General features: G+C 45.0%; 5 protein-coding genes across 19 annotated transcripts; 1 reads left to right on the top strand and 4 right to left on the bottom strand.

Moving 5' to 3' along the window:
- Positions 1-1,666: 1,666 nt before the first annotated feature.
- On the bottom strand, positions 1,667-2,761 carry Gpx1 (glutathione peroxidase 1). Its single transcript, NM_001256788.1, has 2 exons — positions 2,438-2,761; positions 1,667-2,232 (listed from the first exon to the last, which is right to left on the bottom strand). The coding sequence occupies exons 1-2, from the start codon at positions 2,681-2,683 to the stop codon at positions 1,873-1,875; spliced, it is 606 nt and encodes a 201-aa protein (NP_001243717.1). The 5' UTR covers positions 2,684-2,761; the 3' UTR covers positions 1,667-1,872.
- Positions 2,762-3,609: 848 nt separating this feature from the next.
- Positions 3,610-29,036, bottom strand: Rhoa (ras homolog family member A). 3 transcript variants are annotated; one of them, XM_027414553.2, is made up of 7 exons: positions 28,895-29,036; positions 22,558-22,634; positions 19,939-20,023; positions 9,725-9,882; positions 7,501-7,621; positions 6,332-6,462; positions 3,610-4,895 (listed from the first exon to the last, which is right to left on the bottom strand). In XM_027414553.2, exons 4-7 carry the CDS (start codon positions 9,878-9,880, stop codon positions 4,722-4,724), a joined length of 582 nt encoding a protein of 193 aa, XP_027270354.1. In that variant the 5' UTR covers positions 9,881-9,882; positions 19,939-20,023; positions 22,558-22,634; positions 28,895-29,036; the 3' UTR covers positions 3,610-4,721. The 3 variants fall into 3 exon arrangements, with proteins under 3 accessions (XP_027270354.1, XP_027270352.1, XP_027270353.1); XM_027414551.2 differs by lacking the exon at positions 19,939-20,023; XM_027414552.2 differs by lacking the exons at positions 19,939-20,023; positions 28,895-29,036 and adding an exon at positions 28,362-28,499.
- A 445-nt stretch (positions 29,037-29,481) lies between these two features.
- Tcta (T cell leukemia translocation altered) lies at positions 29,482-32,176 on the top strand. 5 transcript variants are annotated; one of them, XM_027414557.2, is made up of 3 exons: positions 29,482-29,731; positions 30,998-31,180; positions 31,938-32,176. In XM_027414557.2, exons 1-3 carry the CDS (start codon positions 29,509-29,511, stop codon positions 31,946-31,948), a joined length of 417 nt encoding a protein of 138 aa, XP_027270358.1. In that variant the 5' UTR covers positions 29,482-29,508; the 3' UTR covers positions 31,949-32,176. The 5 variants fall into 5 exon arrangements, with proteins under 5 accessions (XP_027270358.1, XP_027270357.1, XP_027270359.1 ...); XM_027414556.2 differs by having other exon boundaries at positions 30,998-31,222; XM_027414558.2 differs by adding an exon at positions 30,060-30,114 and having other exon boundaries at positions 30,998-32,176.
- Positions 32,177-32,617: 441 nt separating this feature from the next.
- Amt (aminomethyltransferase) lies at positions 32,618-39,587 on the bottom strand. 7 transcript variants are annotated; one of them, XM_035443960.1, is made up of 11 exons: positions 39,476-39,587; positions 38,489-38,563; positions 37,668-37,709; positions 37,402-37,584; positions 36,859-36,939; positions 35,791-35,922; positions 35,292-35,370; positions 34,870-35,015; positions 34,257-34,437; positions 33,854-34,009; positions 32,618-33,765 (listed from the first exon to the last, which is right to left on the bottom strand). In XM_035443960.1, exons 2-11 carry the CDS (start codon positions 38,552-38,554, stop codon positions 33,587-33,589), a joined length of 1,245 nt encoding a protein of 414 aa, XP_035299851.1. In that variant the 5' UTR covers positions 38,555-38,563; positions 39,476-39,587; the 3' UTR covers positions 32,618-33,586. The 7 variants fall into 7 exon arrangements, with proteins under 7 accessions (XP_035299851.1, XP_027270348.1, XP_035299850.1 ...); XM_027414547.2 differs by having other exon boundaries at positions 37,402-37,569; XM_035443959.1 differs by lacking the exon at positions 39,476-39,587 and adding an exon at positions 39,233-39,365 and having other exon boundaries at positions 32,624-33,765.
- Positions 38,200-43,834, bottom strand: Nicn1 (nicolin 1). 3 transcript variants are annotated; one of them, XR_004769759.1, is made up of 7 exons: positions 43,622-43,834; positions 41,460-41,636; positions 40,641-40,754; positions 40,162-40,233; positions 39,662-39,766; positions 39,476-39,587; positions 38,200-39,331 (listed from the first exon to the last, which is right to left on the bottom strand). XR_004769759.1 is itself a non-coding variant. In XM_027414550.2 (6 exons), the coding sequence occupies exons 1-6, from the start codon at positions 43,751-43,753 to the stop codon at positions 39,546-39,548; spliced, it is 642 nt and encodes a 213-aa protein (XP_027270351.1). In that variant the 5' UTR covers positions 43,754-43,834; the 3' UTR covers positions 38,200-39,545. The 3 variants fall into 3 exon arrangements, 1 of the variants encoding a protein (XP_027270351.1); XR_003485130.2 differs by having other exon boundaries at positions 38,200-38,563; XM_027414550.2 differs by having other exon boundaries at positions 38,200-39,587.
- Positions 43,835-60,948: the final 17,114 nt, after the last annotated feature.

Here is a 60,948-nt window from a genome sequence, read left to right as displayed (position 1 = left end):
GTGAGTCACTACCCAGCCTGAGGGAAGAGGTTGGAGTCAGGAAGGGCCTGGGCTCCCATCCACAATGAGAGAAGAAGAGAATGTTTCAGCACACTGTCTGGTCTCAAAAGGGTAAAGAGAGAGTTGAGTGGATAGGGGGTCACTGAGAAGAGCAGACTTTCCAGTTAAGTAGCTTTGGAGTGCTGTGGAACATGTTAAAAACATATTTAAAACATTAGTACATGTTTAAAAATTATTTTGAAAAGTCTCCTTTAATCCCAGTACTCAGGAGACAGGAGCAGGCAGATCTGTGAGTCTGAGGCCAGCCTGATATATATAATGAGTTCTAGGCCAACCTGGGATACATAATGAATCTGTTTCCAGAAAAAAGTATGTGTATATTTTTGTGTGTATACTGGGGAATCCAGGCATGATGGTACATGTCCATAATTTAGGAAATGGACAGGCAGGTCCATCAGGAGTTCAAGGACAGACCTGGTCTTCTAGAGAAACAAAAGTAACCTGCAACATGGGTACAGTGGCTCTGACCTGTAATCCTGGCACTTGGTGGAGGTTAGTAGAATGTTAGTACAGGCTAGCCAGGCATGGTGGCAGTCAGTCATCTTAGCAATCAGGAGACAGAGCCAGAATTGCTGGGAGTTAGGGGTCACCTTGGGCTACATAGCCTTTTTTTGGCAAGAATTTTTTGTAGTATGTGTGAGGGCATAGGTTTAGTCCCTACCTAAATGTATACACATTTGTTTAGAATCAGGGGAAATTTTTTTGTTGGTTCAGGTGTAGGAAGACCTTTACAGCCAGTTCAGCACACATACACTATAGGCTGTTTCACAGCCCACAAGTCTCTGGGTTCATGTTCCCAACAGCTGACCCTGGTTACAGCAGTCTCCAGAGCCTGTGATAAGAAACAGCTCCAGGTGGGCCTGAGATAATGAAGGGGTGGAACCCGAGCAGCTGCTGGGCCTTAAGATATGTTCTACTCTAGGCCTAAATGTGCAATTGTACCCCAGTGCTAGGAACTACATCTCCACACAAAACAGTGTAAACCCCACATATTTTGTCAAATAGTCTGGACTTGTCTCAGATCTTCCTCCCCACTGTCATGCACTAGAGAGAGGCATGACCACTGCCTTTTCACTTTGACTCCATCAACACCCAGCAGAACTTAAAAGCAAGGGGTAGCATATGGAAAGATGCAGCAAAGGAGAAGCTGGTAACATTATACAAGGCTGTGCAAAACAGACTTATGTGGGTCTTAACACTTAGGGAAGGATCTAGACTCCAGATTTTTTTCCCCTTGGAGCTGAGGACCAAACCCAGGGTCTTAACTCTACCACTGAGCTAAATCCCAAACCCGATTCTAGAGTCCTAATGTGACTAAGGGCCTGTGACCATTTCCAAACCCAGCAAAACTCAGAAAGGAGCTGACTCTTGGGATTAGGCAGCCCTAAGCATCAGGCGGTTAGCCCTCGCGCTTACTGCCTTCCTCTTTGTGGAGTAAGGACTGCTGTAACAGGGACCTGGGACCACCCTTAAGCTTGTCCTGGTAGAGGGAGAAAGGAAAGGACAAGATGCAGTCAAAAGGTTAGTTCAGACTTCATGATTAAGTTCCTTGTCCTTGACAATGAGGTTATCAAAAAGGTGACATTGACACAGGACACACATACAGTTCTTTGACATTCAGCACTTTATTAGTGGTGAAAATCACCTTTGTTTAGGCAGAAAGGCAGCGGGGATGGACAAGACCAGCGCCATCTGAGGGAATTTCCCTGGAAATCAGGTGTTTCTCCATGCAAATTTAGAGATAACGCCATCATGGAAGAACTTCCCCCAGAGTGCAGCCGGAGCTCACCAAACCCGGATGCCAGGAATGCCTTAGGAGCCTCTAGGCTGCTGGGACAGCAGGGCTTCTATGTCAGGTTCAATGTCGATGGTGCGAAAGCGGCGGCTGTACCTGCGCACTGGAACACCGTCGGGGCCCACTAGGAACTTCTCAAAGTTCCAGGCAATGTCGTTGCGGCACACCGGAGACCAAATGATGTACTTGGGGTCTGTCATGAGCGCAGTGGGATCGTCACTGGGCGCTGGCAGAGACTCCCGCAGGAAGGTAAAGAGCGGGTGAGCCTTCTCACCATTGACCTCGCACTTTTCGAACAATGTAAAGTTGGGTTCGAACCCCCCACCGGGTCGGATATACTTGAGGGAATTCAGAATCTCTTCGTTCTTGGCATTCTCCTAGAGGAGACAAAAGCATTTATGGTCTAGGATTTCAGAAAACACTGCAAAACAGGAGTTTCCCATGAGTCACCAGGAATTGCCCGCCTTGCACAACCCCGGTACAGGCCTGAATTCCAACTGCTACCAACACCAGAGGGAAAGTGAGCGGGTATCCCGCCTCTGGGAGCCCGGGGCCCCTTCCTCCCGACCCTGCCCCGCACACCTGATGTCCGAACTGATTGCACGGGAAACCGAGCACCACCAAGCCACGGGGCCCGAGGCGTTTCTGCAGATCGTTCATCTCGGTGTAGTCCCGAGTCGTTGTTCCTCAGAGGGACGCGACATTCTCAATGAGCAGCACCTTGCCCCGCAGGGAGCCCAGGCTCACGGGCTCCCCGCCCGTCAGCGGGCGCGCGGAGAAGGCATACACGGTGGACTGCACCGCCGCGGAGAGCCGGGCTGCACACATGATGCAGAAGCTGGTGAGCTCAAAACAGAAGCCACACTGGTGCAGTGGGAGCCCAGCACCCCCCTTTAACTGGTAGATGGTGAGGTCACGTGGTATCCGCTTTTTTCCGGCCCCACAGCCCGCTCTAGGTTCCAGGGTCCCGCCTTATCCGGCCTCTACCCTCCCCCAGCTAGGGCCAGCCCAGAGGGTGCGGCGGGTCCAAGCGCCTAGCGGAGTCTTGGGCGCGTCTGGTCTAGCCCAGGCAATGCAGTACTGGTTTAGAGGCAACCGCCATGGCGACTCTTCACGGTTTAATTAGTCTAGGGTCCCGCCTAGGAAGCTGGCCGCAGTCCGTAACGGCTGAAGCAGCTCACTTATATTGTGTAACTTTCCCCTCCTAGTCATGTTGTATGGAGTTTTCTTTTAGGAGGCTTTTTGTTGTTTTGGTTTTTCAAGACAGGGTTTCCCTGTGTAGCTTTGGAGGCTGTCCTGGCACTCGCTTTGTAGACGCGGCTGGTCTCCCTCTCTGCCTCCCAAGTGCCGGGATTAAAGGTGTGCCCCGCTGTGTTGTTTCTAATAGTACTGAGAACTGGCTGTCAGAGTGAGTTCCTGTGGCTGTTTTAGAAAGGGTTAGGTGGAAGGCGGACGACAGAGGCATCAGCCCTTCTCAGGACAAGAGCACTCCAACATCCATGTCTCTGGTGGTCCTATTTTTCTGCCCCCTCCCCCCGCTTGGTCTTAGTCCAGAAAATCCAGCTCCCCCTTCACCTTACAGGGCCCCCGACTCCTCTTTTTAGATTTGGATGTGTACAGGATAGTCATTTCATGTTCATGGGAGGAGCCACGTTAGTCTAGATGAGCTTGAGAGTGGAAGGAGCTAGAACCATGCAAGCTGAGTCTTCCATCTCCTGTCCCTAGCCCAGTTGAAAGCAAAACACACACCAGGATACAGGAAGTTTAGAAAACTGCCTTTATTCTATTAGTTGGAAAAATTAACTGGTACAGAAAAAAAGTTTAGTCAGCTGGAGAGAAGAGAAAACCTCCCTTGCCACCCTTAAGAACTGGTGGCTCCCCTGGGAGGCAACTTGGATACAGTGTGGATAAAGGAGCACTGTGACTTAGAGCCAGACCCTGCAGTCCAGGTGAGAAAGGCTATGCCACCTCAAAGGTGTAACTGCCTCAGGCGTGAAACCAAATTTCTATTTACTTAGTTCAGTCTGGAAAGGGGTACTGGGGTGATATATAGGGCTGAATAGGGGAGATATGGCCATATTTTATCAGAGAAAGTGACAAAATGGGAATTTTAAAAATGAATTTTCCATCTGACTTTATTTCCAAATACACTTTCTTAAAAAAAAAAAAAAAGAAAGAAAGAAAAGAAAAAACAAAAAACAATACACGTTCTGTGGGAATGACAAATATCAGTATTAGGAAATCCAATTATACAAAAAATACTACATCTAGTCTGGGGTAGATATATTTATTTTTGGTAACATACATTAAGTGGCACTAATTACACAGTAACTATAAGGTAACTAACATGAGACCACAGAACTGCAAATCTGCCACAGCTGCGTGGACTTCGGCCTTTCTGGCTGAGCAAGTTCTCAAAACCCTGGATGCCTTCCCCAGAGCTCTGCCAATGTAATCTGTTAAGGAGTAAAGCTCTGCCTTAGTGACTCACCAGAGTTCCCTGCAGCTGACAGATGAGAGGCAGGACATGTTAGTTATAAAGTAGTTACAGCCTAATTCACAAAAGTTACCAACTGTTTCTCTTTCTAGAAAGAAGCAAGAAGTTAAGAAATTCTTTGACTTAGCGCCTGGTGTCAGGTGGAGTGCAGAGAGAGCTGTTAGAGCAGTGTCAGAAAGACCCTGGCTGGTCAGACAGGTTGGACATCATTAATAATCATGGTTGGCTTCTAAATACTGGTAGCAAGATGACTTCTGATTTGTAATCTTAGGTAAATTATAGATAAATGAAAAGGCCAGTAATCATACACTAAGATTAATAAACAGCACTTCAAAATTAACCGCATGAGGGCTGTGCTTGCACAAGGCTTCACAAAATGAGGCACCCAGATTTTTTCTTCCCACGTCTGGCTTGCAGAGCAGCTCTCGTGGCCATTTCAAAAACCTCTCTCACTCCATCTTTGGTCTTTGCTGAACACTCCATGTACCCAAAAGCGCCAATCCTGTTTGCCATATCTCTGCCTTCTTCAGGTTTTACCGGCTCCTAGTAGAGAGAGAAGAGAGCTTCAGCTCAGTCTTACTTAGGAAGATACAAAGCATTTATTGACTTTCTTTCTTTTCTTTCTTTCCTTCCTTCCTTTCTTTCTTTGAGACAGGGTTTCTCTGTGGCTTTGGAGGCTGTCCTGGAACTAGCTGGTAGTTGTAGACCAGGCTGGTCTTGAACTCACAAAGATCCTCTGCCTCCCGAGTGCTGGTATTAAAGGTGTGTGCCACCACCACCCGGCTTAAGACTGTTTTTCTGTTTTGTTTGAGACAGGGCCTATGTTTATGTTGTTGAGGATGACCTGATGATTCTCCTGCCTCAAACTCCTAAACAGCTGGAACTATAGGCACATGGCACCACTCTTGGCTGAAAAGACTTCAATCAACCCTGCTTTAAGCTGTTATATTTATTGTGGTTTTTTGAGACACAGTTTCTTTGTGTAGCCTGCTATCCTGGAACTAGCTCTGTACACCAGGCTGGCCTCAAACTCACAGAGATACCAAGTGTGGGGATTAAAGGTGTGTACCACCACTGCCCAGCTCTAAGCTCTTTCATAAAATTCTCAAAACGTATATGCATACCCTGAAACTAATGTCTTAAACCTGCTCTTTTATTGTAGGCAGAGAGAGGTCAGAAAAACTGGGAGACTGAGTAAGGAATTCAGGGCAATACATAACCTTTTTTGCTATACACTGGTGCTAAGCAAGACACTGAACTGTACTCCCTGCCCAAAAATAGTTTATTGAGTACAGTGCAAGGGCACAAGTTAGATAATAACAAGAGCATTTATTGCCTCTATATAGCTTTAGAGACTGAATACCTGCTAATGGCTAGAGCCTGGCCTTAACACTGAGGTCAAGAGTGGAAACCTGGGTTTCTTTGGGTTAAATATGTTAACACTCCTTCGCTAGAGAAGTTCTGACATTAGAGCACCTGGTTCCTGAAAGGTCAAGATTTATTTATTAAAATGGAATTTGGACCTTCTGCATGGACTAATAACTACCTTTAGGGTATCCCGTTTCTTTGGCCACTGGAGAGGGAAAGGAGCTGCCTGTATCTGAAGCAGTAACTTCTGCTGAGATGGTTTCTTCCTAGGGTGCCAGTCCTTAGGAACACATCTAACTCTTAAGAGACATTCCATCTTAGTGATTAAGGAGCCTCTGGAAATCCTTTTGGTCAGGCCAATGAAGGTTGGGTCTGCAAAGGACTTCTGGTATTCTGTAATAGCATGGTTTGTGAGGGTTTCCTCAGGGTGACAAAATTTAAGACTACAATAGGGAAAGCTAGGTGTAGTGGGGCACACCTTAAGATCCTTGCACTCAGGAAACAGAGAGGTAAGCAGATGTCTGAATTCCAGACCAGCCAAGGCTACACAGTGAGACTTGATTTAAAAAAAGGAAAACCAAACTCCAGTTCCTCCCACCCCCACACCATACCTGCTTCATTTTGGCTAACTCCCGTCTTGTGTGCTCATCATTCCGAAGATCCTTCTTGTTCCCAACCAGGATGATGGGCACATTGGGACAGAAATGCTTGACTTCTGGAGTCCATTTTTCTGGGATGTTTTCTGAAAGAAAAAAATGTACAGTATTTGAGAATAAATTCTAATTCCATTTTTGAAGAACTCTAAGAACCCTAGTTAAATTTTAAGGGCATTTCCCTTTCCACTGTTGTTTCAAAAGCACATCAGGGGCTGGCAAGATCACTTAGCAGGTAAAGGTGCTTGTCACCAACGGGACTCCAGTTAGTGGTACAAGAGAACTGTTTCCTCCTTACTGTCTTCTGACCTTCAAGTATACACACACCATTAAAAGAACATTTGGGGCACTATATAATGAAAATTAAAAATCCATTAATCTCAAAAATCATAGAAAAAGGCAAAATAAGCTGGGCGGTAGCAGTGCATATCTTTAATACCAGCACTAAGGAGTCAGAGGTGAGAGGATCTCTGAGTTTAAGGCCAACCTGGTCTACAGAGCAAGTTCTAAAAGCCAGAGCTACAGAGAAACCCTGTCTCAAAAACCAACAAAGAGTGAAAAGGTGTTGCTGAGCTTCTTGGGGGGTGGGAATCCAAATAAGAGCTCTGGATTCTGCCCCACAGTAAAAGGCTCACTACAGGCCATGCCTGTCACTGCTGGTAGAAAGGTCATAGCTGCCAAGGTCATTTTCTCTTTCTACCTTGCTCTGGGTTCTTATGGTGGTTTGAATAGGAATGGCCCACACACACTCATGAGTTTGAATGTTTGGCCCACAGGAATGGCACAAAAAGGAGGTGTGGCCTTGAAGTAGTTTGTCACTGTGGAGGTGAGCTTTGAGTTTTTGTTGTTTTGTTTTTTAAGACAGGGTTTCTCTGTATACCAGCCCTAGCTGTCCTGGAACTAGCTCTGTAGACCAGGCTGGCTTCAAACTCACAGAGATCCACCTGCCTCTGCATCCCAAGTGCTGGGATTAAAGGCGTGAGCCACCAACTCCTGGCATGATTACTTTTCTGAAATAATGTCAGAATATTTGATTTGCAACCACTGACTAACGAAAAGGACTCCCAAAACACATCCTTCACATCTAAATAGGCAGTGACAAGCAACCAGCCTGCAAAGCTACTCACCTAAACTATCAGGGCTGTCAATGGAGAAACACATCAGTATAACATCAGTGTCTGGATAGGAGAGAGGCCTCAAGCGATCATAATCTTCCTGTCCAGCTGTGTCCCACAAAGCCAACTCTACCTACAATAGGAAAAACAACAACATAAGTGCAACGTTAATATTACTACCCATTTAAAAAAAAAAAAAAAAAGACACTCACTATATACAAACAGCAAACTGTCCAAAATAGTAAAAAGTGCCATTCATCTTTTTGAGAATCAAATACAGGTTGTTTAAACAGTATAATCAAAATAGCACCCCCACACACACACCACCCCGAGACAGGGTTTCTCTGTGGCTTTGGAAGCAGTCCTGGAACTAGTTCTTGTAGACCAGACTGGTAACGAACTCACAGAGATCTGCCTGCCACTGCCTTAGTGTTGGGATTAAAGGCCTGCGCTGCCACCACCGGGGCCAAAGTAGCAAATTTATAAACAGAACACTATACATCCAAATGTCCAGTTAATAAACCACTGTAGTTTATAAAACCCTACACAAGGAACTAAGGGCAACTCCAGCTGAGAGCTGGAGAAACAGTCTTTCCCAGAAAAAGAGTACACCAACTAGTTATCAATTCCAAATGGTTAGCTCTGAAAACATAACATAAAGTTAATGTTATACAGACTGAGTTTGTTGTACTTATATATTTAGAGACAACAACACACACACACACTGAGGCCATGAATTTTAAGAGCAAGAAAGGGTATATGTTAGAGGAGTGGGCCTCAACCTGGGAATCAAATGATACTTTCACAGGGGTCATATACCAAATATATAAGATACTTACATTATGATTGATAACAGTAGGCTGAGCAGTGGCAGCTCATGCCTTTAATCCCAGCACCCGGGAGGCAGAGGCAGGCATCTGTGAGTTCGAGACCAGCGTGGTCTACAGAGTGGGTTCTAGGACAGCCTCCTAAGATACAGAGAAACCCTGTCTCTAGGCTAAGTTAATATGCCAAAGAGGACATACTGTTGGCCCCCAAAACTATCCTTTTAGTGCATAGTTACAGAAACACAACACCTCACAGTTACTTTATACAGATGGAATGTCATAATAAAATCAGTAATACATTCACTAGGCCTTTGAGAAATGACCTTCAAAAATGCTGACCTGGCCAAATCAGTTGAGTATATATGCTAAGATCTCAACAAATTTCCACCTAGTTTATCTCAAATGTAGTTGAGAATGACCTTAAATTTCTGATTTTCCAAGCTCTACCAGCCAAGTACTATGATCAGAAACAAGCCGCCACACAGGTGGTACTGGAGGTTGAACGCATTTGCTCTACCAGCTGAGCTACATCCCTAATTCCATTTACTCATCTATTTTAGTTACCTATTTTTTTTAAAGATTTTATTTATTTATTATTATGAATAAAAACTTCATGCCTCCATGTATGTCTGCATGCCAGAGCAGGGCACCAGATCTCATTATGAGATGGTTGTGAGCCACCATGTGGTTGCTGGGAATTGAACTCAGGACCTCTGGAAGAGCAGTCAGTGCTCTTAACATTTGAGCCATTTCTCCAGCCCCCTTTTAGTTAACGTATTTTTGAATTTATTTATTTAATGGGCACCCTCTTACTCTCTAGCTGAAGCTGATCTGAAACTTAAAATTATTTATTTTTATATTATGTGTATGAATGTTTTAACTGTATGTATGCACAAATTACATAAAATGTGCGCCTGCTGCCCATGTGGGTGTTAGGAACTGAACTCAGGTCCTCTGATTTCCTCCCTCCCTGAATTATCATGCCCAGCCTGTATTCTCTATATTATTTGTATTTCTGGATCTACAATGATAAATCCTCAATTTAGAGCAGCTAATCTAACATACTATACTAGCTGGGCATCACTGCACATACCTGTAATTAATGACCTCATGTAGTTGGCTGAGGAAGAAAAATCCTGAATATTTGAGACCCCATTTCAAAAATAAAAACAAGATGGAGTCTAGAAAATCAAGGGTTTAAGGCCAGCCTTGGTTCAACAGTGATACAGAAACCAGCCTGAGCTATAGGAAACTGTCTCAAAAACTAACTAATAAATCAACCAACCAGAATCCCAAAAGAAAGGTGGCAGGGGAAATCAACTTCTGTTTCTAACATTTCTGCTGCACTGTGTACAAAACAGCCTAGCCTAACATTCAAAGAAATCAGTTACTATGGAACTTGAACTCACCTGTTTCCCATCCACTTCGATATCTGCCACATAGTTTTCAAACACTGTGGGCACATAAACCTCTGGGAATTGGTCCTTGCTGAAGACTATGAGCAAGCATGTCTTACCACAAGCTCCATCACCAACAATTACCAGTTTCTTCCTGATGGCAGCCATCCCTTAAACATAAACAAAAGGTATTATCTAGAATGTATAAGAATCCATAAGCAGCCCCAGACTATGACACATTTTACTGGCTATGGGGGTAGGAAGGAAGCATTTACTAGCACTCCCAAATTAAAAATTCTGGAACAATGTTCTATTTGGCATCTAAAAGCTACATACCAAAAACTATACTTAACATTAAAGATTAAGAAACATCCCACAGGCGGTATGGCGCATGCCTTTAATCCCAGCACTTGGGAGGCAGAGGCAGGCGGATCTCTGTGAGTTGGAGGTCAGCCTGGTCTCCAGAGTGACAGAGAAAACCTGGCTTGAAAAACCAAAACCAAAACCAAAACCAAAAAAGAGCCATCCCATAAGATGAGGAACAAAACAGACATTTCTTCTTGTCACTTCTATACAAAACCATTAGGTAAGAATTTTTAAGGAATCTACTGAAGAAAATACCAGAGCCTGGTATGGTAGCTTGTGCCTATAATTTTGAGGGGCTGAGGCAGTAAGGGGTACTATAAATGGGGACTGGACAATAGTATGATGACTCTATCTCAAAAACAAAACAAAATACATACAAATTATCAGAATGAATAACGCAATAGACCCTGTTTCAAAACAAAAGCAAGACAAAAATAATAAACAAAACAATCCATCCATCAAGGGGCTGGCTCAGTAGAGTGCTTGCTAATCAAGCATGAGGGCGAGTTCAGATTACCAGCATAGAAAACCTGCCAAGAGACAGAATTGCATTTTGTTCTTCTTGTTGTTTTTGTTTTTGAAGACAGGGTTTCTCTGTGGCTTTGGAAGCTGTCCTGAAACTAGCTCTTGTAGACCAGGCTGGTCTTGAACTCACAGAAATGGGCCTGCCTCTACCTCCCAAGAGCTGGGATCAAAGGTGTGCACCACCTCCACCCGGCCAGCAACTGTATTTTTATACCCTAACAATGAATAACCTGGGAAATGAATATTTTACAGATTGGCATGATGGCTCATGCCTGTCATCCTAGCACTTGGAAGGCACAGGCAGGAGGCTTACTTCCAGCATGAGACCATAGGGTATGCCTAGTTCCAGGCCCGTGTAAGCTATAGTATATGTTATTTTGAAAAATAAAATCAAAACTAAATTTTGCAACACACACTGGGACATGATTTTAAGCCTGGACTACCCTGTACCTTTAAGGACTGGAGATGTAGCTAAGTGGTAGAACAGTTGACTAACATTTTCCAAACCCTGGGTTTAATCCCTAGACCTCAAAACCATACAAAACAACTTGGGCATTGTGAGACTGTATGAAAACACCAAGAACACCCAGGTGTGGTAGTACATGCCTGTAATCCTAGCACTTGGAAAGTAGAGGCAGGAGGAACAGGTGCTCAGTCAGAGTCATAGCAAGTTTGAATACAGCCTGGGTCCTATGATTCCCTGTTTGTTTGTTTGTTTGTTTATTGAAATTGAGACAGGATCTGTGAAATAGTCCTGGCTGTTCTGAAATGGTCCTGCCTGTCTCCCAAGGAGACCCCGTCTCTAAGAATGTATCAGCAAGCATCTGGGGGAATGGTGAGATTGCTCAGCTGGTTAAGGTACGTAATTACCATCAAGCCTGACCTCAGTTCAATTCCTGGGACCCACGGGGTAAAAGGAGGACCAACTAGTACAACTTGTCCTCTGACTTCCACATATACTATGGCATCCATATACTCACACATAAATTAATGTTTTTCTTTTTTCTTTTTTCTTTTTTTTTTTTAAGGTGAAGCTGAGGCAGGTGGATTTCATTGAGTTCAAGGCCATCCTGGTATACAGAGTGAGTTCCAGGACAGCCAAGGCTACAGAGGAGAAACACAGTCAAAAAAACAAAACACACAAACAAAAAAGTGAGTGTGGTGGCATATACCTTTAATCTCAGCACTTGTAGAAGGACTACTGCAAACATGAGCCTGGTCTACATTGATCAAAGTTTAGTTAGGACTATACTCAATTATACTTGGAATTTCATGCCTCTTAAAATGAGATTTGAGCAGCATGATGACTTAAAGAATAAAGGTGTTTACTGGGCTGAAGAGAGGGCACAGAGGTTAAGAGCACTGGCTGCTCTTGCAAAGGACCGGGTTTAATTCCAAGCACCCACACCAGTTCCAGGGGATCTGGTGCCATCTTCTGGAAACGGGCACTTGCTGCCAGGCATGATGACCTGAGGTCAATGTGCTCACGCTCTCCTCTCCCTGTCCTTCCTTCCCCCACCCCCCCCCACACAAAATTTTTAAAAACGTAACACAATCATTTCTCTATCTCCTTTTTTTTTTCCTTTGTAAATTTTTAAAAACTACATTGACTAATACATTTATTTGTTGGAGAGAAGGCACACATGTGAGAACATATGGTGGGTGGTAAGAGAGCAACTTCCAGGAACTTTCTCTGCTACCTTGTGGGTCCCAGGGATCAAACTCGGGTTTTCTGACTTGGCAGTAACTGCCTTTACTTGCAGAGCCATTTTGCCAGCCAAGTCTCCCACCTTTTCAAACCATACACCTTTATCTACTTACTAACTAGCCTTGAACATTTCTTCTTTCTTTCGTTTTTTTTTTTTTTTTTTAAAAAAACAACAGGATTTCCCTGTGAAATGTTTCTGGTTGTCCTGGAACTCACTCTATAGACCAGGCTGGGCTCTAACTCACTGAGATCCTCCTGCCTCTGCCGCCCGAGTGCTGAGATTAAAGGTGTGCGCCACCACTGGTGGAGCCTTGAACATTTCTAAAGCCTCAGGGGAAAGAAATGTCTTTACTGAAAACCTCTTTCCTTTTCCCAGAAAGAAGCACCGTACTTGTCCATTCGATTTTGTTCCAAAGTCCATTTCTGGCCCTAAACTACCCTTTCCCCAATTACGTGTTGCCTCCCAGTACAGACTTGGGCCTCTCTTGGAGCTTATAACATAAAACCATGCCTGAGATGGGTCTTATTTTTATTATTACCATTGCTATTATTGTTATTATTATTGTTTTCCAAGTCAGGGTTTCTCTGCATAACAGCCCTGGCTGTCCTGGAACTTGATCTCACAGAGATCCACCTGCCTCTGCCTTCTGACTGCTAGGACCAAAGGTGTGTGCCATCACACCCTGCTAAAGTAAGGCTTCTTTAAGGAAGGAGTATGTTCTAAAATAGACTGCAGTGATGAACACCTCATAAATATACCAAAACTCACCAAACTGTCCACTTCAAATGGTGTGCTGTATAATGTACCAATTACACCTCAACAAACTATTACTGAAAAAAAAAAAAAAAACAAAAAAAAAAAACCCACGTTTTTTTAAAAGGGGATATGGTAGGTGTACTGGATGGTTGGTTTGTTTTGTTTTGTTTTGAATCAACTTGACACACACTACAGTCATTTTAAAGGAGGAAACCTCAATTGAGAAAATGCCATTTTCTTCATTAGTGATTGATGAGAAAGCCCCCCAGCTCTTGTTGGTTGGCACCCTCCCTGGGCTGGTGGTGGGGCATGCCTTTGATCCCAGCACTCAGGAGGCAGAGGCAGGTGAATCTCTGTTGAGTTCAGAGCCAGCCTGGTCTACAAGACTAGTTCCAGGACAGCTTCCAAAGCCACAGAGAAACCCTGTCTCAGGAAAATAAATAAATAAACAGCCCCTCCCCCGCAAAAAATAGCAGGCTGAACAACCCACAGTAAGCAGCACCCTCCATGGTCTCTGCATGGGTTCCTGTCCCCAGGTTCTTATCCTGTTTGAGTTTCTGCGTTGACTTCCTTCAAAGATGGACTATGGTGTGGAAGTGTGATCCAAATAAACCCTTTCCTTCCCAACCTGCTTTTGATCATTGGGTTTTATCACAGCAACAGTAACTCTAAGACAGTAAGGCAGGACTGTTAAGTCCAAGCACTTACGAGGGGGAGCTGGGAGAATCAGAGTTCCTGGCTACATGAAACACTATTCTTTACAAAGAGGGTACAGGGAACAAGAAAAATGTTTTGTATTAATTCATAAATAAAATTTAGGAACAACAACAACAGAAAGAGGGTACAGGATGCCATGGTATATGAATGTGGGAGCAACGACTCAGACATTAAGAGCACTCACTGTTGTACAATATTAGTTTAAGATGTATTACGTTCATCTATGCTGTGGAATATTTGTTTCATGATGCAAATGTGTTGCATACCCCCCCGCCCAGGGATCCTCTGTGTCGCTTTGGAGTACATCTTGGAACTGGCTTTGTAGACCAAGCTGGCCTCGAACTCACAGCAATTCACCTGCCTCTGCCTCCTGATACCTGGGATTAAAAGTGTCTGCCGCCACCACCTGGCTGTGTTGTATTTTTTTGTTTTGTTTTGTTTTTCAAGACAGGGTTTCTCTGTGTAGCTTTGGAGTCTATCATGGCACTCACTCTGGAGACCAGGCTAGCCTCGAACTCACAGAGATCTGCCTGCCTCTGCCTCCTGAGTGCTGGGATTAAAGGCTTGCGCCACCAACGCCCAGCCTGTGTTGTATTCTTTTATGTTGCATTTGTTTAATTCTGTAAAGCGGTGTTACTTTGCCTACCTAAAACACCTGACTGGTCTCATAAAGAGCTGAACGGCCAATAGCTAGGCAGGAGAGAGAAATAGGACTGGCGGGCAGAGAAATAGAAATCTAGGGAGGAGAGAACACGGGGGCCAGCCAACCTCCCACCTACCCAGCCAACCATGGAGTAAGAAGAAAAGAAAGATACATAGAATAAAGAAAGGTAAAAAGCCCAGAGGTAAAAGGTAGTTAAGGAGAAATGGCATTCATAGGTAAGAACAAGTCTAGGTGTATTTATTTGGAAGCTGGATGACACCTCCAAAGAGTAAAAAACAAAACAAAACAAAAAACTACTACAACTTACTGCTCTTGCAGAGGACCAGGATTTGGCTTACGATACCTACACAGCTATCACAGCTGTCTGTAACTATAGTTCCAGGTGATATGGAGTCCTCTCCGACTTCTGGGAACACCAGGTTGTGTACACAGTGCACACATCCATGCAGGCAAAACACAGGAACATAACAAATAAACAAACATCGAAGCGGCTCACATCTATAATTTCTACACTCAGTGTAGTAAGAAATGCAACAGAGCCATTGTATACGGCATCAATTCCAGAGTGATGGCACCTAAGCTTCCAAGTAACCTTTTGTAAATTAAATAAATTATGAAGCAGAAGCAGAATTTACCAGCATCTACTCTGGGACTTTTAAAGTCTTGCTAATGGGCCTTATGCAGAGGGAAACAACAGGAAGAACTGCTAGAATAAGCTCTGAGATTAAAAGGGAATGGGATTTAACATTCAAGTTAAAGAGTGTTAGGAACAATGAACTTGTAAGCATTATTTCTCACTGGAAGTGGAGGCTGACCTCTATAGCCAAATGAAGGTGACATACATACAAGTAAACTCTCCTAGTTCCTTCAGTTCTTTTTCTTTTTTCCTAGGCTGTTCTCAACTCTTTATGCAGCTGAGACAGGTATGCACCACACTTGGTTTATGTGGTAACAGGGAGTCAAATATAGGGCTTTAGCCAGTTGTGGTGGCACACACCCTCAATTACAACATTTGAGAGGCAGAGACAGGTGGATCTCTGTGAGTTTGAGGCCCACCTGGTCTACATGGTGAGTTCCAGGACAGCCAGGACTACACAGAGATCCCATCTCAAAAAAGAGGAAAATAAAAAAATCCCCCCCACCCATAGGGTTGTGTATGTACTTCATCAACTGAGTAACATCCCTAGTCCTCATTTTCTCAAAAAAAGCAAGACTCTAACAGTTGATGGTGATGCTGGGAAAGGAAACAGGTTTGCACTAAAAGAGAAGTTATGCTATTCTAAAAACCAAGGTAACAAATTAAGGAATTTTAGAACTGCTAAGCAGGAATGAGGGTCACCTTTGAAGTCAGGGGCTATTAGTCCAAAATGAGATGAGTTAATATACTTTTTCTAGTATTCTGTTGCAGGCACAGAATAGGCCAAGAGTTGGACTTAACCACAGCTGAAACTCCACTAGATGAAATGAGAGAGGAGGAGCAGGTTGAAGGATGCAGCTCACCGGGTAGAGAATTGTTCAGTGTCCACAATCACAGAAACCTAGTGTGGAGGCACACATGAGATCCTGTCTCAAGAGAGACAGAGGTGGGAGGAGAGAAGGGAGAGAAACTGGGGCGAAGGTTAAAACATTAAACAAAGAGGTGATAACTGGAGTGATAAACTGAAAGGGAGTGTGGCTGATGCATGTCGGTGTTTTAAATGTTGAAAACACAATGATGGGTACACCTCTAGGGATCACATGTCCTTCTGTACTATCTTCATTTACCAGATGAGATAATGCTTAAAAAGAAAACCACTGATACATTTTTAAATGCACTGACTTGAAAACAATCTGGAAAAAAAAAAAAAAAGGATTAGAAACAAAGTATATCTATCTTAGCTTTTTTTTTTTTTTTAAGGGTTTTTTTTTCTCTTATGAGTTTTCAAGACTTTCTCTGTTTTAACAACTCTGGCTGTACTGGAAATCCTTTGTAGACTAGGCTGGTCTTGAACTCAGAGATCCACCTGCCTCTGCTGGGATTAAAGGTATGTGCCTCCACCACCTGGCTTCATTTATTTTTTTAGGATAGGTCTCTCTATTGTCCTGGCTATCCTGGAGCTTGGTATGTAGCCCAGGCTAGCCCCGAATTCAGAGATTCTCTTGCTTCTGCCTCCCAAATCAAATTCTGGTATTAAAGGCATGCGCCACCACACCTGGTCCATCTGTCTGTGTGTGCTTGGGTGTGTTTTGTTTTGTTTTTGAAGACAGGTCTTACTATGCCTTGAACTTACTATGTAGCACTGGCAAGCCTCAAAACTCTGAGATCCACCTGACTCTGACTCTCTCTAGAGTATGGGGATTAAAGGCGTGTGCCATCATAGCCCATATACAAGAAAGCAGGCAGAGCAAGCCAATGGGAGCAAGGCAGTAAACATTCTTTCCTCCAGTCTCTGGCTTCTCCTGATGATGTACTATATCTGACTTGTAACTAAAATAAACACTTTCCTCCCCAAGTTACTTTCGGTCATGGTGTTTCCCATAGCAACAGAAAGCAAACAAGAACACCAGTCTAACCAACACTGGTCACTCCCTACAAGGAAATAAAATTAACTAGGCAGGGCAGTAGTGCCATACACCTTTAATCCCAGCACTAGGGAGGCAGAGGCAGGCAGATCTCTGAATTACAGGCCAGCCTGGACTACAAAAAAAAAAAAAAAAAGTTCTGTAACTAGTCCCATGGATCCAATGACCTCTGCAGATAGGCAGTTATGCATTTGATTCACATAATATATTCAGAAAAAACATTTATATACATTGATTTTTAAAAATTGTAATTGGAAAAAACAGGGCTTTTTAAGTAAGATAACTAGACTAGTAAAAACATTGGTCACAAAAAGGGTTATTATATTTGACCTTGAATCCCACAGAAGAAGAAGAGGACCGACTTGAAAGCTGTAACAGCAAATGCTTATCTTTTTTTCTAGACACCACTATCTGATCTATAAGGTCTAATAACAAAAGGCTATTTTTTAATTTTTATATTCCCTGTAATACTTAGCAGGGTCAAAATAGCACCAGATAGGTATGTGTAATATTAAGAAACTTAGCCACTCCAAATAAACAGATATAAATGTGTTGTTGGTATATGAAAGATGTTATAGGGTTTGATTTGTTGGTTTGTGTGACAGGGTTTCTCTGTGTAACAGCCCTGGCTGTCCTGGAATTCCAGACAGCCAGGCACATATAGAGACCCTGTCTCCAAAAACATACACAGCCCAGGTTAACTTGGAAATCAAGATCCTCTTTTGCCTAATGATATTACATGTGTGCATTTGCTAGACATGGCTTTACCTTTTTTTTTTGCAAAAGATACTATCAAATGTTCAAATAATGAAGTATGACACTATTTAATTTTACTAAGATACTGCCCTTCTTTTCTGAGTCTTAACATCTCATTACTGAAACAGGAAATTACTTCTTTTCAAACAAGGCCTGTAAGTAGGAAGTATGTGGCAATCACTATTAAAACTTGTGTAAAACAAAGTCTAAATATGTATTTATCATCTCAGATATGACAAAGCCTTAAGAAGACGATACCCTTAGACTATTCTAGAAAGTAGGCTTCTACCATAATGAAATTCATTATGAAAGACTAAAAGCTCTTGTTATTCAGATGCAAATACTTTTTTTTCATAAATTAGAAGAGAATCAGTTACTCAAATAGGCTGTTTTTCTTAAAAGGAAACTTTCTTGCATTATAGGAAGCATTCTCATGAAAAGAGAAAGGGCCTGGAAATCATATGTTACTGTTCCTATATCTGATCTTGTCATAATCGTGATAAATTTACTGTACTTGGAGGAAGATGTAATCATATGCACTCTAATATAAATCCTAGTCACAGATCTGGAATAGATCAGCCAACACTACTCTAGAAAGAGGCCCAGGTTGACTCTGCTCTCCTCCCTGTCACCACCCAAAACACTACCATTGTTCTACTTGACCAAACGTTTCATTTAGATTTCAAATTCTGAGGTATTTTTTTTCCACAAGGACACAACATCTACTCAACATCAGTTGCATAAGCAAGTTCTGTATAGACTAGCCCCAATTGAGGTTTTACTAGAATCTGATGTTAGTTTTTAAGAATATAGATGTAACAGATTAGAATGTCAGCATTTCACAGCAATGGCTCATTGGCTGCACTGGATGAGTAATCCCTCCTTTCTCACTTACTCTGCTGTTTCAAAACCAGCTTCCTTTATTTCTCAGATGATAGCAACAGAAATACTACAAAATCCAGCCAGTGAGATGGTTCAGGGGGGAAGAAGCTGGCCAGCCTTGACCTACTGATTCTGCTAACTCTACCCCCAAGCGCTAAGATTACTGGCATACATCGTAACTGGCTCTTCTAGAACCTAAATTATTAGCTGGATAATTTTGATGACTTTTTAGACACTACACAGATCACAATACTTTTTTTCTTTTTGGTTTTTCCAGACAGGGCTTCTCTGTGTAATAGTCCTAGCTGTTCTAAAACTTGCTTATGGAAACCAGGCTGACCTCAAACTCAGAGACCCACCTACCTTTGCTTCCCAAGTGCTACCATGAATACTTGTTAACACTGACAGCGTATCTACTTCTTCAGGAACTTTTAGCCTACTTTTGACATACCAGAAACCAACAAAGATATCTGAGGTGGTGCTACCTGTTAGCAATGAATGCATTAAAGACACTTATCATCCAAACATTACTTATCAGCAAGCACAAAACAGTCCTTCAGCCAAGAAGCAGAAATGGAAATAATTATTCATCTGAATAACTATGCCTCTGCAGGATCAAGATGTTTATATTTTAGAAAGATAATGAATAAATTTTCATGTAGATAAAATATCCATAGCTTTAAAAATGACTAATTCAGGATACTTAAGATAATTATAATTTTTACCTCATGTATCTTCAAAAGGCTAATTATGCAGAAGAAACAGTGATGATTACAGCAAGCTTTCTACCATTTCTAGATACTTGGACACCAAACAAAATGCAAAACAATCTCATTTTTCAAGGGCTTAATAATAGTTCAGCAGCAGAGCTCCCTTCTGGCATATGTGAAAACCCTGGGGTTGGGGGGAAGGGAAGGCTGGAGAGATGGCTCAGTGGTTAAGAGCACTGGTTACTCTTCCAGAGAACACAAGTTCAATTCCCAGCACCCACATGCCAGCTCATAACTGTAACTCCAATTCCAGGGACTTTGATGCCAACAAACACACATAAAATAAAGTTGGGGGGGAGGGCAGTGGTGACACACGCCTTTAATCCCAGGACTCAGGAGGTTCAATCAGGCGGATCTCTGTGAGTTCCAGGCCAGCCTCCAAAGCAACAGAGAAACCATGTTTTGAACCCTCCCACCTCCCCCAAAAAATGTAACACGGAAAATAAAAGACCCAGAGACTGGGGTTCAAGCTTCAAGCTGAATATCAGAAAAGCAAAGCAGCCAGTCACTAGCTCTCACCTCTAGCTCAGGCTGCTGGGATTCAAGGTGTGTGCCTGGCTTCTATGGTTTGTGGCTGACTTTGCTTTTTGAATCCTCAGGCAAGCTTTAATAAATCATAAACAATATCTTACCACATTAGAACTACAAAAACTAAAGTTTAACCTCTAATATAGACAATGTAACATTAAAAATTGAGGCTATAACATTTATCCTATTGACATTTCAATATATAATTCTGAAACTTTAACTCTCAAACATGTATGCTGAAATTTATACATCTTAGTTTTTCTCTGAATTGAAAGACAATATATATGATGCTGATGACTATTAGAAAAGCAAAGTTACACAAAAAAACTGTCTAGAAAAACCAAAAAAAAAGAAAAAAGAAAAGCAAAAGTTGCTAGGCAGTGGTGGCTCATGCCTTTAATCCCAGCACTTGGGAGGCAAAAGCAAGCAAATCTCTGTGAGTTTGAGGCCAGCCTGGTCTATAGAGTGGGTTCGAGAATAGCCATGACTGTTTCACAGAGAAATCTTGTCTCGAAAAAGCAAACAAAAATATCCTTGGACTCAGCTAGGTGTGGTAGTACACACCTTTAATACCAGCACTTGGGAAACAGAGGCAGGCGGATCTCTGAGTTCAAAGTCAGCCAGAAACCCTTTCTCCCTACCCCCACAAAAGAGCCTGGTATACATATAACACTTTTTCCAAACCTGGGTTTTTATTCCCAGTGTTAATTTAAGATTTATTAATTTTTATTTCATGTGTATGGGTATTTTGCCTGCACTTATTCATCCACCCCTCTGGTACCCACAGAGGCTTTTAAAAGAGAGCATTGCAATCCTGGAATTCCCAGTTACAGAAGGTTGTGAGCCCCATGTGGGCACTAGGAACTGTAGGTCATAACCCTTTGGAGAAGGACTGAATGACCTTTTCACGGGTCATGGTATCCCACATCAGACACCATGTATATTTTTTATATTATGACTCATAACAGTAGCAAATTGCAGTTATGAACTAGTAACTAGAATAATTTTGTAGTTGAGGCCAACACATGTATTAAAGGGTTGCACCATTAGGAAAGTGAGAACCCACTGCTCTAGAAGGGACCCTTTCTCAAAAATAAAAAAATAGCCTAGCAGTCATGGTGCACACCTTTAATCCTAGAACTTGGGAAGCAGAGGCAGGTAAATCTTTGAGTTTGAGGTCTACAGAGAGAGTTCCAGGATGGCTAGGGCTACATGGAGAAACCCTGTCTTGAAAAACAAATGAACGGAGAAGAAGGAAGGGAGGGAGGGAGGGAGAGAGAGAGGGAGGGAAGGAGGGAGGGAAGGACAAGCAAGAAATAGAAGCCTGAGATGAAAAGCCTTACTTTCCAGGGACTGGGAGATGGGTCAGTTAGTAAAGTACAAACATGAGAACCAGAGTGAAGCTTTAACGCCCACATAAAAAGGACATATGCCTTCAGTCAGCTGAAAAGTGATGGCAGGAGGATCCCAGGTGTTTGCTGGCCAGCCAGTGACAACCAATGGAATGCTCCAATAAGGCAGGAGGGCCAAGTGTGGTGGCACAGATTGAATCCTAGCACCCAGGAACAGAGGCAGGCAAATCTCCGTAAATCTGAAGTTAGCCTATGGTCTACACAGTGAGTTAGCCAGGGCTACACAGTGAGACCCTGACTTGGAAAAAAAAAAGGAATTACAATTCCAAATGGACAGGACAGTCTTTGTTTTTTTCTTCAGGTGTGTTCCAGCATACTTCCTGCATACAGCAGTATTTTTTTAGTAACCATTTATCAAATTAAGAAAAGATAAAACAACAAACTACCTTTACTATCTATTTCAAAGCTAACCAAAACCAAGATATGTTCAGTGCTAAGGAGCAAAAGCAGAAAGATCATAAGCTCAAGACCAGCCTAACCTACACAAGATGCCATCTTAAAAAACACAACAACAACAAAAAAGCGAACAAGAAAAGAGGCAGGGCCAATGAGCTGTCTCAGCGGATGGTTTAAGATGACTGTCATCAAGGCTGAACACCCTAGATCCTAGAACCCATATGATAGGAGAGGACCAACTCTTATATTTTGTCCTCTAACTACCACGTCTCTCCCCAAAACACATGTAAACAGACATAAAGGAAAATGGAGCTGGCAAGATGGCTCATCAGATAAAGGTCCTTGCTCCCAAGCCTGATGACCTCAATCCAATCCCTGGTACCCACATGGTGGAAGAGAGACTGGACTTCCACCAGTTGTCCTCTGATTTCCATATGCACATGTAAACACATGCATGTACAGACAAAACAAGTAATAGAAAAAATTTAAATGAGGCGAGTGTTGTGGCACACGACTTTATCCCAGCAACTCGGGAGGCAGAGGCAGGAGAATCTCTGTGAGTTCAAGGCCAGCCTGGTCTCCAGAGTGAGTACCAGGACAGGCTCCAAAGCTACACAGAGAAACCCTGTCTCAAAAAACAAAAACAAACAAACAAAAAATTTAAATGCCCTCAAGATTAGAGGACAAGAGAATCACTAATAGTAATTATTAATAGTAACCACATTTCCACAGATTTTGTTAATACAAAATAATGATCTCTTGCTATGAGGAAAAGGGAATACAGGAATATTTATTTACATACCTTACAAAGGTGCTGAAAAACACACAGCTTCTCCAACAGTGGTTGTACAAAGTACTTGGAATGCCTCAGATGCAAGGCTATATAAAATGAAGAAAAATAAGTTAATTTTATAATGATAAAAACAAACAGGCCAGGCGTTGGTGGCGCATACCTTTAATCCCAGCACTCAGGAGGCACAGACAGATAGATCTCTATGAGTTCGAGGCCAGCCTGGTCTACAGAGGTAGTCCCAGGACAGCCAGGGTTATTACACAGAGAAACCCTGTCTTAAAATAACAACAATAATAATAATTAATAAATAAATAACAATGTAACCCTTAGTCCAGACAGGAAAATGTGCAGGGCTATTTAACTGCATTTGAAGTATTCTTCAATGACATCCTTAAGCTGAGACTTTTGCCACAACCCTTAACCGCTACACAACTACTATCGCTTTATGGCAGTGGCTGTCAACCTTCCTAATGCTGCAACTCTTTCACAGGGCTCCTCACAGTCTGGTGATTCCCAACCATAAACTTGTTTTCATTGCTTCTTTATAAATGCACCAATATGAATCATAATCTACGTATTTCTGGAGAGAGAGGTTTATCAAAGGAGCCTTGACCCACAGGTTAAGAATTGCTACTTTATGCCCACCCCAATCAATTTTACAGATGCCTAACCATTCCATGGCTTTTTTTTTTTTTGTCACTGCTGTTATTTATCAACCTTGATTAAGTTGACTTGTTGCCCAACCCAAACCACCTCCACCAAACTTGAGAGACACACAGACTCCTTACAATTAGATGCAAGCACACAAAGATGGGCTTGGAACTGGTCTAAAGTGCTTTGGGAGCTTCAAGAATTCCACCTACTAAGCCACCATTGATGAGGGCATCTTTAGTGGCTCTTGTGAAACAATATTAAGGTCATTGCACCTCTAGAAGCAACACTTTCCTTGGCTTTAGCGGTGGAATGTGGGTGAAGCCAAATACTGAACACAGCAGACCTTTTGCCCAACTTGATAGTATCCAGGGAAAAGCTAATTTCCAATAAACACAAAAATTTATCATTTATATCTTTTTTTTTTTTTTGGTTTCTGGAGACCAGGTTTCCCTGTGTAGCTTTGGAGCCTATCCTGGCACTCGCTCTGGAGACCAGGCTGGTCTCGAACTCACAGAGATCCTCCTGTCTCTGCCTCCCGAGTACTGGAATCAAATGTGTGGGCCATCACTGCCTGGCTTCTTTTCTGTCTTATGTACATTAGTCTTTTTGCCTGAAATTATATATGTACACATGTGTGCCTAATGCCCTTGGAGGTCAGAAAAGGAGACCAGATCTCATTGAACTGGAGTTATGGATGTCTATGAGCTGCCATATGGGTGCAAGGATCTGAATTCAAGTCTAATTGCAAGAGTAATATGTGCTCTTAATCACTGAGCATCTCCTTTATATAAATCTTTAGTCACCTAAAGTTAAAAGACTTACCGTAATCACTGTATCTTACCTCCTAGACTAGTTAACATTTTAAGGCCTTATCAAAAGCATTTCCTTTTTAAGTTTTGTTAATATTGAGGTACTGAAGTCCAACTCAGGTCCTTATACACAATAAGCAAGTTCTTTACAAGTGCCCTGTGCTGACTAGTTTTATGCCAGCTTGACACAATCTACAGTTTTCAGAGAGGAGGGAACCTCAATTGAGAAAATGCTTCTACAAGATTCAGCTGAAGGGAGCCAGGCATGGTGGCACACACCTTTGATGCCAGCACTCAAAAAGCAGGCAAATCTCTGTGAGTTTGAGGCCAGCTTGGTCTGAAGATCGAGTTCCAGGACAGCCAAAGCTGTTAAACAGAGAAACCCTGCCTCAGGGAAAAAAACAAAAAACAAAAAAAACAAAACAAAACAAAACCCCACAAAACTGAAAACAAACAACCCAAAAGGAAAAAATAAACAAAAATAACAAACTCAAAGCATTTCTTATATCCTAAAGATAGTATAGGATCTGGCCCCTGCCCATCTCTCTAAACTCATTTTACCTCCCACTGTTTCATTAGCTGCTTCTTCTCCTCTTACCATCACTTGAATTAAAGATACTATCATAAATAAACCTGAATATATTTACTCTATCTTCCCAACAGGGGAAAAGAAATTGTGGTGGCAGATGCTAAATATTGCCAGCACTTGGGAGGTGGAAGCAAAGGACTGACATGATTTTAAGCCCAACCTACCTTTATTAACAAGATCCCTTCTCAAAATATACCCCAACTTCTCTCCCCAAATAAACTTCAGTTTGGCATGAACTGCAAATTAGTTACAATTTAATAATCCTGCATATCACACTCTGATCACTTAGTATAAAAGGGCACAGTCAAAAGAAAAATAAGTACATCTAGAATCATTCGGAGCAAATACCAATAAGCTGAAACCAACACCCAGAATAAGCAGCTTTATTGCCTACCTTGTTTTCACTTACATGGTTTGCATAATTAAGAATATACAAGCCTTCCCTTAAGCCAGGCATTGGTGGACACGCCTTTAATCCCAACACTCAGGAGGCAGAGGCAGGTGGATCTCTGAGTTCGAGGCCAGCCTGATCTACATTCGATAGGCTCCAAAGCTACACAGTGAAACCCTGTCTCGAAAAAGTAAAAACAAAAACAAAAAAACAAAACAAGCCTTCCCTTAAAATACTACAGCACCATAGGTTAAAATGAGTCAGGAATGGTAGTTTACACGTAATCCCTGCACTAGGGAGACTGCCTCAATTGTGAGGCCAGCCTGAACTACAGAGTGCCACGCCAGACAGAGCTCCACATAAGACTGTCTCAAAATCAAACAAGAAGTCACTTGAAATAGGGATTTTACAGCTGGGTGGTAGTGCAAAACCCCTGTAATCCCAGCTCTTGGGAGGCAGGTAGGATCTCTGAGTTGCAGCTAGCCTGGTCTACAGAGCAAGTTCCAACATGGCCAGGGTTACACAGAGAAACCTTATTAGGGGAGGGGAGGGATTTTATAATAATTACTAACTTCAAACTACTTTTGAAATTTATTGTCACAAATATCTAATGTAACCAAAACACACCAGTAAGTTACATGCCTAAATGTTAAAAGATAGGTTCACACCTACAACCCCAGCACTTAGGAGGGCTAAGCTAAGGAAGAACTGCTAATAAGTTCAAGACCAGCCTGGGCTATATAGTGAGTTTCCAGGCCAGCATCACCTATAGAGTGAAACTGTCTCATAAAAATAATAACAAAATATAGTTACATCTGAGCCTGATGGCATAGGCCTGGAATCCTAGTTACTGGGAAGACTGAGGAAGGTTGGAAGTTCAAGACTAGCCTAGGCTGCTGATGAGTTCATGGTCATACCCTAACAGTGTAATGAGACTATCTCAAAACAAAAGTAAAATCAGGGTTGGGGATATACTTCAGTAGCAGAGCCCTTGCAAGTATGTGTAATGCTCTGGGCTCAAGCCTCCGGCTGAAAGGTTATCAACCCATTAATTAAAATATATAGAGGCTAATAGTATATAGCTAAGCAACAGAACGCTTGCCTAGCATCAAAGTTGGGTACAATTCTCAGTACCACAAAAAATAGTTAAGTAACATAACTAATGCTTTGGAGCAACATCTGAGTTCTACTGGGTAGAAACATAAAGAGGAGAGAAGAACATTACTAGGAACTTTTTTTTTGAGACAGGATTTTGTTATATAGCCCAGGCGGGCCTCAAATTAACAATCCTACCTCCTGGAGTACTGCAATTATAGGTTTCTCACCTCACCTACTTCCAGTTTTTAAATTCAGCATTTGTACACAGCATGCCATCATTGCTAGCAGTTATAACGCCATGGAACCAAATGTACTGTCTACAGAACCCACTAATCTCAAGTCAGTCTTGCAACAAGGTTAGCCAATCTCTCAAGGTTAACCTCCTCCTCCTCCTACTTCCACCCCACCCCATGGACTAAGAAACACCTGAACATTTTACTCTTCTAAAAATTTACACCGCTAATAGAGAGGATGGGCTGTTAAAAGGATTAATGATGAACAAAGAATAAGGACTATGAAAACACTCCAACAAAACCATTCTCACACACTGCACAGACCACTGCTTATGTATGTGATTTGTGCATTCTCACCAGTTCAAGTTAAAATCTAGTCAAAGGGGCTATAGTAGCCTGAAGACATTCTAGGGGGACCTCATTATGTTGTCTTTGTTAACAGTCAACTCCCAGAGGCTGGGTCCTCAAGAAAATCAACAAACTCAAAGACAAGGCTAAGCCAGAAAAGGGCTATGTACAAAAACTAGAAATTTAGACGGGCATTGGTGGCGCTCGCCTTTAACCCCAGCACTCAGGAGGCAGAGGCAGGCGGATCTCTGTGAGTTCGAGACCAGCCTGGTCTACAAGAGCTAGTTCCAGGACAGCCTCCAAAGCCACAGAGAAACCCTGTCTCCAAAAACCAAAAAAACCCCAAAAAACTAGAAATTTGTTTGGCAAGTGAACTGACCAGATTCTCCCTAAATACGCACAATCTGCAAGGTGAAGAACAGCAAGAGAGTAATCAGGAACCCTGATTTTAGCCGAGAGTACACGGAGGACTTTTTTTTTCAGATAGAAAAGTAGTTTTAGTCTAACTAGACATATGACCTTCAAAATTTTTAACGCTCACCAGGAACGGTGGTACACATCCCAGCACTATTCAGAAGGCAGAAGCAGGACAGCTAGATCTACAAATCAAGTTCCAGCGCTCAAGTCAGACTCTGTGTCCATTTCTCTTAAGTAGTAGGCAGGGGTCTCTCCCACTGTTCTCTCTGCAGAGTGCTAATAAACCTTTCTCTTGAAAAAAGTCCCTGAACTCAGTCTCCACGCCTACAAATGGAGTCAGCCTATAAATCCTTTAAATCTTTTCCAGTCTATATGGGGGAAAGTTGGCAGATTTTCCTTCTCCAGGAGATTTCTGGGTAGCGGCATTGTAAGTTGAACACTTGACTTTTGACTCAGTTAGTTATAGGGCTGGAATAAAGCTCAGAGATATAGCACCTGCTCACTATGCCCCAAGCCCTGAGTTTAATTTCAAGCACCAAAGAGAAAAAAAAAATAAAATAGAAAACACAAGCTCTCTATATATTTTATGCCCCTAAGAAACACCTAAGTAGACAAATTCTCACAATAGTTCTGAGAGCCTTCAATAGTAAGACCTAGCCTTGTATTTTAAGTTAACAAGGATACTTGTGTTAAATGTTCCAGACAGTATCACTACCAAGATAACCATGTGGATGGTGAGAAACCATCCACACGGTACATTCACACTTGGACATGTGACACTTAATGGCTGAAAATTCTCACCACATACTACATTGAGTTTCCCATCCCTCCAGGTTTGCCAGAGGAATATAATCTGGTTATATATAACCTGCAAAACAACACTTATTTCAAAAGAATGTCAGAAGACAGAAAGAACCATATGAATAACCAACAGAGGTTAAAATTCTTAGTGAGGACTATTAGAAAATACAAGTAGAACCAATTGTGGGACAAAAAAAAAAAGATGCCAATTTCCCACTTTATGCTACTAAACAAATCAAAAAAACAAAAACAAACAAAAAATATTTGGGTGCAAAAAGTACAATTTCAAGAAAACGACCTGAAAAGGGAACCCATCTGTAAGTGATTCCTAATTAAAGCAGTAACTTTAAGTAGAAATGCATCTATATCGATGCAACCTCTCCAAATTATTTTTACAATGTTTTTTCAACTGGAAAATACCTTCCCCCCATACAGTCTTCACCGCTAAGATTTCAAAACAATCATTTACTTACACAATCTCTAAGAATACGGCATTGAAAACAGAAAATCCACCCAAAGCCTCACTGTCTTCACCCGGTATAAAACGGTGATTAATGATCCACATTCAATGTAAAAGGCAAAATGGAGTTGTAAAAGAGTTTCTTGCCTATTCCAACTCCCGACACCACGCGCGCTTCACAGTGGCAGACTCCCCCAGCGCGGTCGCGGGCCGGCCGGGAGCCCCCGCCCAGCCCGGCGCAGCCCTGAGAGGAAGCGACGGGGAGGGCGGGCGGCTAGGGCTCCACCAGGCCCGGCCGGGCGGGGGAAGGGGGACTGGAGGCGGCGGGGCGCGCTTCGGGGACTGCGCGGGGCGGGCGGGGCCGCCGCCTCGGGCGCGGGGCCCCGGTCAGGGGGGGCCAGGGCTGCCGGCCGAGAGCAGCAGGTGGGGCGCGCCCGCGACTGGGGGACGGCGGGTGCCGGAAAGTGCCGGGCGGGCGGGCGGCGGCGGCGGCCGGCCGGCCGGGCCCCCGGAGCCGAGGCGGCTGGAGGGAATGCTTCTGCTCACCTCAAGGCGACCACTCCAAGTCCGGCCTCTTCGCGCCGAGGACGCCTGTCCGCGAGTCCGCAAGCTCGGAGACGAGGACCGGCAGCTCCGCGGAAGACGGCGGACTCAGCAGAGAACCGACGGAGGACCGCGGGCGGCGGGCGGCGGGCGGGGAGCGCGAGCGAACGAGGGCGGGCGGTGGCGGGAGGGCGGGGAGCGACGTGCGCGCCCCCGAGCGCCCTGCGGGCTCGAGCTGGCGCCAGTCGCGGCCCCGCGCACGCGCGCACTCTCGCAGTTCGTCCACGATTGCTCAAGAGCGCAACCACGCCCTAAAAGCAAGACGCTTAACCAATCATTGCGGCCGCGTGGAGCATCACGGGAACTCCGGGGCTATAAAAGACCAAGTTGCTATTTTATACTCACCGATTCACTCATCCTTTAAGTAGCAGGGCGGGGATGGGTGCGCCTGCGCGGTTTTAAAGCCCTGCCCCAAACTGCCAACACTTCGCGCAAGCGAAGTAGATCGTCTTTGCCCGACATTACGCGTGCGCACCTACTTCTCTAACCCCGGAAGACCGTGCGCTTGCGCAGTGAGAACTACGGTGACAGTACACCCGGTGGGGCGCTGGCCAGTCATGGCGGAACCTTGGTCTGGGCAGTTTTTGCAAGCTCTGCCCGCGTCGGTGCTCGGAGCGCTGGGCACCCTGGGCAGCGAATTCCTGCGGGAGTGGGAGACACAAGACATGCGAGTGACTCTCTTCAAGCTGCTCCTGCTGTGGTTGGTGTTAAGTCTCCTGGGCATCCAGCTGGCGTGGGGGTTCTACGGGAACACAGTGACCGGGTTGTATCACCGTCCAGGTGAGGCTCCCTACGAACCTCCTTGGCCTGGCTGCCCCTACCACCACCAAGCTATACCACTTGTTTCTCCTGTGTCCGCGTAGACTGCCACTGGTCTCCCAGAAGCCTCGTTGCACCCAGACTTACACCCCCATACCATCTTACATCAGAATCCCCACCTGTCCATAATCACGTTGTAACGGTTTCTCAAAAACCCTTACCAGACAATACTACCAGTCCCTAGCATCCCAGCCCCAATCTCTTAAACTGTACCAGTGGCCCCTTACCTGAGCCTGCTCAGATCCCCACCCTCAGCCTCCTGCAGCTCTGGGTGTGTTCCTGCCTCCAGGTCTGGGTGGCCAGAATGGATCCACACCTGATGGCTCCACACATTTTCCTTCATGGTGAGTAAATCTCCGTCTATCCCAACCCCATGCTTGGCAGGCAGAGAACACTGAGTGCTGGTGACAGGGAAGAGAATTCGCAGGGCCACCACCTTAGTGGCCTCTGCAAGAACCCTCCAATTCTGCAGGTAGAGCTCAGGATTCGAGTTGGGCATTTAGCAGTGCCTCTTATCAGCATATGCAGTGGGGATGGATGGTGGTGGTACCGTAATTTTAGAAAGGTGAAGTGGTAGGTAGGTCTGTTGGAAACAAATCCCTTGATTGGGAAGTCCTTCATTAGGAAAGTGAGAGTATCTATTCTAGGCAAGTACTGTACCATTGGAACTATAACGCCAGCCTAACAGCCTCTATTCTTAGCACACTACCTCATCAAAAAAAAAAAAAAAAAAAAAAAAAAAAAACCAGCCTACTTATCAAGACACTTCATTCAGTCAGTCTCTGAGCTTCTACCAGATAGCAGAGCTCACAGCAGGCCCAGAAAACAAGGACAACCCAGACTCTGCTACAGGGGAAGCAAGAGATTTAGAAGGAAAATAAGTACAAATGCAAAGTTGCTCAGGAAAGCAGCCCCTCCCCCATGACACCTAAACTGAGACCAAAGAGAGGACGGCACAGTATACTGGATAAGAAAAAAAAAAAAAAAAGGATAAAAACAGACCCAGTAGCAGGGACAAATGTGACACACTAGGAGACTAGGAGAGGCTGTGATAGTGAACTTTGAACACAAGAGCATAGGGGGACCATGGAGCGATTGAAGGACTGATTCAGCAAGACAGTGACCTGATCTAATTTGCCTTTATAACTCTCTGCTTAATAGCAAGTATTCATGGATAAACTATTCTGCTATTCATGAAGTAACCTTGCTTCTCTCCATCACTTTCAGGGAAATGGCAGCAAATGAACCTCTCAAAACCCACAGAGAATAAGGGAAGGCAGCAGCAGAAGCGTCTCCAGAGACATAACTGGGACTGCTGGCTCCTAGGTTGCATCCTGCTGCTGCCCAGACCCGTTGGACAACTGCAGAGGGCTTGGGGTTGGGGGACTGGAGTACCACAGTGTTTCCAGGGTGAGCCTCCATTGCTTTCAGCCTTGCCTTCAACAGCTCCAGGTACTGGGCAGGTGAAGTCTGTCTCTACCCCAGTGTAGTTGCCCTAAGACTTCTGTCAAGGGTCAGAGCTAAGAAGCATTTTGGTTGGGGAGGTCAGCAGCCCTTTCACTTTGTCTTTTTCCTGTCCTCATTTCCTTGGGATGTGATCTTCTAGAGATTTGTTCTCCTAGGAGAAATCTTGAGGTTAACAGTTCTGAGATTTATAAGGGAAGTCTGTTCTTCCCTTAAGCCCTGATTTCCTTGGCTTTGCTTTATGGGCAGAAGCCAGCTAATCCTGGCCTGGACTAGAGCACCAAACATGTACCTCCCTGGCCCAGCTAGTCTTCCAGGTCTGCAAGCAGAGGAAGATATCATTTCCCAACTGATCTAGTTCTCTGTTCTTTGGGGACAAGTTGAGTACCTACGAGACAGAGTGGACTGAGTCCCTTAAGTGCCAATGGAGTTTTTTGGTCTGTACTTTGTACCCTCCGAGGGAGGTACTAAGCAATTATTGCAATGACTTCATTGTGCCTTGCAGCCTTATCACTTCCCATCTGACAAGGGCCTTATCCTAAAAGCCTACTAGAATCACTTCAGCTCCTAGGAATATCAACCAGTAAGAGAGAGCCACAAGCCAGATAGCCTTGGGCCCTTCATATTGGGTCTCTAATGGCTGTGTTTCTGCCTGTCTCAGCTGGGCCACTAGCTACCTCAGGTGTCCCCGTCTCTTTGTTAGATGTCACATAGCCTTCTGGCAGCCTTTGTCTACAAAGACTTTGTAGCAGGTGTACTAAAAATGAAACTGTACTGAGCTCCTCATGCACAAGTACCTACTCCAGCGATGCATCATCTGTATGGCAGAAAGATGTTCTTCACAGCCTCAGACCCACCCACTGACATCACCACAAAGAGCCAAGGTCTCACATTCCACCCCAGGAGCACCTGAGGATGTCGCATATTAAAGACAGAAGTGCATCAGTTGTGTGGTTATTCCAATAGGACAAGGGTGTGTGCACACGGGCAACTGGTAAGGGATCCTGGGTTGTGTAATTTGAAGAGGTGGAGAACTGACGCCAACCCCCTAGAGTGGTGGTAGGTTGCCCAACAGGGGTAATACCCCCATTAGTTTTTTGTGAGTGGGAGGGATTGGGACAGTTGAGTTAATGTCTCATGTTGTCCAGGCTGGCCTTCAGTTCAACATATGACTGAGGATGACCTTGAACTTCCAACACTTTTGTCTCCAACTCACAAGTGCTGGGATTACAGGGGTAGGCCACCACACCACTTCTGTATGTATACCTGGCCCCTTTCAAGGAGCGCCTACTCAAAACCTGTGTTGGAGGCCAAGAAGACAGGCATTGGGTTGGCCCCCCAGGAACCCAGTGAGCAAAGAACAATAAAGCTAGAGACCATGGCAAGAAGGAAGGAAACGTTAAGATTTTTTTATTTTATGTGCATTGTTGTTTTGCCTGCATTTATGTCTTTATAAGGGTGTCAAGTTACTTTGAGTTGGATTTTGCCATGTGGGTGCTGGAAATTGAACCTTGGTCCTCTGGAAGAGCAGCCAGTGCTTTTAACTACTGAGCAGCTCTTCAGCCCCAGAAGGAAACTTTAATTTTTTTCAAGAGTTAGTGAAGTACAGTTATTCACAACAAGAGCTAAGGTAAGCACAAGTACCAAGCTTGCCATGTCATGCTGTTGCACAGCAGGTTAAGTTGACTAGGGAATGTGGAAGGGTGAGTCTGTGTTTGCTTAGCCATCCCTACATTTGCACAAAGGAACAACTCAGCCGACACTGAGTCAGGAGTCATCTTTATCCAAGGAAAGGCAGAGTATACATTCATGGGAAGCAAAGTGGAGAAGGTACCTAAGCTCACACTTCCCACAGTAATAGCCCTTTGAAATTAGAGAAACCATGGTGAGGTAGGTTGGGCAGGTGTTATCTTCCACACAAAGGCAGACAATTTTTCTATAGCCAGCATCTGGCAGAATAAGGTTAGTGGCATTGTGTACTAAAATAGGACATTAAGTAAGGTGATTTGTCATTTAAAATTGAGCCCTTTAATCCCAGCACTCGGGAGGCAGAGGCAGGCTGATCTCTGTGAGTTTGAGGCCAGCCTGGTCTACTAGTTCAAGGACAGGCTCCAAAGCTACACAGGGAAACCCTATCTCGAAAAACAAACAACAACAACAACAAAAAAAAAAAAACCTAAAGTTAGGCTGGCTTGACTGGGAAGAATAGATGGGATGTTCTGGGATGTTCTCCCTACCCTAACCAGACCACAACAAACCCCTGTGAGTTGTGCTTCACTACTCTGATTAAGCACTATGGAAGGCCACCTAGGACAAGATTCCTGGAGGGAAGGGCTTTTCCACGGGACATCTTCACTTGAGAGTGTAGTAGTTTGTGGGCACGAAGGGCATTTTGCTAACCACCGTCATTTGCTGCTTCCGCCGAACCTCCACCAGCAGCTGTGTCCCTGGCCGACTATACTTGAATGGCACATAACCCATGGCCACATTCTTCTTCAAACTGGGTGAAGGGCAGCCACTGGTCACAGCGCCTGTCCATGCATAGGTCATAGGTTAACACCACCCTGCAAGACCAATATCCCTACCCTGGCCACCCTGCCAGCCATCTGGACCACTTACCAATCACAGTGCCTTCTGTGCTCAGGATAGGACTGTGTGCTCTCACCGGGGCCCCTTCACATACCAACCCCACACGTCTCTTCTGCACCTCACCCTTTAGCTGGGGAACAATGATTTTGGCTCCTGGGAAGTCCATAGCAGTTCGGCGGCGCTTCCCTGTAACAGAACACACCAGATGTAAGCTATGCAGAAGCCCTGGACACAGGAAGTCTTTACTACCAAGGCCCCAAGTGACAACCATCAAGTATCACTTGGGCTCTTGGGCTCAGTCTTGCACTACAGTCAGTCAATCAACCATCTCCTACTCCCTGGAAGCCATACTTTACAGTAACACTTTCAGGGAGTGAAAGCTCAGCAAGGCTGAGTTACATCTCCAGGGCCCCTTGAACACGAGCCAGCTCACCCAGTGTCCAGCTGAGACTGCCCTCCACAGGTGTGGTATGTTCATCAATGTCATTCCCGTACAGACAAAGGCCTGCCTCCAAGCGCAGGCTATCTCTGGCTGCTAGTCCTGCCAACTTCACCTCTGGGTTTTTCAGCAGAGCAGTAGCCAAGTGGACTGCCGCTATTGCTGGCACTGAGATCTGCACAATGGACCAGAGAGCAGATGGGCAGTTACCCTAAGTCTTGAATGCTGTGATCACTTTTACCACTTTGGGTTGTACAGGAGTGAGACACACTCTACCACAGCATTATAGTCCTCATTTCCCTACTCCCACCCCTCTTTCTGAGACAGGTAGCTGGGCTGGCCTGTAATTTATGATTCTCTACTTACTGGGTCCTGGGATTACAGGCATGTTCCACCCGTGCCAAGCTTTACAACTGTATTTATTGTTTTAGAGTTTGTTTTGGCTTTATTTTCTTTGAGACAGGCTCTCATTATGTAGCCTTGTTTAGCCTGGAACTCACTATGGATACCCAACCCACCATGAACTAAGATGTTCCTGCTTCTGTCTCCATAAGCACTGGGATTACAGGTATGAGACCCCATGGGGAATAACTACTTCTCAACATACCTCTACACCATCTTCTCCTGTGTAGCCACAGCGGGTCACACGACAGCCAGACACACCAAACACCTCCATTACAGCACTAGTCATGAAGGGCATTTTCCTCAAATCATCTGTCACACCAGCCTGTAACACTTGCGCTGCAGTGGGTCCTAAGCCCAAAGAGAATAACCAAGGGTGTTGGGCCCAACACCATTTGGAAGCAGAACAGGTCCCAAGCAAGCCCAACTCTGCTAGAGGGGAGAGGATGTCCTTGTCCCTGGCCCATGGACAGCTTTGCAGAGAGGAGAGTAAAGATATTTCACTTTGGAATTATGGCATACAAATATACAGCATCCATACCTTCCTCTTGGGATAGCTTCCATGCAGAGAAGCAAATAAAGCCAGGAAGGCAAGGGCTGGCTCTAGCACCAACCTGGCCCTCTCACCTTGCAGAGCTAGCAGGGCATTATCTACCACCTCCAGGCCGACATCACTGCCCTTGTTCTGGAACTCCTTGACCTTGTCCTGAAATGGATAACAGAAACACATCAGTGTCTGAAACCATTACTGAGCACCTAATATGGGTTGGACATTGCAGAACCGAGCAGCTAGATAGCAGGCCAGTTTCCATCTTACAAGTCACACAGCGCTAAGTGGTAAGGATGACCTGAGCCCAAGTGTGTCGATTCTCTCACCCTTACCAGAGAATGCTCATTGCAGGGGCAGGGGCAGGGGCAGGGGTAGTAGGGGCAGGAGCCAGGGCAGCGTTATCTCCCCACCTCCTCTAGTACCCATCCCCAAACCCTGTTGTGCACCAGAGAGTGCCTTCTCTTTAAATCTATTGGCTGTTCTTTTATTAAGAGTCATTTCCTGAGCCCCTATCTGCACTGGGCACTGCTTTATAAACCAAGAATACCAAGTACCTAGAATAAAAGGCAGATATACCTGCATGAGAGCCAAGTCCTTGTCCCAGCAGCCAGCGTTAGACACTACATACAGGTGCCCCTCAGAAGTATTGGTCACAATCAAGTCATCTAAGATGCCTCCAGCCTCGTTAGTAAACAGTGACAGTATTCCCTAGTATTGAAGCAAAACATCCTTATCTTCAGGTTCAGGAAGCCAAAGCCAAGTGTGAGCCAGAAACATTCTTAGATCTGCTCAGCTACCAAAAATTCATGGACATCTCTGGATAAAGGGTGCAAGATAGGCTCAAATCTAGGGTCTTTGAACTTCATTTGTCAAGTAAATTTTCACCCCTCCCCAGACTCAACTGGCTCCCTCACTACTCAATTCTTAGAAACCCATTTCATACTTATTCTATCACACCTAGGAGCTACTGTTTCACCCCACCCAGATAACTCCACTCATGTGCCAACCTCTAGGATAAAAGCTTCAAAGACCATCTTCATGATCTCATAGGTTCCCAGCACATACTTCAGGATTGAGTTCAAAACACTGCCAGGCAGGCCCTAGCCTTGCAACTGGATGGCCAAACCATGAGATTGATGGGTCATATGAACCACCTAAGGATCTTGTTAAAACTAAGGTTCTTGCTCAGCAGGTCCAGAGCAGTACCTAAGCATATTCCTAACACATTCCCAGAAAATGGAGAGGCTGCTGGTTTAGGGATCACATCATGAATACCAAAGGTATGAGAAGCATGAGAGGTCAGAACATATAAACTTTGGTTTCTGGCCTCCCAATCCAATGTAGTAAGGCTGGGATAGTGTTTCTTCAAAGCTGGCTGGATACCTGGAAATGACCCAAAGACTCCATCAAGATAGCAAGCCCTGCAGAAGCAGGTGGATCTCTGTGAGTTCGAGGCCAGCCTGGTCTCCAGAGCGAGTGCCAGGACAGGCTCCAAAGCTACACAGGGAAACCCTGTCTCAAAAAAAAAAAAAGAAAAAAAAAAAGAAAAAGATAGCAAGCCCTGAAAAGCTCTATCTGACCTATCTTGGTGCCTCCTAAGCTAGATGCAAGGACTTACCATTGAGAAAAATGGAATGGACCTACCTGGTTAGGCTTTAGTTCTGCAATGTCTCCAACCACTATACTTTCCATCAGCTTCACTCGGTCATGACCAAATATCTTGGTCTAGGGAAAACATGGAAAGCCTCAGGCCATTGCATTGTCTGTCATCTAAAAGGCCGCCAGGCAAGAACACATCCTTCAGCTGGCCATACCACAGTGTGCCCAGAAGTGACTGACAATGGTCTTTGGGTTCTGGAGATGGCAGAGGTCCTACCTTCTCACTTCCCCTATTCCACCCAGCCTCCTGGGACTGAGCACGGTCTTAAGAATCCAAGGGGACCTAGCACCTTACTAAGATACCCAACCCATTTCCAAACCAACACCCAGCACAGCAGATGAGGGTAGGTACAGCTCTAGCAAACCCAGGGGCATTAAAACACACAGTGGAAGCAGGAAGGAGAGATCAGAGATAAACAATCAGAAGACCTTCTGAGTTAGTCCCTAACACTATAGTCTAAGATATCCTCACACAAACCTCAAGAGTACTATAGATGGGGAGGAGGGCAGACCCAGCCTGGGGCTCACCTGCAGCATGTGGGACACATCAAAGAGCGAGCAGTGGCGGCGTGTATGCAGGTGTGAATCAACATGACTGTCCCGGTATTGCACAGGCAGACTCCACCCTGCAAACGCCACCATTTTTCCTCCATGGGCCAGGTGGAAGTCATAGAGTGGAGTCCTGCGGAGCACGTCCTGTGGACAGCCAGGCTTAAAGCCACCAGGGCCCAGTCCCATCAGCTTCCTCCCCCACCCTCCAAGACCAGCAACAGAGCCCAGTGCCCTTCACCCACCTGTACACAACTGAGTTGTCGGCTTTGAACCAAGGGTTGTGCCTGCAGGCGAAAACACAGAGGAGCCACCACACTCACTGTCCGCTGCATTGTTACCCACAACTGGTGCAGTCCGGCACATAGAGGCCACTACTCTGCCAGGCACGCTGGGAGATGTAGTCCAAATCCCTGCTTGGACAGGTCTTTCTAGCCCACAGGGGATAGGAAGGGGGGTGGGAAGCCCATAGAGCAGGCTGACTGACTCCCAATGGCCTCAGGCAATTCCTCTAATAAAAGCAAGTCAGGCAGTCAGGAGCAGAATAGGCTGCCTAGAACCAGAATTGGGGGTTAAAATTCCCTGCCTCCAGAAGGTCAAAGTTCTGCAAATGGCTGAAAAACCGGAATTACACATTCAGGTCAAATAGCCGTGGGAGGTAGAGCACTCACTGGAGGGTGAAACCCTCTGGGCAGGCACAGTACCATTGTGGCCTGGCCTCTTATAATGGTCTCTAGCTCTCACACAGGGCACACACAAGCAGCAAACATGGTCACATACTCCACAAGTATTTATTTGTCTTGCGGCACACTAACACCAGTGCTGGAGCTTAGGAACACAGCTATGAATTATGCATGATCCCTGCCACCCCAGAATCCTCTTGCTCATGCATACTGAAGACCATTGTTCCTTGAGCACAGGACTATGGCGATCACCCTTTCAGCAAAAAAGGAATGAGTTTAAACAATGGTCTTGCAAGTGAAGACACTACCTTCAGAAGGCTGATAGCAAGAATGCAGTGTAGCTACCCAAGATGGCTACTTTCCCAAAAAACTGTTACACATACATGTTCAATTTTCCAGGTCCAAGACACCTTGCAGCACTGCTTTATAACAGTCCCCAGGGGCAACATCAGGAAGAACTAGAAGGAAACTGAATTTTATCACAGGAAACAGCAGCAGCCTTCATCATCTAGTGGTTGCTCTAGGGTAATGGAGGACCTCAGCCTCCCAAAAGGCATCAGTGACGCCTTCCCTTGGACACACTGCCCCCAAGGTTGATCTTTCATCATCCTGAGCATGACTGGCAAGAAGCAACTGGGAGAAAGGCCCTTGATGTGCTGCATGTGGAGTCTGATGACAAATAGATTGGAGGCCGCATTCTCAGGCCCCAGCTGTGCCCAAAGCACCTGCCCAGATCTGACAGAGAACACATTTCAGGAACCAGCTCAGAGACTCAAGCACTCAAGCTTCCCAAATCCCAGCTCTGCCTCCTAGGCTGGTAAAAGACAAATTTAAAGAGGGGCATTTTCTTTTTCTTTTCTTCCCCCAACCCCCAAAAGGCAGGGGGTCTTACTGTGTAACCCTGATTGGCCTGGGAGTCACTGTGTAAACCAGGCTATCCTTGAACTCACAGACTGATGAGGTGAAAAGTGTGTGCTACCATGCTGGGCTCTAGGACATCATCTTTTTCATGGATAGAATACATAAGGAAAAAGGCCACTAGCAGAAGCAGAGGAATGAATAGGGGTCATCTCTTCCTCAAGCTTCCCAGGTCATGAATGTAAAAACAGCAGGCCTTCCTGAGCTACCTGGAACAGGTTTATCTCAACAATGGGGAAAATGGTAGCAGACACAGGTGTGCATACTGGCAGGACAGGCAGGAGGAACTCGATGATTCTAAGTAGAACCTGTGAATTTTGAGAGGAAGAGACTGAATTTGCATGTCAGACAAAGACAGAAAATGCCCCCACTAGGAATTCATGCTAAAACAACTAGGTGAATGTCAAGAATTCCTTTGACACAGATAGAACTTGAATGCACAGGGAACACACTTCAGCCTCTGGTGGCCAAACCACGCCTGGATGGGCACAGAAGGCCAATGTCTCAAGCAGAAGCTGTCGCTCACGTGTAGGAGAGCAAATTCAGATCATAGCAGCCATCCACCTGCAACACAAGGGACTGTTAGTTCTGAGCTGCTCAAAGCAAGGTAAACCAAGCAGAGGGAAGTAATCACTCACATCAAAGCGGCCAATCCTTGTGGAAGTATGACTAGCCCGAATCATCTCTGTCAGCGCCCACATCTGCTGCACCTCAGAGGATACTCTGCTGGGGTCTGGGAGACCCTGTTCCAGAAGGAAGGAATAGTGACCATGAATCTCTCCCCAGCAGTGCCCTTAAAGATATAAGATACGGGGCACTCCAACTGAAACCAGTGACATTCCCAGATAACTTACAGAATGTGTGATTGGAGCCTGATGTTCCTTCAGTCATGCCTATTCCAGCGATGACTCAAATCCCATACTCAATACCCAAGAAGACACTGAACCATGAGCCCTGGGTCCAATCTCAAATTTTTGTGGTGTTGGGAATCAAACCCAGGACCTTATGCATGCTAAGTAAGCATTCTACCATTGAATTATATCCCTAGCTGGTCTCAGGATAGCAGAGGCCCACATGGTCATGCCCAGGATCTCAGAACCATGTATATGTAGTTAACACCAAGTGTTAGAGTGCTTACCTCAAGGCGAGGAGCAGGCTGCTCACTGGACACTGGGTGGGAAAGCCACTTGGGGAAAATCAGGGAGGGGCTCTGCAAAGCAAAGGCAAACTGTCCTAAGTGGGGCAGAATCTGAGAACAAAGAAGAGGCCCCTAGAGGATGAGACACTGGGAAATCCCTGTTCAGGACCATGTAAGATCAAAGGGACACTCAGATTACTAAGATGCTCTGCTATGCAGAAGGAGAATCCGGGAACATAAGCAACAAAAGTACATCCCAGCACCTAAAAGTGGTGGATGGTCTCAACGGTCAGGGGGTGCTGGGGCAGAACCCCACCTTAGACTGTGAACCTCTGCACTCACTCTCCTCCAGTGCTCATGAAGGCTCCCTCTGGATCTGCCATCGTTGCCCCACAGCCCACCTCAGTGCCCCATCTCTCCTAGCTATTTAGAACCTTTTTAAATAAAGGGCAGCTAGTAGGTTTCAGACATTCCCTTACCTTTGGTCCCTGCTGGTAGATTTGCAACTCCTCCACTGTGAAGGACAGCCATAGCGGTGACGGCTGCCGCAGGATCAGACGCAGCTCTAGGACTCTGCTCACGTCACACAGCATCTGACACACACACACACAAAATGACCGATTGAGCAGGCTGTGGTGGTGCATGCCTTTGATCTCAGCACTGGGTGGCAGGGGCAGGCATTCCTTTTTCGGAGTTCAAGGCTAGCCTAGTCTACAAAACAAGTTCTAGGAGAGCCGGGGCTACACAGAGAAACCCTATCTCAACCAAAACAAAACAAAAATAGCCAGGTGGCAGCAGTGCAAAGTCTTCAATCCCAGAACTCGAGAGGCAGGCAGATCTCCGTGAGTTTGAGGCCAGCCTGGTCTACAGATCGAGTCCCAGGGCAGCCAGGGCAATAAGAGTAACCCTGTCACCAGGCAGTGGTGGTGCACACCTTTAGTCCCAGCACTTGGGAGGCAGAGGCAGCCAGATCTCCGTGAGTTTGAGGCCAGCCTGGTCTACAGAGCTAAACAGAGAAACCCTGTCTCAAAAAACAAAACAAAACAAAACAAAAAAAAAAAACAAACAAAAAGACCCACTGAAGACTCAGTTCATTACCAGGAACCTCCCAACCAATAGTAAACCAAATGCTTCCCCAAGGCTTTGGGAAGGACAGAATAGTGGTCCCTCCCAAGTACCTTCATGAAAGCTACAGCCCAGCCCAGTTTTGCCCCACTCTTCCCTCCTGCTATTCTGCCCAATCCCTAGACAGGAAGTCCTCATCTGGGATTCCCTAGCAATGCTGAGACCCAGCTGACCTGGTGCTTGAACAGTGACACATACTCCTGGGCTCCCTCTTCACTGTGTGGGTCAGGCATCAAACAGTAGTCCCGAAGACAAGTGACCCATTTGGACGGTGTGTGCAGTGGGGTATGGTGACGAACCCGGATGCTCAAGAAAGCTGTGTAGTAATTCTTAAATGTGATCTCCAGTAACTAGAATACAACCAACCCACCATGAGAAATGAGGCGTGAGCACACTGACATAATCTTTCTTTTGTAATGTACACTTTCGCTAAGTTAGTCAACAATTCCTGGGGCCCAAACATAATTTTGGGCATTTCCTAAATGTGAGCATTTCCTAAAAATGCTCACAGCTCAGTAAGTCATACAAACAAAAGCAAACCATGCAACATATCTGAGATGGTATCAGAGGTCAGAACCCTAACCCTAAAAAAAGCAGAAAATGGACATGTGAACCCTGAAAGGATGAGCTGCATAACAAAGTTAGATAACACAGTATGCTGGGCTGATGATTTGCTCAGTTGGTTCAGTGCTTGCCTTGTCTAGTATGTTTGAAGTTCTATGCTAGAGGCACAGTACTGTGTAAACCAGGTGTGTGATGCATACCTGTAATCCCAGTGCTTGGGAGGTAGAGGCAGGAGGATCAGAAGTTCATGATAAGCCTCAGCTATTCGTGACCACTCTAGGTTTCACGAGATACCCCCAAACACAAAAAAAGTAGCATATTTTTAAAAGTACCAGAGTGAGAACCTAAGAATCTAGCATGGGAAAGAATTGTAGCTCAATCTGGTAATAGCAGAGGTTCTCAGGTTCTCTCCTTCCGTGTATCTCTCTGTCTCTGTCTGTGTCTCTCTTAACTAAGAAGGAATTAGCAGACTAAGACCAGAATAAGAACAGGAGGACAGTTTGTCGAGTACACTGCAGGGGGTTGGGGAAGGCAATCAGTTTGGCAGACCTATAGTATCGACCGCTAGAGCAGTAGTTTTCATCATTGGATGTCCATCAGAATCATCTATGGAACTTTAAAAAAGAATCCAGATATCAGGGCTGCAGAGACTGATTGGTGGTTAAGAGCACTTGGTGCTCTTGCAGACAGTCAAGTTTGGTTCCCAGAACCTACATGGCCCCGTACAGCTGTTCACAACTCTGGTTCCAGGTAATTCAGAGACCTCTTCTGGCCACCACCAGTACTAGGTATGCACAAAGTATACAAGCATACATGCAGACAAAACACATAAAATTAAAATAAACACTTAAAAAATAAAAATATAGATGTCAAAGAGTCACCTCAAACACACTGGTCAGATTTTCCAGGGTCAGATTAATTAGGTTTCCCCAGCCAGTGATAAGAAACATCTTGGGCGGGGCGTTGGTGGCGCAGGCCTTTAATCCCAACACTCGGGAGGCAGAGGCAGGCGGATCTCTGTGAGTTCGAGGCCATCCTGGTCTCCAGAGCGAGTGCCAGGATAGGCACCAAAGCTACACAGAGAAACCCTGTCTCGAAAAACAAAAAACAAAAAACAAAAAACAAAAAACAAAAAACAAAAAAAAAGAAAAGAAAAGAAAGAAAGAAAAAAGAAAAAGAAACATCTTGGGAGATAACCACATATTATAACACAAAGCACCTAAGGCCAAGAGAATGGGTGTGGCACAGTCACAGAGTGGCTCAGGATGCTATGCTATTAGAGGTAGGCCTTGTCCTGTGTTGAGGTCATGCAGTGCCCTGTCACTGTCAGCTGAGATGGAAGTGCAACTATGAATGATAAACAAGTCACTAGGGGGCGGGAAACAACAAAAACAAAACAAAAAACAAAGAAACAAGCCACTAGAAGGACCTAGAAAGATTAATTACACCTGACCTGTGGCAGGAGCCGATGGAATGGGGAAGTTTACATCATTATTTAAGGATTCCAACTATGGCCCAAACCAAAATACCCTCTCACTTGTACTGAGGTTCATAATTGTATTTCCAGTGGTGTGCTGGACACGGGAAGAGATGCTGAAGAGAACAGGACAGGAAATTCTAGCCTAATAAAAACTGTATATGCTACTGAATAGGGCCAGTTCTCAAAAGCAAGGGGGAACTGCAGAGGCTGCAAATGAGTAAATGCCTGGGAAATGGTTACTAGGTCTTCCCCGCCCAGAAGCTTTGGTCGCGCCTACTGGGGGTCGCTCACCTCGAAAGGCGCGACGTTAGGAAAGGTGACATCGACGACCAGCACGCCAGGCCGACCTTGGGAGGTCCTCATGTCGCCCACTTGCAGGGCTACGGTGCTTTTCACATGACAGGGAACCAACATACGAGACATGATGCGGGTGGCAGCGACAAGCGTAATCACCGCTAACAGTCTCCAGCTATTATTAGCCTTTCCAGGCGTCGCCTATCGAACCAAAAGAACTACAACTCCCAGGAGACCTAGCGATTGCACAAACCAACCAATCACCGGTGCTTAGGGCGGGTCTAGCGTCGGAAGTGTCTGCGGAAGTTCTTCTTCAACCAATCACCACGCACCTGAGAGCCTCTCCTTGGCCGCTCCCGGCAACCGTCGAGCCATTCTTTATTCAAAAGATCCAGAATGCTGTGGGGCCAGCTTAAACCTTTTTTGGTTTCTGTTACTTTGTTAGGGTGGTAGTCGGTTAAGATGTGTAAAGCCGTCAACACAAATGAGCATCGCCCTGACATTAGTCGCAAAAACAGGCAATAAATTTTTAAAAAGAGCTGATAGCTCAATTGATAGAGTGCTTACCTAGCATTTGGAAAGCCCTGGATTGACCCCCAGTACCCCATAAAACTAGGGATGTTGCCTCAGTCCTGTAACCCCAGCTATTCTGAAGTCGGAGGAAGGAGAATAAGTTTAATGTCAGCTGGGCGTTGGTGGCTCACGCATTAGATTACACCACTCCGGAGGCAGGAGGATCTCTGTGAGTTCAAGACCAGCCTGGTCTACAAGAGCTAATTCCAGGATAGCCTCCAAAGCCACAGAGAAACCCTGTCTCAACCCCCACTCCCCCAAAAATAAAGGGGGCTGAAGAGATTGGCTCAGAGGTTAAGAGCACTGGCTGCTCTTTTAGATGTCCTGAGTTCAATTCCCAGCAACCAAATGGTGGTTTACAACCATCTATAATGAGACCTGGTGCCCTCTTCTGGCATGTTGGCAGAACACTGTATATATAATAAATAAAATCTTTTAAAATTAATTAATTAATTAATTAAAAACCAAGTGGCAATGGCACATGCCTTTAATCCTAGCACTGGGAGAGAGGGACAGGCAGATCTCTGTGATTTTGAGGCCAACCTTGGTCTACAGAGTGAGTTCCAGGACAGCTAGAGCTACACACAGAGAAACCTTGTTTTGAAAACCCAATAATAATAATAATAATAATAATAATAATAATAATAAATAAGCCAGGCATTGTGACTCTTTACTTAACCTAGTACTTGGGAGGTAGAAGCAGAATCAGAAAGATCAGAGGTTCAAGGCTAATCTCAATTATGTATCAAGTATCTATCAATTATGTTTCAAGCTATCCTGGGCTATATAAGGCCCTAGCTAAAAAAGGGAAACAGCAAACCAGCCAATAAACAGGTTAATTGGGAAAGAGACAAATAATTGGTTTGGAATTTGTTTATTTTTTGAGACAGGATCTCACTATGGATGTGGGCAAGGCGGGCCTCAAATTTACAAAGATCCACGTGCCTCTGCCTCCTGAATACTGGGATCAAAAGTGTGCCCCACCATGCCAATCTAACAAGCTTTCCTTTTACTTTCCACAATGAGTCACTTGGGAGCATTTAAGATACTGAGGTGTATGGATCAGTAATTGGAGGCCATGCAGCAGGAAAGATGATTTAGCAGTTAAAAGCCCTTGCAGCTTTTCCAGAGAACCCACATCAGGCTGGCCACAGGTGACTGTAACTGCAATGTCCTCTTCTGGCTTCTAAGGCAATTTTACATCTGTGTGCACATACCTCTACACAGACACACATGCATACATATTATTTAAAATGAAGCCAGGCGATGGTAGTACACTCCTTTAATCCCAACACTCAGGAGAGGCAGAGGCAGAGGCAGATCTCTGTGAGTTTGAGGCCACCCTGGTGGTCTCCAGAGTAAGTGCCAGGATAGGTTCCAAAGCTACACAGAGAAACCCTGTCTCACCCCCCCCCAAAAAAAAAGAGGGCATCAGATCCTCTGGAACTGGAGTTACATACGGTAATGAGCCACCATGTGGATGCTGGGAATTGGAGCCTGGACCTTTAAAACAGCACGAAGTACTCTTAACCATTGAGCCTTCTTTCCAGCCCAACAACTTTTCTTTGAGAACCCCACATCCATGCACTCAGGTGTGTCTTTTCTTTCCTTTTGAGTACCTTCTTTTTTCCTAACCTTTGCGTTTAATCATATGTTAAAATATCTGTATTAGTTGGGCTGTGGTGGTGCACTCCTTTAATCCCAGCACTTGGGGGGCAGAGGCAGACAGATCTCTATGAGTTTGAGGCCAGCATGGTTGACAGAGTGAGTTCCAAGACAGGTGGAGCTACACAATGAGACTTGTCTTGAGAAAAAAAAAAAAAAAAAACATTTTTTTTAGGCATCAACTTTTTTTTTTATTTTTTTTTTTTTTTTTTGGGCAGGGTTTCTCTGTGTAGCTTTGGAGCCTATCCTGGCACTCGCTCTGGAGACCAGGCTGGCCTCGAACTCACAGAGATCCACCTGCCTCTGCCTCCCAAGTGCTGGGATTAAAGGCGTGAGCCACCAGCACTGGATAACTCACCTTTTTTAAAGGTGGAAATTTTTGTCACTATAAGCCTATAATCCCAGCAGTTAGAATGTGGAGACAGGAGGATGAGGAATTTAAGCAAGTTCTAGGTTGACCTCGGCTACCTAAGACCCTGCCGTAAAAGGGGGCTAGGGATCCTGGGAAATGTTTCAGTGAGTAAGCACTTGTTCTGCAAGCTTGAGGACCTGAATTTGAATACCCAGAATTTGTGTAAAAAACAAAAAAACAACCTGAGCATGACTGTGCATGCCTATAATCCCAGTATTTGGGAGTGTGAAGACAAGTGGATTCTGGGAGCTCAGTGGCCAGCCAGCCTAGCTAAAACAGAGAGCCTCTGGTTCAGTGAGAGACTGTATCAAAGGATAAGGCAGATGGGCATAGAGGAAGGCACCCACGTCCTCCTCTGTCCTGTACATACTGGAGCATAACACGTGTATCCACACATATGGGTGCATTGTACCAAACACAACATATACACGTACATGCATGATTTTTTTAATTAAAGATATGTATGTATGTATGTATGTATGTATGTATGTATGTATGTTTTTTGAGACAGGGTTTCTCTCTGTAATAGAACTGGCTGTCCTGGAACTCGCCTTGTAGACCAAGCTGGATTTGAACTCACTGAGATCCACCTGCCTCTGCCTCCCAAGTGCTGGGATTAAAGGAGTGTGCCACCACCGTCAGGCCTAAATAATATATTTTTAATTGAATGAGTTACTGAGAAATAGCAGCATGATAGATGTAAACCAAATTGTACCCATGTCAAAGAAGAATTATAGAAATCCATTGTTTCTGGGTTAAGCTCCTACACTATGTCCCAATAGACTAGGCTAAAAATGAAAATGGAGTCAGTCAAACTGAAGTTCCACATCAATCACCAAGCTGAAATTAAACTGTTTATCCGAATTTCCAAGAAGTCAGGATTAGAAAAGTAGCAACCAGCTTTCCCAAACAGACTGGTTTCGATTGGCATAATAGTGTTCCATCTGCCTGAACCCAAACACAAAAATGGTAACATGCTGTTAACTGTTGTTTCTCTATAAGCACTTTACAAGGAAAATAGCTTTGAAATGACCAACTTGCTTTTTGTTTCTGTTTCTACTCTCTTCAGGCCTTTTCTGTCTATAAAGCAAACCTCTTCTCCTGGGTTTTGTTTTTTTGTTATTTTTTTTTAATTTTGTTTTGTTTTGTTTTGTTTTTCAAGACAGGGTTTCTCTGTGACTTTGGAGGCTGTCCTGGAACTAGCTCTTGTAGACCAGGCTGGTCTCAAACTCACAGAGATCCGCCTGCCTCTACTCCGGAGTGCTGGGAATAAAGGCGTGTGCCACTACTGCCCACTGTTTTTGAATCTTATATAGCTCAGGATCGTAAATGGAAGCAGAATGTTGTATACATAATAAATAAATAAAATCTTTAAAAAAAACTAAAACAAAAAGCACCTGTGTTGTGGAATATTTAACTATATAAAGGTGTGTTACATTTGTGTCTGCTACATTTCTTTAACAATGTAAGGATGTGTTACATTTGTGTCTGCTGCATTTGTTTAATTATGAAAAGATGTGTTGCTTTTCCGCCTTGCCTGCCTAAGGCACTGGATTGCTGTAATAAAGAGCTGACTGGTTGATACATAGGCAGGGATAAGTGGGGCTGGCAGGCAGAGACAATAAATAGGAGGAGAAATGTAGGCTCAAGAAGAATGAGAAGGTTTGAACGAGGGAGAAAGAGAGAGAGATGCCTGAAGTTAGCCAGCTGCCAGACAGACAGACACAGAAAAAGCTGGAAAAGTAGAACGTACAGAAAGAAAAAGTTAAATGCCCCAAGGTAGACATAGGTAAGAGAAACAGGTTCAGTTGAGTTAACAAGAAACCAACATAAGATAAGGCCCAGCATTCATACTGAAAGATAAATCTCCTTGTCATGATTTGGGAGCTGGTTGGTGGCACAAAAGAAAAACCTTGGTACACACCTATTACCATGCCTGATGACTTGAGTTTGAATCATGGAATTCACCTGAAAAGGTGAAAAGAGAAAGCAGATTCCTGCAAGTTATCTTCTGATTCACCCTTGTATACCTGCACATATGAATATATACATTTAAAAAATAATAAAAATAAATACACTTGGGCTGGCCGGGTGGTGGTGGCACACGTCTCTAATCCCAGCACTCGAGAGGCAGCGACAGGTGGATCTCTGTGAGTTCGAGACCAGCCTGGTCTACAAGAACTAGTTCCAGGACAGCCTCCAAAGTCACAGAGAAACCCTGCCTGGAAACCTCCCCCCACCCCCAAAAAAATACACTGGGGCTAGGGGTATAGATAAGTTGGTAGATTCTTATCATGCTCTTGGTTCAATTCCCAGTACCACAGAAACCTAATGGTGCCCACTTGTAATCCCAGCACTTGGAATGTTAAAGCAGAAGCATCAGAAGTTCAAGGTCATCTTCCTAAAAGTCAAGAGTTTGAAGCCAGCATAGGATAGAGGAGACCCTATAAAAACAAATACATAAATTAGCTGGGCATGAGGGAACCTGCCCTTAAATCCTACAACTGGGGGAGGCATAGGAAGGTGGATCTCCCAGTGTTTCAGGTCAACCTGGTCTAAATAACAAGTTCCAGGCCAGCCAGAGCTGCACAGTGAGACTCTGTCTCAGATGGATAGATGATAGACAGACAGACAGACAGACAGACAGACAGACAGACAGATACTGAAGAGAAGTCTCAGTGGTTAAGAGCCCTGGCTACTCTTGCAGAGGACTCTGGGTTCATTTCCCAGCATTCTATAACTCCAGTTATAGCCTATAACTCCAGTTCTAGGAACTCTAACCCTCTTCTAGCTCCTGAGGACACTGCAAGCATGTGGAACACAGTCGTACATGCAGGTGAAACAACCAAACACATAAAATTTAATTAATTAACTAATTAGGGATGAAGAGATGGCTCAGGAGTTAAGAGCACTTGCTATTCAAGCATGAGGACCAGAGCTTGACTCCTATCTCCTACACACATGAAATCCAGGCTGGGTCCTGCAGACACCTGTAGCCCAGCACTGAGCACAGGAAGATTGTTGGTGTTTGCTGGCTGCCATCATAGCCAAAACACAGGAGTTCCAAATGCAGGGAGAGACCCTCTCAAAGAAACAAGTCAGAGAGTGATAGAGAGGAAGCTTTCCTCTGGCTTCTATGCCTGGCCATGGACATGTATACATGCACACACATATATGCATACCCCCCACCCACATACTCCACATGCATACACATATATGCATACTCCATACACACACACACTCTATATGCACACACATAAACATACTCACACACACATAAATTAATGAAGAATAACTAAATAGCCACATGGTGGTGGCACAGGCTTTTAATCCCAGCACTCAGGAGGCAGAGGCAGCTGGATCTCTGTGAATTTGAGTCCAGCCTGGTTTACAGAGTGAAATCCAGGAGAGTCAGGACTACAAGGAGAAACCATGAAAAGCAAAACAAAACAAAAAAGCATAACTAAATAGCCACATCTGGTGGCAAGAACCTTTAATCCCAACACTTGAGAGGCAGAAATAGGCAAATCTCTAAGTTCAAGGCCAGCCTTGCTACACAGTAGCATTTCAGAACAGCCAATGGCTGTATAGTGAGACACTGTCTCAAAAAAAAAAACAAAAAACAAAAAACAAAAAACAAAACAAAAACAAAAAAACAAGTTGGGTGATAGTAGCCCACACCTTTAATCCCAGCACTCAGGAGGCAGACTCAGGAGAAAAGGCAGGGGAATCTCTGTGAGTTTGAGGACAGCCTGGTCTATAGAGCAAGTTCTAGGACAGCCAGGGTTACACAAAGAAACCCTGTCTCAAAAACAAACAAACAAAAATAGTCAAGTAGACAACAAAAGTAAATAAATGAACACATGAATAAATGCCCGGAGTGGTGTTGTCTGTCTGTAATCCCAGCACTTGGGAATGCATGAGGATCCTGAGCTCAAGACCAGCCTTAGATACACTGCAAAGTCAAGTCCAAAGACAGCTGGGCTACATGAAAGTCTGTTTCAAAAGCAAGGGCTGGAGAGATGGCTCAGCACTTAAGAGCACAGGCTGGTCTTTCAGAGGACCGGGGTTCAATTCCCAGGACCCACATGGCTGCTCACAGCTGTATCTCCAGTCTCAGGAGATCGGATGCCAGTCATTTCATGCATATGTGCATAGACATACATTCAGGCAAAACACTCGTACACATTAAAAAACAAGTGAATAAAATGAGGGGCCAGGAATATATAGCTCAATAGTAGAGCATTTGCCTGCCATTGTGTAGACCCCAAGCTTAATCTCCAGTACTTCCAATAAATAAATAAACAAACAAACAAATATCTACTACATAGAAGGACCAGGACTCTCATGTTTATGGTGATAATTCCAACACTTAGAATAAAGCCCAGATTTCTGGGGTGGTGGTGCACACCTTTGTTCCCAGAATGTGGGAGGCAGAAGCAGGCAAATCTCTGTGAATTCGAGACCAGCCTGATCTACATATCATGTTCCAGTACAGCCAGGGCTGTCACACAGAGAAACCCTGTCTCGAAAAATATAATAATAATAATAATAAATAGTACAGCCTAGATCTTAAGGGCTCATTAGTGTTTGCTAAAGGAATGTGCCCCCCTCCTCGCCCTGCCGCCCAGAGTTCTAGAATTATAGATGAGTAACACCATCCGCAGCTCTTGGGTTTGCTTCCTCTTTCTTTCTTTTAAAATTTTATTTATTTATTTATTTATTAAACTTTTTTTGTTTTGTTTTGCTTTTTGTTTTGTTTTTCAAGACAGGGTTTCTCTGTGGCTTTGGAGGCTGTCCTGGAACTCACTCTGTAGACCAGGCTGGTCTCAAACTCACAAACATCCACCTGCTTCTGCCTCCCGAGTGCTGGGACTAAAGGTGTGCACCACCACCACCTGGCTAAACTTTTTTTTATTTCACCGGGTGGTCAGTGGTGGTGCACGCCTGTAATCCCAGCACTTGGGAGGCAGAGGCAGGCGGATCTCTGTGAGTTCAAGGCCAGCCTGCTCTACAGAGTGAGTTTCAGGACAGCCAAGACTATTACACAAATACCCTGTCTTGAAAAACAAAAAGGCAAGACAAAACAAAATTTATTTATTTATTTTCTTGAGTACCATATGAATGCCTGATGCCCGAGGAAGCCAGAAGAGAGCATCAGGTCCCTAGAACTGGAGGTCAGGAGCCACTGTGTGTGTCGGGAATAGAACCCAAGTCAGTACAGCCATTGCTCTTAACCACTAAGCCATCTTTCCAGCATTGGTTTGGTTTTTTTGTTTTTTGTTTTGTTTTGGGTTTTTTTTGGGGGGGGTTCGAGTCAGGGTTTCTCTGTGGCTTTGGAGGCTGTCCTTTAACTAGCTCTGTAGATCAGGCTGGTCTTGAACTCACAGAAATCTGCCTGCCTCTGCCTCCCGAGTGCTGGAATTAAAGGCGTGTGCCACCACCATCTGGTACCTTGTTTGCTTTTTAATTTTTGTGTTCTGGGGGGGGAGGGCAATTCTCGAGTATGTGCATGAAGGTGTACATACATGTCATATTGCATGTGTGGAGGAACTGGGGAAAATTCTCCCACCATGGTTTCAAAGGATCAAACTCTGGTTGTCAGGCTTGTGTGGCAAGTGCTAGTCCTGGTTTGGTTCTTTTGTTTGTTTTGTTTTGTTTTTTCTGAGATCAAGTCTGACTGTAGAGATCAGGCTGACCTTGAACTCTTGATTCCTCTGCCTTGACCTCCTCCTAAGTGCTAGGATTACAGGCAGGCACCAGCACACTCTGCTGATCTGGAATCTGATGAAACCCCAGGGAGCACAGTGAGCACTCACTCACTGTTCATAATTCTGGAGAACCTATAAATCCATAGAGAATGCCCTTATGATAAGAAATCTGGTCTACATTGAGGAACAATTTGTTTTGTTTTTTTAAGAAAGGTTTTCTCTAGCCCTAGCTGTACTAGAATTCACTCTGTAGACCAGGCTAGTCTCAAACTCACAAAGATCCACCTGCCTCTGCCTCCTGAGTGCTGGGATTAAAGGCATAAGTCACCACCATCCAGTTTCTTTTTCTTTTGAGACAGGGTCTCATGTAGCCCATGCTGGCTAAGCATGCTTTTGACGCTTCCATCTCCGCCTTATAAGTGCTGGAATTATGGACAGAGGTGTGTCACCATGCTCAGATATTTGTTTTTTTTTATTACATTTTAATTGTTTATTTGGTGTGTGCCCATGTGTGTATGTGTGTGGGCATTTGCTTGCCATGGTGCACACATGGCGGTCAGAGGACAACTTGCAGGAGCTGGTTCTCTCTTTCTACCATGTGGGCCCCAGGATTGAACTCTCAGGCCATCAAGGTTAGCAACAGGAGCCTTTACTTACTGAATCATCTCACTGATCATTTTGCTTTGGTCTCGTTAAGTAGCCCTGTCTGGCCTCAAACACAGTTGATCCTCCTGAGAACTAGGGATTACCCATCATAGGCATGTCTGTCTGCCCACCCCCAGCAAAGTGCTAAGGAATTAAAAGAAGGGCCTTGTGCATGCTAGACAAATGTTTTACTACCAAGCAAAAATACCCCCAAGGTGTGCTATAGAACAGGAAAACATCCTCACATCCTGGTCAACAGCTCTCCTTGGAAACCCTACAATATCAATCCATTTTGTGGGGGAAAAGATGATGTTTTGCCGGGCGTTGGTAGCGCACACCTTTAATCCCAGCACTGGGGAGGCTGAGGCAGGCAGATCTCTGTGAGTTCGAGGCCAACCTGGTCTCCAGAGTGAGTTCCAGGATAGACTCCAAAGCTACACAGAGAAACCCTGTCTCGAGAAAAGCAAACAAAAAACATCAACAACAACAACAACAAAATGATGTTTTGTTTTATTAGATGTTGGAAACTCAAACCCAGGGCCTTTTACATGCTGGGTAAGCACTTTCTCTCTTCCTTCCTTCCTTTCTTTCTTTCTTTCTTTCTTTCTTTCTTTCTTTCTTTCTTTCTTTCTTTCTTCCTTCCTTCCTTCCTTCCTTTCTTTCCTTTCTTTCTTTCTTTTTGTTGTTTTGTTTTTCGAGACAGGGTTTCTCTTAAGCACTTTCATAGTTGCAGTCCTGCTAGCCCTGTATGGGTGGGCAGAAAACAGGTGAGTAGAGGATACCATCAGTAATGTGGGTGCTAGTAGCATAGCTCAGCACTCACCGTGAGTAGCCCGGTATGAATAGCACAGTGTAGGCCTAGTTGTTTGCTGAGTTTGAAATGATTTATCTACTTGTAGGGTTATAGCTCTGTACCATGTGCGCAGTACCCTCAGAGGACAGAAGAGGGCATCAGATCCCTTGGAACTGGCCTTATACAGCCGGTTGTGAGCCACCATGTGGTCCTCTGGAAGAGCAGTCAGAGCTTAACAGCTAAGCCCTGTTTTTAGGCTCTAAACATTACTTAAATTGGCTATTTTCTTAATTGTTTTATTTTATGTGACTAAGTGTTTTGCTTGCATGTATGTCTGTGCACCACATAGGTGCCTAAGGATAAATGATTGTAACCACAACATAGGTTCTAGGAACTAACCCTGAATCCTCTACAAGAACAAAAGAGCTCTTAACCTCTGTGCCATCTCTCCAACTTCCTAGATTTATTTATTGAGTAGGTGTCTTCGTACCCTGTCTCAAACAAACAAACAAGATTTACTTATTTTGGGGTAGATAAGATGACTCAACCATTAAAAATGCATGCTGATCTTGCAAAGGACTCAAATTCTGTTTCTAGTACCCATGTTGGACAGTGTATAATCACCTATAATTCCAGCTTCAGGGGATTAAAAGTCATCCTCTGTGTTCTGTGGGCGCCTACGCTCGCACATGCATATTGAACACCAGAGACACATGTATACAATTATTCTTTTTTAAAGATTTATTTATTGAGGCAGTCCTCTCCTCTCTACATAGCCTTGGCTGTCCTGGAATTCACTAGGTAGTCTAAGCTGGCCTCAAACTCACAGAGATCTGCCTGCCTCTGCCTCCCAAGTGCTGGGATTAAAGGCGTGCACCATCATACCTGACCTGAAGATTTATTTTTGAAACCTTGGAAAGACATGGTTCATTGGTTAAGAGTGCTGGGATTGGAGTTACAGATGGTTGTGAGCTGCCGTGTGGATGCTGGGGATCAAACCTGGATCCTTGGAAAGAGCAGTCAGTACTATTAACATCTGACTCATAGCTGGGCGTTGGTGGCGCACGCCTTTAGTCCCAGCACTCAGGAGGCAGAGGCAGGTGGATCTCTGTGAGTTCGAGGCCAGCCTGGTCTACAGAGCGAGTTCCAGGACAATCTCCAAAGCTACACAGAGAAACCCTGTCTCGAAAAACAAACAAAAACCTCTGGCCCATTGCTCCAGTACCTACAGCATATATTTCTATTAAAATTTTTTGGGGGGTCATTTTTCGAGACAGAGTCTTACTATATGTAGCCCTGACTGTCCTGAAACTCACTTTGTAGATTAGGCAGGAATGGAACACAGAGATTTGCCTGCCTCTGCCTCCCGAGTGCTGGAGTTAAAGGTGTGTGTCACCACTGCCCAGCTTCCCTGTTTATTTTTTAATTTTATATTTATGGGCATTTTGCCTGAATGTATGTCTGTGAACCACATGTATTCAGAGCTTTTGGAGGTCAGAAGAGGACATTGGATCTCCTGTAACTGGAGTCACAGACTGTTGGGAGACACCATGTTTGTGCTGGGAATGGAACCCAGGTCCTCTGGAAGAACAGCCAGTGTGGGATTTTGTTGTTGTTATGTTTTTAGATTTTTTTGTTGTTTTTGTTTTTTGAGACAGGGCTTCTCTGTGTAGCTTTGGAGGCTGTCCTGGCACTCGTTCTGTAGACCAGGCTGGCCTCTGCCTCCCCAGTGCTGGTATTAAAGTCAGTTGGATGCCAAGAATTGAACCAGGGTCCTCTGGAAGAGAGCAGTCAGTGTTCTTAATTGATGAGCCACCTCTGCAGACCCACATAACTGTGGATTTTGAGGCAAGATCTTATTGACCTCATGATGGCCTCAAACTTCTGATCCTCCTGCTTCTACCTCTCAAGTACTGGGATTATAGGCTGTGCTACTACACTCTCTCTCTCTGTCTCTCTGTGTGTGTGTGTCTCTCTCTCTGTGTCTCTGTGTCTCTGTCTCTCTCTCTCTCTCTGTGTCTCTGTCACTGTCTCTGTCTCTGTCTCTATCTCTCTTGATGCTAGGGATTGACTCCAGGACTGCTTTGTACCTACTAGGCACTCTACCATTAGACTGTATTCTTAGCCTAGTTTTTTGATGTGTGTGTGTGTGTGTGTGTGTGTGTGTGTGTGTGTGTGTGTGTGTGTGTGTGTGTTATGTGTTTGTGTGTTTGTGTGTGAGAGAGAGAGACTCCTGTAATCCAGGCTAGCCTCAAACTTGCTATGTAGACAAGCAATTCTTGCCTTTCTGAGATAGGATCTTGCTATGTGACTGTCCTCTTGTCTAACTGGCTGAGTGCTGGGATTGCAGGCACAGGCCACAACACCTGGCTCCTCTTATTTGTTTATTTATTTTACAGTGCCAGGGATCAAACTCAGGGACTGTCTCCAATAGGCTGGTATGAAGCAACACCAAGGGTCAGGGGAACAAGCGGCTCCCTTGAGGCTCTCCTAGTCTAATCCCACAGGCTCTGGAGGGCAGTGAAAGTCAAAATGGCTAGGAGGTGGCCCATGACTCAGCCAGCAGGGGCAGAACCAACCCGGAATTTCCCTGACCTTAAGGCTGGAATTCCTACAATTATATAAGACATACATATGGAGACTCTTAAATTTTAGACTTACAGGCAAGATAACTTATAGAAAGTTTTTATTTTTCTGTGAAAATTGTCAATAATAGCCTTTTCAGATTATGGAAGTAAAGAAGGCTGGGGAGGGGTTTCTGCCCCAAAGCATGAAATCCTTTCCCAGGCCCTGTGTCTAAACAGTCTTCATGCTGCTTTTCCAAATGTTGGCTGACAGCCCCGTCATATCCCTGGGGTTTGCTATGGAATACTCAGCTGCTCCCATCCTGGTCTCTGTGTGTCTAATCAGGAAGGACAGGAAGCAAGATCTTCTCTAGTCTTTGGCAGCTCTGTCTCTGTCTCTGTCTCTGTCTCTGTCTCTGTCTCTGTCTCTCTCTCTCTCTCTCTCTGTGTGTGTGTGTGTGTGTGTGTGTGTGTGTGTGTGTGTGTGTGTTGGGAAAGCTAGGGGCTTGGAGAAGGTTTCTGCAGCTGCTGGGAACAGGAAGCCAAAGAGTGCTTGTATGTGCCTGGTTTTCCTGGGACCCATGTCTTGCCGTTGAAGTCTTGGTTCCTTTTTTATTTCCCTGGGACAGGGATTTGCTATTTAACCTTGACTGTCCCGGAACTTGCTATGTAGACTAGGCTGGCCTCAAACTCACAAAGATCGACTTACCTCAGTCTCCAGAGTGCTGGGGTTATAGGTGTGCATCACCATGTCTGGCTCCCTATTAAAGAAAAACATTTTTTTCTTAGATCTATTTCTTTTTATTTCATGTGTATGAGTGTTTTGCCTACATATAAGTATATGTACCACTCGCATGCTGTGCCTTGGAAGGCCAGAAGGGGTGTTAGATTTCCCTGAAACTGGAGTTACAAGGGGTTGTGAGCTACCAACCAATGCTGGATTTGAACCTAGTTCTTTTGCAAGAGCAGATAGTGTTCTTGCTTTTGAGGCAGGGTTTCTCTGTAGCTTTGGAGCCTTTCCTGGAACTTGCTCTGCTCTGTAGACCAGGCTGGCCTCAAACTCACAGAACTCCGCCTGCCTCTGCCTCCCGAGTGCTGGGATTAAAGGCGTGCGCCACCACTGCATGAGGCAGTTAGTGTTTTTAACCACTGAACCATCTCTCCAGTCCCTCTGGGTTCCATTTTGACTTTTACTACCTACATGTTTTAACCCCTCATGAAAGAAATACAGAATGAAGTTGACTTTGTTTCCAGACAGTGCAAGACCCAGCTGGCTATTTTTCTCAGAGCTATTTTCCATTAGTTTCAGCAAAGTCTAGGTTGCCTGGTTGAGACAGTCACCTCTGCCCCATTTGTGTCCCTTTGGCCTGGGTCATGTCCTGTTACCGCTGAACCCTCCTGGGAATTCATGAAGCTAGCAGGAAATTCAGCTTTGACCCAAAGCCTCAGCTACGTGACCTCTCCCCCAGATGGACTCATCCACCTGCTTTCCTGGGGGTACATTTCCCTGTCCAGGATCGGAAATGCAAACTTCTTAGCTGTGGGACTGTGACTTTCACTTCTTTGCCTTTGGCTGTTTTGCATGACTGATAATGGGATAGATGTTTAGTAAAGGGCTTTTTGGTTCATTTATCTACCGTTTCAGTTCCTTGGACACTCTCTTTCTTTTTGATATCGGATTTCATGTAGTCCAGGCAGGCCTTGAACTTTTTTTTTTTTGGGGGGGGGTGCTGTTCTGAGACAGGGTTTCTCTGTGGCTTTGGAGGCTGTCCTGGAACTAGCTCTTTTAGACCAGGTTGGTCTCGAACTCACAGAGATTCGCCTGCCTCTGCCTCCCGAGTGCTGGGATTAAAGGCCTGCATCACCACCGCCTGGTCCTTTGAAAGCTCTTTCCAAACAATTTCCTTTCAGGCTTTGGGAGAACCTATTCAACCAAAAGTTCATTATTTACTTGTGTTGGAGACTGAACCCAGGGCCTCGTGCATTCTAAGAACTTTCTCTAGCTCTGAGCTACACCTGTGTCTCTCTTCCAGTTTTGCTGGGTACATAGAAATGATAGACTGCAGGGCGGCAGTGGCACACCTGATCTACAGAGTGAGTTCCAGGACAGCCAGGGCAACATAGCGTCATCCCGTCTAAAAATAATCAGGCTGGAGAGATAGGTCAGCTTACTGTACTTAAAAAGGACCTGATTTCACTTCCCAGCACCCATGTTGGGCAACCCACAGGCAATTCCATGGAGATCCAACACTCTGGTCAGACACATACACATACATACAATTAAAAACAATAAAGTTAAATTGTAAAACTAACAAAAAGAGAACTCCTAAGTGATAGACCCAGCTGTAGGCACTAGAGATTCACAGGAGAGAGAGAGAGAGAGAGAGAGAGAGAGAGAGAGAGAGAGAGAATAAACAGATTTGGCCTCTCCAGTCTGTTTTAGAAATAAACCTTAAATCACATATAGCAACACAGTGTGATAAGTAAAGTGGGGATAAGTAAAGTAAAGGGCCAAAAACAGAGGCAGTGAGCCGGGAGTGAGACAGGTCAAGGGAGATGACAATGCTGTGGGCAGAAGGGTCAGCGTGTGGAAGGCTTGAGGGAAGCTGGCACATGCTTGGCGTGTTTGTAGGAACTTAAAGAGGTCCCTTGTGGCTGGAGTGTTTGGGATACATATGACTGGGGTGGTTCACAAAGGAAAGCCAGGCAAGGAGACAAGGCTGGTATTGAGAGAAGTCTAGATGGGGCATACAGGAAGGTGGGGAGGACAGAACCAGGCAGGCAGGTCAGGGGAAGCGAGTGTGGCCTGTCCCCGGTCAGCCTGAGGTCAGGGAGGACACTGAGCAGAGAGGATCACGGGTAGATCTGAGTTTGGAAGATCACTCTGTTACCACATTGGGGTTGGATTAGCAGGGTACTGAAAACAGACTGTGGCAGAGGACAGAGAGCCCTGTGGCCTCTCCTCTCTGGGGGGCCACTGTTCCTCTATGCAAGAACTCACCAGAAGGAAGACCTGGCCACAGGAAGGCAAGAGGGACATGCAGGGGAGATTTGGCACCTCACTCATGCTGATAAGGGGCAGGTGACCTTGGCCCTTGTGGAAACTGGGAGCAGCTGCAGCTGTTGCTCCTGGCAAGGGTGCAGGCATTTCACAGTTGTGGTAGCTCATGGATGCCAGGGTCACCAGGAGTTGGGGCCAAGGACATCTGAAAGGAGGGGCTGTTGGTGGGCGACCAGAGACATCAAGGCATGGGAGAGGAAGTCTTAGCAGTTCAGCTGGGGGCAGTGTCCCACTAGGATCCAACTGTCCAGAACAGCTGCACAGAAGAGGGAGGGGCTGGGCAGTGGCAGGTGATGAAGCCTTCTGACTGTGGGAAAGAACCAGTGGTGGGGAGGAGAGAACTGGGGGAGAAGAGGAAGGAGGATCTGGAGAGACCTTGGAGAAAAATGTACAGAAACATCTATACACCAAGGGTCCTGAGTCTTGCTTGAGCCGCATGCTTAGGACGGAAGGGCAGGCATAGGCAGGAAAATTCCTGTAAATCCCAGGCCACGCAGGCTGGTCTACATGATGATGACTTCCAGGATAGCCAGGTCTATGTAGTGGAGATCCTGTCTCAATGGATGATAACAAGAAACCCCCTCAGAAAAAGAACAAAGGAGGAGGAGGAAGAGGAGGGAAGGAAGGCCTGAAAATTAAACTCATTGGCACACACACAAAGACATGAAAGGGGAAGTAGGGGACTACTCGGTAGGAAGGAGATCAATGGGAGGAGTAATTCAGAATATCAAAATGCATTATGTGCGTGAATGAAAATGTCATAATGAAACGCTGTTGTTGTTGTTGTTGTTTGTTTTTTTGAGACAGAGTTTTTCTGTATAGCTTTGGAGCCTGTTCTGACACTGGCTTTGTAGATCTCAAACTCACACAGATCTGCCTGCCTCTGCCTCCCAAATCCTGGGATTAAAGGTGTGGGCCATCACCTTCCGGTGAAACCCATTATTATGTATAATTAACGTAAGGTGATGCAAAACTTAAAGAAGAAAAGAAAGGGGGGAAAGGCCTGCAGGAATCCTCATTCGAATGAAGCCAGAGTTCCTCAGTCGAGGACAGGCTGAGGCTGGGAGCAGGGACCTAGGAGAACCAGGTTCTTTTTAATCCATTCCTAGGGCTTTCCCAAATACCAGCATTTTAGGAGGCACTGCCTTTCCAGAACCCCTCAGAGCCCTGTCCAGATCTCCTCCCAGCGTTGCCCCCCCCACACACACCTGCTTATTCACTGCTATGCCTCAGCCCTTCTCCTCAGAGGAAGCAAGCAAACCTTGGGATTCCTTAAAAACCCTTGTAAAGCTCTGGCCCAGCAGGGTGACAGGAAAGAGTTTACCCAGGATTGCCAATTCGACCTATGCACATTTAGTTTTTGGTGTCTGGTCGTCAGGCCTCCTGTGCATAGCCACAGACTCTGAAAGTAAGTGAGCCCCAGGCTCCCTGGATTTCGCTTCCTGTGAGCATAGGGATTTTCCTAGAGGTGGGACTGATCTCAATGACTGTAGGTGTGGCAAGGTGGCCAGTGAATTCCCATTTTTCTATTCACTGGAATGCTAGGGTCTCAGTGCCTTGCCTTGAACTAACTACCAAGTGGCCCAGAGGTCAGTTGAGGCCAGCCTTTCTGGAATCCTCTCAATGTGAGAGGTACAGCTATTGAACCCTGGTGCTGGGCCAGAATATTCCTTTGGGAGCAGGCTTCTCTATTGTCCCATGTCCTCATCTTTGTACCAGCTGCTATAAACCCTCAAATGCCTGAGGCATGGAGATGATGAAACAATTCTTTTTACCTTTTCTGGAAAACCCCTTCATCTACCATGAATGGGTCTTTGTGTGGCCTTTGGGGGCAGGCAACATTTCTGGAGAGAGTTGCCACCTTGAGTCTGTTCTCCATGCCCCATCTTTCAAGTGGGGT

This window comes from Cricetulus griseus, chromosome 4, assembly GCF_003668045.3.
Source record: "Cricetulus griseus strain 17A/GY chromosome 4, alternate assembly CriGri-PICRH-1.0, whole genome shotgun sequence".
NCBI classification, from domain to species: Eukaryota; Metazoa; Chordata; class Mammalia; order Rodentia; family Cricetidae; genus Cricetulus; species Cricetulus griseus.
This window is presented reverse-complemented; position numbering and strand designations above follow the sequence as displayed.

Coding starts and splice junctions, on each gene's coding strand:
- Rhoa (XM_027414553.2), bottom strand. CDS start 9,880: ATGGCTGCCATCAGGAAGAAACTGGTAATTGTTGGTGATGGAGCTTGT. Junction 6,463..7,500: donor TGACAGCCCTGATAGTTTAG/GTGAGTAGCTTT, acceptor TTTTTCTTTCAG/AAAACATCCCAGAAAAATGG. Junction 4,896..6,331: donor AGTTAGCCAAAATGAAGCAG/GTATGGTGTGGG, acceptor TCTCTCTACTAG/GAGCCGGTAAAACCTGAAGA.
- Tcta (XM_027414555.2), top strand. CDS start 29,509: ATGGCGGAACCTTGGTCTGGGCAGTTTTTGCAAGCTCTGCCCGCGTCG. Junction 29,732..30,997: donor CGGGTTGTATCACCGTCCAG/GTGAGGCTCCCT, acceptor CATCACTTTCAG/GGAAATGGCAGCAAATGAAC.
- Amt (XM_035443960.1), bottom strand. CDS start 38,554: ATGTTGCCCCTGGGGACTGTTATAAAGCAGTGCTGCAAGGTGTCTTGG. Junction 37,710..38,488: donor GGACCTGGAAAATTGAACAT/GTATGTGTAACA, acceptor TTTCGCCTGCAG/GCACAACCCTTGGTTCAAAG. Junction 37,585..37,667: donor GACAACTCAGTTGTGTACAG/GTGGGTGAAGGG, acceptor GGTGGCTTTAAG/CCTGGCTGTCCACAGGACGT.
- Nicn1 (XM_027414550.2), bottom strand. CDS start 43,753: ATGTCTCGTATGTTGGTTCCCTGTCATGTGAAAAGCACCGTAGCCCTG. Junction 40,755..41,459: donor TGTCACTGTTCAAGCACCAG/GTCAGCTGGGTC, acceptor TGTGTGTGTCAG/ATGCTGTGTGACGTGAGCAG. Junction 39,588..39,661: donor CAAGGATTGGCCGCTTTGAT/GTGAGTGATTAC, acceptor CTTGTGTTGCAG/GTGGATGGCTGCTATGATCT.